We start from the raw sequence: 72,089 nt of genomic DNA, 5'->3' as shown, positions 1-72,089 counted from the left end.
TATAGAAGGATTCCAATTTCTCCACATCCTCACCAACACTTGCTATTTCTGTTATTTTGTTTTATAATAGCCATCCTAATGGGTGTGAGGTGATATCTCATTGTTGTTTTTATTTGCATTTCCCTAATGATTAGTGATGTTGGGCATCTTTTCATGTGCTTATTGGCCATTTGTATATCTTCTTTGGGGAGGATACATATTCAAGTCCTATGCCCATTTTTAAAATCGGGTTGTTTGTTTTGTTGAGTTCCAGGATTAAGAGTTTGACTGTATGTTTATATTTGAAGTTCAAATTTATATCCAGTTTGGGACTTCCCTCATGGTGCAGTGGTTAAGAATCCGCCTGTCAATGCAGGGGACACGGGTTCGAGCCCTGGTCTGGGAAGATCCCACATGCTGTAGAGCAACTAAGCCCATGTGCCACAGCTGCTGAGCCTGCGCTCTAGAACCCGCGAGCCACAACTACTGAGCCTGCGTGCCACAACTACTAAAGCCCGCGCGCCTAGAGCTTGTGCTCTGCAACAAGAGAAGCTGCCACAATGAGAAGCCCGCGCACCGCAACGAAGAGTACCCCCCGCTGGCTGCAACTAGAGAAAGCCCGTGCGCAGCAATGAAGACCCAACGAAGCAAATAAAATAAAATAAAATATTAAAAAAAAATTTATATCCAGTTTGCCTGGATGTAAAATCTTTAGCTCATATTTTCTTTCTTTGGGTATTTTATTTTTTATTTTTTTATTTTTATATTCATAAATTTATTTATTTTATTTATTTATTTTTGGCTGCTTGGGTCTTTGTTGCTGTGCGTGGGCTTTCTCTAGTTGTGGAGAGTGGGGGCTACTCTTCATTGTGGTGCGCGGGCTTCTCATTGCAGTGGCTTCTCTTGTTGCGGAGCATGGGCTCTAGGCGCGTGGGCTTCAGTAGTTGCAGCACATGGGCTCAGTAGTTGTGGCTTGCGGGCTCTAGAGCACAGGTTCAGCAGCTGTGGTGCACAGGCTTAGTTGCTCTATGGCATGTGGGATCTTCCCAGACCAGAGCTCGAACCCGTGTCCCCTGCATTGGCAGGTGGATGAGCCACCAAGGAAGCCTCTTTGGGTATTTTAAATATATTATGCCATTGTTTTTCAGCATAAACTATTGCTATTAAAAAGTTTTATGACAATCTAATGTTATTTCATATAGAAGTGACTTGGTCATTTTTGGCTAGAAGCCCAAAGAATTTTTTTCTTTCTTTTTATTGTTCAATAGGTTTAATGAAATATATTTTGATATTAGCTGTTCTGGGTCTACTTTCTCAGATACATAGTGTGCCTTCTCAATATACAATTTCAATATACAATCCTTTTTATTTTAGGAACGTTTTTTTGAATTGGACTTTTTGTAATTTGTCACACTGCATGGTTTTCCCTTCTTGAACTCCTATTATATGTATGTAGGATCTTCATTGATTTTATTTATTTATGTATAAACTTTCCCTCAAATCCTCCACATCCTCACCAATGCTTGGTATTGTCAGGATTTCAAATTTTAGCCACTCTAATAGGTGTATAGTAATATCTTGATGTGGTTTTAATTTGCATTTTCCTAATGACATGTTGTGTGTATCTTTTCATGTGCTTTTGTCATCTGTATACTTTTTTTTTGATGAAGTATCTGATCAAATCTTTTGCTCATCTTTTTAAGTTGGATTTTTTATTTATTATTAAGTTTTGAGAGTTCTTTATATATTTTAGAGATAAGTCCTATATCAGATACATAATTTGCAAACATTTTCTCCCAGTCTATGGTGTCTTTTCTTTCTCTTAATAGTGTCTTTCAAAGAGAAGTTTTTAACTTTGGTCTTCCATTTATTAACTTGGTATTTTTAAAATATTTATTTATATTTATTTATTTTGGTTGTGCCAGGTCTTAGTTGCAGCATGCGGGATCTTTAGTCATGGCATGCGGGATCTTTTAGTTTGTGGCATGCGAACTCTCAGTTGCGGCATGCATGCAGGATCTAGTTCCCCGACCAGGGATTGAACCCGGGTCCCCTGCACTGGGAGCGCGGTGTCTTACCCACTGGACCACCAGGGAACTCCCTAATTTGGTTTTTATGGATCATGCTTTTGGTAGTGCATTTGAGAAATCTTTGACTAACCCAAGGTTACAAAGATGTATTTTTTCTAGAAATGTTATAGTCCTAGGGTTTACATTTAGGTTTATGAAACATTTTAATTTTGTATAAGGTTTAAGGTATGGATTAAAGTTCATTTTTAAAATATATAGACATCAAATTGTTCTGTCACCATTTGTTGAAGTGCTGTCCTTTCTCCACTGAATTGCCTTTGTTTCTTTGTTGAAAATTAGCACCATTTATGTGTTGGTCTAATTCTGGACTCTCTATTTTGTTCCACTGGTATATTTGTCTCTCTTTACACCAATACCATACTTTCTTGATTACTGTAGCTTATAATAACTCCAGAAATCAAGTAGTTTCAGTCCTCCAACTTTGTTCTTTTTAAAAGTTGTTTTGGATATTCTAGGTTTTGTGCATTTCCAAATGAATTTTAGAATCAGTTGGTCAATTTTTATTTAAAAAAAGCTTTTGGGGATTTTTTTATTGGATTGCATTTAATCTATTGATCAATTTGGTAAGACCTGACATCTTAACAACATAGTCTTCCAATCCATGGACACAGTAAATCACTTTATTTATTTAGGTCTTCTTTAGTTTCTCTCAGCAATGTTTTGTAGTTTTCAGTATACCTGTATTTCATATATTTTGGTAGATTTATCCCTAAGGATTTCATGGTTTTTGATGCTATTGTAAATGGTAATTTAAAATTGTTCATTGATAGTATATAATAATACAATTGATTTTCGTATATTGATCTTGTATCCTTCAACCTTGTTAAACTCACTTATTAGTTCTGGTAGCTGATTTTATATATTCCAATGGATTGTCTCCACAGATAATAATGTCATCTGTGAGTAAAAAGTTTTACTTCTTTACAATCTGAATGACTTTTATTTCCTTTCTTGCCTTATTTTATTGGTTAGAATCTCCAGTAGGATGTTGAATAGAAGTGGTAAGAGTGGACATTGTTGTCTTGTTCCCTAATCTTAGGGGAAAAGTATTCAGCCTTCCACCACTAAGTAATGTTAGCTGTAGGGTTTTTGTAGACACTTTTTATCAGGTCAAGGAAGTTCATTTTTATTATGTTGAGAATTTTTATCAGGAATGGGTGTTGAATTTTGTCAAATGTGCTTTCTGTTGAGATGATTATATGGTTTTTCTTTTAGTTTGTTAATATGATAAATTACATTAATTGATTTTTTAGTGTTAATCCAACCTTGCATTCCTGGGATAAATTCCACTTGGACATAATGTATTGTTTTTTTTGTTTTTTGTTTTAAATTTATTTATTTAATTTATTTTTGGCTGCATTGTGTCTTCATTGCTGCACGCGGGCTTTCTCTAGTTGCTGCGAGCGGGGGCTACTCTTCCTTGCGGTGCGTGGGCTTCTCTTGTTGCAGAGCACGGGCTCTAGGTACACGGGCTTCAGTAGTTGTGGCACGTGGGCTCAGTAGTTGTGGCTCGTGGGCTCTAGAGCACAGGACCAGTAATTGTGGCACATGGGCTTAGTTGCTCCGCGGCATGTGGGATCTTCCCGGACCAGGGCGCAAACCCGTGTCCCCTGCATTGGCAGGCAGATTCTTAACCACTGCGCCCCCAGGGAAGTCCAATGTATTGTTTTTTAAAAAATATTTTTTTAGTACAATTTTACATTTACAGAATAACTGAGCGAACAGTATAGAAATTTCAGATACACACTCCACTTCACAACCCACCCTCTCGGTTTCCCCTATTATTAATATCTTGCATTAAAGTGACTCATTTGTTATAATTAACAAAACAATTTTTTGTTACAATTAATGAACCAGTATTGATATATTATCATTAACTAGTCCATAGTTTATATTAAGTTCACTCTGTGTTGTATAGTTCTATGGGTTTTGAGAAATAAATAATGGTATGTGTCCATCATCATAGTTTCATACAGAATAGTTTAATTACCCTAAGAATGCCCTGTGCTTCACCTGTTCAGTCCTACCTTCCCTCCCCTCACATCCTGACAACTAATGATCTTTTACTATCTCTGTAATTTTGCCTTCTCCAAAATGTCATATAGTTTAAATCACGTAACATGTAGTGTTTTTAGACTGGCTTTCTTTCACTTAGAAACATACATTTAAGGTTCCTCTGTGTCTTTCCATGGTTTGGTAATTCATTTCTTATTATTGCCAAATAATATTCCATTGTATAACTATATTAGAGTTTGTTTATTCATTTACCTATTGAAAGAAACCTTGGTTACTTCCCAGTTTGGGGAATTATGAATAAAGCTGCTATAAACATTCATGGGTAAATATCTAGGAGCATGCTTGCTGTATGATAAAACTATGTTTAGCTTTGTAAGAAAATGCCAAGCTGTTTTTCAAAGGGGTTGTACTATTTTGCATTCTCATCAGCAATGAATGAGGGTTACTGTTAATCTGCATCCTTCCCGGAATTTAGTGTTATCAGTATTTTGGATTTTAGTCATTCTAATAGCTATGTGGCATAATCACATTGTTGTTTTAATTTGCAATTCCCTAATGATACATGATGATGAGCAATTTTCATATTTTTATTGAACATCTGTACATCTTCTATGATGTCAGATTCAATTCGTTAAGACATTTTAAAGAATATTTACCTCTGTTTTCATGAAGGATATTAGTCTATAATTTTCTTTTATTGTAATGTCTGTCTGCTTTTGGTATCCTATTAATGTTGGTCTCATAGAGGTAGTTTTCCCTTTTCAGTGTTCTGGAAGAGTTTGTGTAGAATTGGCATTATTTCTTCCTTAAATGTTTGGTAGGATTCACCAATGAATCCATGTGGGTGTCCAGTTTTCTTTATGGGAATGTTTTTAACTGTAAGTTCAATTTCTTCTGTAAATATAAGGCTGTTCAAATTATTTATTTCTTTTGGAGTGATTTTTGATAGTTTGTATCTTTCATGGAATTTTGTCATAGATTTTACCCTTGGGGTTTTAAAAATTTTGCTATCTAGGTACTGTGTGTTTACACAGGCCATTTAAAAACTATGCTGCCAGGACTTCCCTGGTGGCACAGTGGTTGAGAGTCCGCCTGCCAATGCAGGGGTCATGGGTTCGATCCCTGGTCTGGGAAGATCCCACATGCCGCGGAGGAACTAAGCCCATGCGCCACAACTACTGAGCCTGTGCTTTAGAGCCCGCGAGCCACAACTACTGAGCCCACATGCCACAACTACTGAAGCCTGTGCACCTAGAGCCCGTGCTCCGCAACGAGAAGCCACTGCAATGAGAAGCCCGTGCACCGCAACGAAGAGTAGCCCCTGCTCACCGCAACTAGAGAAAGCCCGTGCACAGCAATGAAGACCCAGTGCAGGCAAAAATAAATAAATTTATGAAAAAAAAAAAAACTATACTGCCAGGTTCTTAGAATTTTCTAAGGTTTGATTTGGAAAACTAGAATGACAGTATAGCAATGTATAAACCAGTATGGTTAAGATGTCCCTAAGAAAATGTAGAAGTAGCTTTACTTGATTGCCACAGGGTCACATATTTTAATATAAGTGAAAAAACTGAAATATTGATGTTAGAATATCCTTAAGTATAAAATTTTTTTCACAACTCTATTTTGCAGATTACAATGTGAAGTTTTAATAAGATTACTGAAATTTTAAGTAATTTGCTTTTGTATGAATAACTAATAGTATTAATATTTAAGATAAGAATATTACTGATAGATTAAGCACTTTTGTTTATATGAATAAACCAATTTTCTTTCTTACATTTGAGGGAATCATTTGACTCCTCTGCGCTTCAATTCATTCACTGGTAAAAATGAGGCAATTAGACTAGACATTTTGCTAAGATTTCTTCTAGAATGCTATTATTCCAATACTTAGGACTTACTGTGAAAAAAAAAGTTTGCGATGTTAACTGTGAAACAAAGTATTTACTTTTAAGGTGCTTTAATCTAATTATATTAATTTAAACACAAGTATACCCAGATGCCTAGTAAATAATTTGTAGATACTGTAAAATGAGTTTTTTCCAAATTTATTTACTTGTAAGCTGCCAGTTGAAAGTAATACTGTTTGGGGAAGAGAAGAAATGGAGTCACAGATAAAATCTTTACACTCCATGTTCCAAAGGAAGATAAATGTTTTATTTAAAGCTATCTATCCGAAATCAAAGTCAGAGTGGCACTTGCTTTAGTATCATTCCTATTGTTTATTAATCTTACTAACAAGAAAGGTAAAATTGAATGTTTTTGAAAAGACATCTTGGCATCATTGCAGCAGCTGTTTAAAGCACAGGATTAAATTGTGGAATTTAAGTTCTTCACGAATTCTGGAAATCAAGCTTGTTTTGGGGAAGAACTTGATCAGAAACAAAGCAGTTTTACTGAATGTTATGTTGTCTGGGCACTCTTCATCAGCACACGGACACAATTTATTCTTTAACGGGAGCCACACTCTAGTTCAGATATAAAAGTTTCACAGAGGAACTCTGTGGTGTATGTTTAAAAGGAAACCTTTAAAAATATTATAATTACAACATACTATAAAGATATAGATTTAGCCATTGTTTATCCTTTGCTCATTCTTGGAAGATTTTTAAAACTAAAAATTTTGATGAAAAAGTTCTGGAAATCTTGAGTGTGGCTTACCATCCACTTTGTCTTTACATCCAAGAAGAAAACTGTACATTTTAAATAGAGGTAAGTTCAGGTAAGTTTGGTGTTTTGGAACCTGTAGCTGATGCTTCTAGTGGTGCCCTGCAACTCTTCCCCTAGGCCCATCTTGGATTTCAGCCACAGCTGTAGTCGACAGTTCACCGCAATCTCAGACTCACCTTTTAGTGACAACAACTCATCTCATATGAGTGCCCCATCTCTCCACTTACTGACAAAGTGTCCTTTTCTAGGCCATGGGAGCCCCCAAGGCCTAAATGCAAATGTATCCCCTAAGTGTAGACGAGAAATGTCCTCAACCAATGGGTCCAGGGATAGTGGACATATGATCTAGCCTCTAGTCCTTCTGGTGGACAGTTCTGAGAAGCACCTGCTCATTTCTAAAGAGGCGCTGGTCCTGGAATCAACTCCCAAGCATTCACAATGGCAATCTTGATAATATCCTTGTGTTACATTTTCTTCCCTCTCTCATTCTTCCTGCTCTCTTACTCCTGCTTCCTGGGATTAGTTCACAAATCATCTACTTGCACCCAAATGTTTGTCTCAAGGTCTGTTTTAGGAGGAATATAACATATGACTTTGGTATGAGAGTGATCCTTGAAAGCAGATCATTAGGATGGGATTCTGGAATGGGATCACTTACCTTATTGCTAGGATAAGCAGGATGGTGGTAATCCCTGGTCTGCATCACAATGCCTAGGAATCTCACCTGTGATGGAATGGGATAAGAAGAAATGGGTTATCCAGTAGCTCTGTCACTAGAATGGTTTGGGGGGCAAAGGATTGTGGAATTGTTTAGCATTTGTTATCTGCCTTGGAAGCCTTGAAAAAAGGAAGCAAGTAAACTCAGATCAGCCAACTATCATCTTAGGGCACACTGAAAGCCAAAAGGTCACCTTGGCAGTATTTAAAGAGACCATTATCTCCTTAGCCATAGGACTTCTGTAGTGAAAATCAGGCTCAGAGTGTAACTGTAAGGGTGGCAGAGCTGCAAAGGAGATAAAATGTGCAGCCTCCACAAGTCTCCTTTGCTAGTGTCACAGCCCTGGTATCAGAGGAGAGAGACTGAGACTTGCAATGAGAAAATTTGGGTGGATATGCTTGAGGAGCTTGAATTCCTGGTTTTCTCTGAACCTTCCACACCAGCCAAAGCAGCTCTTTCTCCCTCTGTAGAGGAGAGCAGCCTCCCCTTACCTGGAGACCACACACAGTGTTCACCTGAAGTAGATGTCTTGTAAGATGACTCTTACTACCTCAAGACTGAACTTGTTTCCTCCCATTGCCATGAGAAGAATAACTAATGCCAAGTTTTAGCTGAGAGAGAAAATATAGTTCTTGATCTCGGAAGAGATAGCTTTACTGAAAGAATTTTAGGAACTGGTTAATCATTACTGGCAGGAATTTAAAGAATATGTGTGGGAATAGATCTTGAATGTGCTGGACCAGAGTGGCAGAATATTGGACTGGATAGAGGAGAGTTTATTGACATGGGAGCACTCTCTTGTGACTCAAGATTTAACATCCTGGCAAGGACACTTGGTGTTAATAGGCTGTTGGGATGGCTTCTTGAATCTTGGTGGCCTACACTAAATGAGATGGAGACGCTGGAATTGCCTTGTCAAAGTAATGAAGAAGAGGTCAGTGGCTCAGAGAGGTGGGAATGTTAGAATGGATTTATGTCACATGTCAAGAGAACCAACCTATAATTTTCCCAGGAAGAGCCCAGAGAACACTCTCTTTACTAAGGCAATAAAGATTGTACTAATGAGAATGGCAATGATATATTTGAGAAAATTAGTGGTATCTAGACCAGGATTCATAGTAGGAAATGATGTCACAGAATTGGGCTCTCTTGTACTAATTGAGATGATAGAATTCTATAATGGCAGGAGGTAGGTAGTGGTATTCCAACCATCACTGGCAAAGTGGCAGCAAGGCTGAAGTGGCAACCAAGGTTCCTTGGAGTTCAGGGAGCACAGTGTAGCTCATGTTCAAGGTAGAAGGCAGTAGACTAGGGTGCAAGTTTTATCAAAAAAAGCAAGAGCCGGAGAGCAGAAAGTTGATGTCAACTGCTATAATGCAAAAGTGTTATCCTGTAACTATCATTTCATGTCCATCAATTGAAAAGGAGGCCAATGCCCTTTGAAAAATGCTACTTATGCCACTCCAAGCATACAGAATAAATATCTGCCCACTCTTTCTCTAAAGTACCATAAGCCACTTATTAAAGTAACTGTACAACGCAATCCTTTCAAAGGTAGTTGGATAAGAGCGTGCTGAATAGACTTGGTATCGAGTGATCTAAAATGTCGTCACTGTCCCTCAATTAAAGTGGGAGCTTATGGATGCCAGGTCATAAATGAAGTCCATCTTACAGTAGTTTCAACTGATCCAGATGGGTCCCTGTGGCTATTTCCCTGGTCTCTAAGTACATACTTGGAATCTTAACAGTTTCACATTGGTTCCCTGCCCTGTGGAATAAAATCCTTTATATGGGGGAGGATCAAGCAGAAATCCTTAAAATTGCACCCCTCCACCCCAGCCAAGATAGTAAACCAAAAACAATATTGCACTCTGAGTAGAACTGCAGAGATTAGTACCACCTTTAAAGACTTAAAGAATGCAGAGGTGGTGCATTCTTTTCCCGGAACATACCAATGCGAACTCTGGCATGGTATGTGGCTGCTGATCTGACAAACTTTTTTCAATCATTAAGAACATCAAAAGACTTTACATTTACACGGGAAGGATAGCACAATGCACGTTAACCTATCGTCACAGCGCTATGTTAACTCTCCTACCCTCTCTCCCATGGTGTAGTCTGCAGGGATCTTGTTCATCTTGTTATTCCACAGAATCTCATGCTGGTCCTCTATATTGGTAAATCAGGCTAATCAGATCTGATGAAGAGGAAGTGGAAAGGACTCTTTGTGCACTATAAGACACACACAAGCCAGAGGATGGAAGATTTGGACCCCTGCGGATTTTAGGGGTCCAATGGTCTGAAGGATGCTGGGATATGCCTCCAAGTGAAGGACAAGTTATTGAACTTGCACCCTCTACCATTAAGAACAAGGTACAGTGTTGGGGACTTTGACTTTTGAAGCTAAATGCTGCTCTCACCCATTTATGGGGAGAGTTAGAAGGCTGCTAGTTTCAAGTGGGGCCCAGGGCAAGAGAGAGGACTCTGCGGCAGGCTCAGGCTGTGATGTGAGCTGCCCTCCTGCTCAGACTATATGACTGATTATCCATTGATGCTACAAGTATCTGTGGTAGAACATTGTACAGCATCTCTGGCAAGCTCCAACAGAAGATTAACAGTACAGACATTAGGTTCTGGAACAAAGGCCTGCCTCATCATTGTTTGAAAAGCAACCCTTGGCATGCCTCTGCGCCTGGCAGAAATTGAGAATCTGCTTATATATGACATCAAGTTATTAATTGGAGCTGCCCATCATGAGCTAGGTGTTAGCAGGTTCATCATATCATAGGGTCAGACAGTAGCAGTAACAATCCATTATTTTGATGGAAATGATACATTTGGGATCAAGCCCGAGCAAGTCCAGAGGGCACATGTAAGTTACACGGACAAACAGTCTCGATTCCCGTATCGTTTACCTCTCATGGACTAATGCATCTCCTTCAACCTACTCCTATGATCCCTGGGGAATCCCCTACAGTCAGTTGTATCAGTATTTATTGCTACAATAATGCTATGTAATAAATAACCAAAAAAACTTTGAGACTCAACAGTGAGCATTTATTATTCAGGCATCTAGGGCCAGCTGGGAATTGGTTAGGCAGATTTTCTGATCTTGGCTGGGCTTGCTCACATCTTGGGTTTGGCTGCTATGTGACTAGAACAGCTTAGCTCTGCTCCACACACCTCTCATTCTCCATCAGACTATCCCAGTCATGTTTCTATATCAGAGGCACAAGAGAAGGCAAGACCAATTACCCAAGTATTTTTCAAGCTTCTGCTTGGATCAAATTTGCTAACATTCCATTGACCCAAAGAAAATCACATGGCTAAGTTCAGAGTCCAAAGGTGAGGCAGAATACTCCATGCAGAGTGGGAAGGCAGTGAAAACTTTATGGGAAATGGCATGGAGACAGGGAGAAGTGAAGAAGTAAGGCTATTTCTGCAATATTAACATACCAGATGACAGAGAAGGAAAATGTGGGTCTTGTTCATGGGTAGACCAGCTTGATATCTTGGTGTGAGCCAGAAATGGCTGGCTTCCACACTGTATCCTCTCAGAGGTGCCTGGAAGGATCAGTGGTGAGGGAAAAATGAAAAATCTTCCTGATAGAGCTTCAAACAGTACACTTGGTCGTTCACGGTGATGTGGCCTGAGTTAAGGATAAACACAGTCTTGATTATAGAAAAGTGTGTAGATTTTTGTATCACGGAATGTCAATAAAAGAGTACTAACCTGAGGAGGCAAAGATTAGGTGGACAGGATGATTCTTAGTGATTTCAGCCAGCCTTGCCCTTGACTACTCCAGGCCTACACAACAAACCCATAAGTGAAGTAATCATGGTGGCAGAGATAGAGGCTAGGCATAGACCCGACAGCTTGAGCTTTGTCTAAGGCTGACGGAGTTATGTCACTGTTGAACACGTGATCTGTCAGCAGCAGAAACCAATGACTCTCGTAACACTCCTTCAAGAGATAAATTAGCCACATGGGAGCAAGTTGTTTACATTAATTTCCTTCCACCTTGGAGGAGGAAGCAATTCTTTTCTATCGTAATTAATTTGTATTCTTAATTCAGGCTTGTTTTCCCTTCCATCAGTACCTCTGTCATCATTACTATCTGATAGTCTACAGAACGCCAAAAAAAAAAAAAAATGCTTATTACAAATAAGGTATCTTGAATTATATTACCTCAGATCGAGGAACTATTTTGTAGTAAATGAAGAGCAACATGAATTACTAGATCCATGATCCTATCATATGCAGCATTATCCAGAAGCAGTCAATCTAACAGAACAATGAAATGGACTATTACAGCATCTGCTTAGACACCAGCTCAGAGATACAGCCTGCAGGGCTGGGGTGCTGTTTTCCAGGAAGTGATACCTGCACTATACCAAAGGCCAGTATGTGATTCCATGTCCCCAACTGCTAGAATTTATGGGTCTAGGAGCCAAGAGGATAGAAATAGGACTGGCCCTTCCTACCACCATTCTCAGTAACCTACTTGCAGAATTGTGCTTCCCATCCCTACCACCATAGGCTCTGCTGAATTGGAGGTCCTGTTTCCTAGACAGGGGAAGAGGAAAAAGCTAGCACATTTCTATCAAGAAGCACAGTAAGATTTCTACAGAACTGAAGCTACTGCTGCCAAACTGATCCTGTTGGGTTGCTCATGTCTGTGGGACAACAGGCAAGAAAAGAGAGTTAATATGTTGGTTAACATGGAGAGCTAGGATTACAATTACAAAATGAAACAAGGAGGATGTGTTTGGAACTCAGGCGATTCATTGGGGTGATTCTGGATGCTTCTATACCTGGTGTGAACAGCAAACAGACAAATGTGATAATCATAGCCTAAAAGGGGCAAAGTAACCAAGGCCCATCTCTGAAGGGATGAAGGTCTGGGTCACTCAACCAAACTAGACCTGCTGAATTTCTGGAAGAGAGCAAGGAAAGTCTCAAGTGGGTGGTGCAGGAAAGAGATGATGGATATGAGTTTTGGTCTTGAGTTCAGTTGTAGCACGAGGAACTACAGCTTGTCTCACTAATTCTCCTGTGTAGTCTTCTACAGACTGTGGCTGGTCATCATTTTGAAGATCTGGTAATGGAGTAGACTTAACACTGGACTCAATTCTGAATAGGCAAGGGGTAGACAGCAGCAAACATCTCTTTTGCCCCACATCACATCCCTTTGTCAACTTCTGCTATCAGCTCACTCTGAACCACACTGAAACTACTTTCAATTCAATTTCTATTTGATGCTAAATATAATATCTGACTTTGATAGTATATGAACTAATGGCCAAGTTGTGAAAAGCTTTACATGCTAATAAATACTACCAATAAGTTCCAGATCCACAATAAATATGATATATAAGCCTCCAGCTGTCACAGAAAATTTCAATCCAGTATTACTTTCTGCCAGAAATTTCTTTAACAACTCTTATGATACAAATGTACATAATACTTTTCATGCTAAAATATTCACAAAAATTGAATAATTCATTTAGCCAAATTCACTTTTTTGTTTTGCATTGAATCTATTTTTGATCACTAAACTCACATTGACTTCATTTTAGATGCTCATTGCATCCCTCAAATACTCTGAGTACTTTATTTAGGCTATTCTATTTTTCAGTTCAGGGTCCTTTATTTTGGTAACAAGACATACTGCCAGCTTATTATAAATGCTTTATTTATTTATTTTTTAACATAGAGGAAGCTTGGTGGTGGATATGCAGCCATTTGATGTTTTTATGACTAAGAGTTAAAGTTCAGGCTCTCTTTCTTATAGAATGTAAATGTGCACCAACACATGTATATGTAATTGTTATCAACATTAAGCTTAGTCACTAAAAGAAGATTCGCTGTCTGAACTTTCTTCTATATTTTTTTCACCTTCACCATCAGGCATTGGAGCATCTGGTCTCCTAAAAGATAAGAAAAAAATTTTAATGTGATTTCCATTTGAAAAAAAGCACTAACTGTAAATTAGGTTCATCCTAGAATACTGCTGCTAATAAATCTGCCAAATCTGCGTCCTTAACTGAGAGTCTCCCGCTCTCCGCCACAGCGTGCTTCTCGCTGGCTTCTCCAGCGCCATGGGGATTCAGTGCTATTCCTGTACAGGCCACGGCACTGTTTTCTCCTGCCAGTCCTTACACAGTGTGCTACTTCAGCACTTTCTGCTTCTCATTACCATGGAGACCCAACTACAGACAGAGATGCGATCTGGAGAGGCTGGCATGACCAGTGCTAAATCCTTGCAGCCTCCAAGTGTCCATGAGGTACAGAGAAAGGAAAGCTAGAAGTGGAAAGAAAAAGAAAATCTTCATGTTCAGGAAAGCTGCAGGGAGCAGTTTTAAAATGGAAGAGAGTTCAAGAATGGCCATTAAGAAACACAGGCAATATGGAAATTTTGTGGGGGAAGAGAGTGCCTGTCAAAGAAAGTTCTTAATGTCTGCTGAATGTTTTCACTTATATGTTTTATCATCAGAGAAAGAATATAAGAAGAATGAGTTGGTAAAAATAATGTCTTGAAGATTCCCTAAGCACAACAAGAAAATGTGAGAATGGTTAAACTCCAGCTTTGCATAGATGTGCTATAATAAACCACATGAAATTTAATGGTGTCATTAAAACAGTCAACTAGATAGGCTCCATAGTGTTTGTCAGTAAATCATTTAATCAGTATGGCAGCACTAACACTCAGGCCCTATTCAATCTAACCAAGGAAGTAAATTAAGCAAATAAAGTATACTTGGGGAAACTAAGAGGGAAAGGAAGAATAATATACCTGCTCTGTTTTAATAAAAAAGCTACAAGACTTATTTCTCCCTCAGGCTCCTTGATTCTTATTAAAGATTTAGGACACCAACAAATAAAATTCTTCTTTGCCACAAATATAATTACTATTACTAAAATAAGAAAATATAGTCTCCTATTTACCTTTAGTTATTATAAATTATGGCTGAGTTTTGACGTATACTTTTTAATATCATATCTGTCATGCTACGAAACAGAAGAAATGCTGGCATTGCTCCCTAGCAATGGGTCAAACATAGCCCCGTTTGCTCTGCTGCGATATTTTAGATTATGCCTATGAGGAAGTCACATGTACTCAGTACAATAAAACTTTAAAGCTGGGTACAGCATTTATAGGTTTTGTTTGTATGTATGTACGTACATACTTACTTACTTACTTATTTATTTATTTTGGCTGCACCAGGTCTTAGTTGTGGCACGCGGGATCTTAGTTGCAGCACGTGGATTTCTCAGTTGTGGCATGCGGACTCCTTTTTTTTTTTTTTTTATAAATTTATTTATTTTTTATTTTATTTTTGGCTGTGTTGGGTCTTCATTGCTGTATGCAGTCTTTCTCTAGTTGCAGCGAGTGGGGGTTACTCTTCATTGCGGTGTGCAGGCTTCTTATCTCAGTGCTTCTCTTGTTGCGGAGCACCAGCTCTAGGCACGCAGGCTTCAGTAGTTGTGGTTTGTGGGCACTAGAGCACAGGCTCAGTAGTTGTGGCGCACGGGCTTAGCTGCTCCGCGGCATGTGGGATCTTCCTGGACCAGGGTTCGAACCCATGTTCCCTGCATTGGCAGGCGGATTCTTAATCACTGCACCACCATGGAAGCCCCGGCATGCAGACTCTTTGTTGCAGCATGCATGCGGGATCTAGTTCCCCCACCAGGGATTGAACCTGGGCCCCCTGCATTGGGAGCACAGAGTCGTACCCACTGGACCACCAGGGAAGTCCCAGCATTTATAGGTTTTGACTGATGTTCCATCTGCCTAAAATACTAACACAGGACCACAGTCTTCATCATTCTCCATAGAAGCAAGAACTCTAAAAGTACTGGGCATAAATACTGGGCACACTGTCCCCAGTAAACTTCTCTTTGCTATATACATGATTCCTTACTGTGTTCATTTTATTAAAAAGGAAAACATTACCAGAGGAAATTATTTGAATACTACTTCAGAATTATATTAGTATCTATGGCAACTCAAACAAATAAAACAATGTACATAACTCCCCTAACATAAATGCTACTTCAGAAGATGATAGCTGGAGCTGCCGAAGAGGCAAGAGACGTTTTCTTCCCTCCTTGTTTCCTGGTGCGCGAGGAGAGGGGATTAAGAGCGCTGCTTAAAGGAGCTCCAGAGACGGGCGCGAGCCGCGGCTATCAGCGCGGACCCCCGAGACGGGCCTGGGATGCTAAGGCTGCTGCTGCCGCCACCAAAAAGCCTGTATGCAAGCACAGGTCACTATCCACACCTCCCCTCTCGGGAGCCTGTGCAGCCTGCCACTGCCAGGGTCCCGTGATCCAGGGACAACTTTCCCGGGAGAACGCATGGCGCGCCTCAGGCTGCTGCAACGTCCCGCTGGCCTCTGCCGCCGCAGGCTCGCCCCACATCCGTACCCCTCCCTCTCCCCGCCCTGAGTGAGCCAGAGCCCCTGAAGCAGCTGCTACTTTAACCCCGTCCTGTCTGAGCGAAGAACAGACGCCCTCAGGCGACCTACACGCAGAGGCGGGTCCAAATCCAAAGCTGAACCCCGGAGCTGTGTGAACAAAGAAGAGAAAGGGGAATTTCTCCCAGCAGCCTCAGAAGCAGCGGATTAAAGCTCCATAAACAACTTGATGTACCCTGCATCTGTAGAATACCTGAATAGACAACGAACCATCCCAAATTGAGGAGGTGGACTTTGGGAGCAAGATATATTATTTTTTCCCCTTTTCCTCTTTTTGTGAGTGTGTATGTGTATGCTTCTGTATGAGATTCTTTCTGTATAGCTTTGCTTTCACCATTTGTCCTAGGGTTCTGTCCGTCCGTTTTTTTTTTTACTTTAAAAAATTTTATTTCTTAATAATTATTTTTTATTTTATTAACTTTATTTTATTTTATCTTACTTTATTTTATTTTATTTTATCCTCTTTCTTTCTTTTTTTCTTTCTATTTTTTCTCCCTTTTATTCTGAGCCGTGTGGACGAAAGACTCTTGGTGCTCCAGCCAGGCATCAGGGCTGTGCCTCTGAGGTGGGAGAGCCAACTTCAGGACACTGGTCCACAAGAGACCTCCCAGCTCCACGTAATACCAAAGGGTGAAAATCTCCCAGAGATCTCCATCTCAACACCAAGACCCAGCTTCACTCAACGACCAGCAAGCTACAGTGCTGGACACCCTATGCCAAACAACTAGCAAGACAGGAACACAAACCCATCCATTAGCAGAGAGGCTGCCTAAAATCATAATAAGGCCACAGACACACCAAAACACACCACCAGACGTGGACCAGCCCACCAGAAAGACAAGATCCAGCCTCATCCACCAGAACACAGGCACTAGTCCCCTCCACCAGGAAGCCTACACAACCCACTGAACCAACATTAGCCACTGGGGACAGATACCAAAAACAACGGGAACTACGAACCTGCAGCCTGTGAAAAGGAGACCCCAAACACAGTAAGATAAGCAAAATGAGAAGACAGAAAAACACACAGCAGATGAAGGAGCAAGGTAAAAACACACCAGACCTAACAAATGAAGAAAATAGGCAGTCTACCTGAAAAAGAATTCAGGATAATGATAGTAAAGATGATCCAAAATCTTGGAAATAGAATAGACAAAATGCAAGAAACATTTAAGGACGTAGAAGAACTAAAGAGGAACCAAGCAACGATGAAAAACACAGTAAATGAAATTAAAAATACTCTAGACGGGATCAATAGCAGAATAACTGAGGCAGAAGAACGGATAAGTGACCTGGAAGATAAAATAGTGGAAATAACTACTGCAGACCAGAATAAAGAAAAAAGAATGAAAAGAACTGAGGACAGACTCAGAGACCTCTGGGACAACATTAAACGCACCAACATTCGAATCATAGGGGTCCCAGAAGAAGAAGAGAAAAAGAAAGGGACTGAGAAAATATTTGAAGAGATTATAGTGGAAAACTTCCCTAATATGGGAAAGGAAATAGTTAATCAAGTCCTAGAAGCACAGAGAGTCCCATACAGGATAAATCCAAGGAGAAACACACCAAGACACATATTAATCAAACTATCAAAAATTAAATATAAAGAAAACATATTAAAAGCAGCAAGGGGAAAACAACAAATAACACACAAGGGAATCCCCATAAGGTTAACAGCTGATCTTTCAGCAGAAACTCTGCAAGCCAGAAGGGAGTGGCAGGACATATTTAAAGTGATGAAGGAGAAAAACCTACAACCAAGATTACTCTACCCTGCAAGGATCTCACTCAGATTTGATGGAGAAATTAAAACCTTTACAGACAAGCAAAAGCTGAGAGAGTTCAGCACCACCAAACCAGCTTTACAACAAATGCTAAAGGAACTTCTCTAGGCAAGAAACACAAGAGAAGGAAAACACCTACAATAACAAACCCAAAACATTTAAGAAAATGGGAATAGGAACATACATATCGATAATTACCTTAAATGTAAATGGATTAAATGCTCCCACCAAAAGACACAGACTGGCTGAATGGATACAAAAACAAGACTCGTATATATGCTGTCTACAAGAGACCCACTTCAGACCTAGGGACACATACAGACTGAAAGTGAGGGGATGGAAAAAGATATTCCATGCAAATGGAAATCAAAAGAAAGCTGGAGTAGCAGTTCTCATATCAGACAAAATAGACTTTAAAATAAAGACTATTACAAGAGACAAAGAAGGACACTACATAATGATCAAGGGATCGATCCAAGAAGAAGATATAACAATTGTAAATATTTATGCACCCAACATAGGAACACCTCAATACATAAGGCAAATACTAACAGCCATAAAAGGGGAAATCGACAGTAACACAATCATAGTAGGGGACTTTAACACCCCACTTTCACCAATGGACAGATCATCCAAAATGAAAATAAAGAAGGAGACACAAGCTTTAAATGATACATTAAACAAGATGGACTTAATTGATATTTATAGGACATTCCACCCAAAAACAACAGAATACACATTTTTCTCAAGTGCTCATGGAACATTCTCCAGGATAGATCATATCTTGGGTCACAAATCAAGCCTTGGTAAATATAAGAAAATTGAAATCGTATCAAGTATCTTTTCCGACCACAATGCTATGAGACTAGATATCAATTACAGGAAAAGATCTGTAAAAAATACAAACACATGGAGGCTACACAATACACTACTTAATAACGAAGTGATCACTGAAGAAATCAAAGGGGAAATCAAAAAATACCTAGAAACAAATGACAATGGAGACACGACGACCCAAAACCTATGGGATGCAGCAAAAGCAGTTCTAAGAAGGAAGTTTATAGCAATACAATCCTACGTTAAGAAACAGGAAACATCGCTAATAAACAACCTAACCTTGCACCTAAAGCAATTAGAGAAAGAACAAAAAAAACCCCAAAGTTAGCAGAAGGAAAGAAATCATAAAGATCAGATCAGAAATAAATGAAAAAGAAATGAAGGAAACGATAGCAAAGATCAATAAAACTAAAAGCTGGTTCTTTGAGAAGATAAACAAAATTGATAAACCATTAGCCAGACTCATCAAGAAAAAAAGGGAGAAGACTCAAATCAATAGAATTAGAAATGAAAAAGGAGAAGTAACCACTGACACTGCAGAAATACAAACGATCATGAGAGATTACTACAAGCAACTCTATGCCAATTAAATGGACAACCTGGAAGAAATGGACAAATTCTTAGAAATGCACAATCTGCTGAGACTGAACCAGGAAGAAATAGAAAATATGAACAGACCAATCACAAGCACTGAAATTGAAACTGTGATTAAAAATCTTCCAACAAACAGAAGTCCAGGACCAGATGGCTTTACAGGTGAATTCTATCAAACATTTAGAGAAGAGCTAACACCTATCCTTCTCAAACTCTTCCAAAATATTGCAGAGGGAGGAACACTCCCCAACTCATTCGACGAGGCCACCATCACCCTGATACCAAAACCAGACAAAGATGTCACAAAAAAAGAAAACTACAGGCCAATATCACTGATGAACATAGATGCAAAAATCCTCAACAAAATACTAGCAAACGGAATTCAACAGCACATTAAAAGGATCATACACCATGATCAAGTGGGGTTTATTCCAGGAATGCAAGGATTCTTCAATATACGCAAATCAATCAACGTGATACATATTAACAAACTGAAGGAGAAAAACCATATGATCATCTCAATAGATGCAGAGAAAGCTTTCGACAAAATTCAACACCAATTTATGATAAAAGCCCTGCAGAAAGTAGGCATAGAGGGAACTTTCCTCAACATAATAAAGGCCGTATATGACAAACCCACAGCCAACATCACCCTCAATGATGAAAAACTGAAACCATTTCCACTAAGATCAGGAACAAGACAAGGTTGCCCACTCTCACCACTATTATTCAACATTTTCTGGAAGTTTTAGCCACAGCAATCAGAGAAGAAAAAGAAATAAAAGGAATCCAAATTGGAAAAGAAGAAGTAAAACTGTCACTGTTTGCAGATGACATGATACTATACATAGAGAATCCTAAAGATGCTACCAGAAAACTACTAGAGCTAATCAATGAATTTGGTAAAGTAGAAGGATACAAAATTAATGCACAGAAATCTCTTGCATTCCTATACACTAATGATGAAAAATCTGAAAGTGAAATGAAGAAAACACTCCCATTTACCATTGCAACAAAAAGAATAAAATATCTAGGAATAAACCTACCTAAGGAGACAAAAGACCTGTATGCAGAAAATTATAAGACACTGATGAAAGAAATTAAAGATGATACAAATAGATGGAGAGATAGACCATGTTCTTGGATTGCAAGAATCAACATTGTGAAAATGACTCTACTACCCAAAGCAATCTACAGATTCAATGCAATCCCTATCAAACTACCACTGGCATTTTTCACAGAACTAGAACAAAAAATTTCACAATTTGTATGGAAACACAAAAGACCCCGAATAGCCAAAGCAATCTTGAGGACGAAAAATGGAGCTGGAGGAATCAGGCTCCCTGACTTCAGACTATACTACAAAGCTACAGTAATCAAGACAGTATGGTACTGGCACAAAAACAGAAATATAGATCAATGGAACAGGATAGAAAGCCCAGAGATAAACCCATGCACATATGGTCACCTTATCTTTGATAAAGGAGGCAAGCATATACAGTGGAGAAAAGACAGCCTCTTCAATAAGTGGTGCTGGGAAAACTGGACAGCTACATGTAAAAGTATGAAATTAGAACACTCCCTGACACCATACACAAAAATAAACTCAAAATGGATTAAAGACCTAAATGTAAGGCCAGACACTATAAAACTCTTAGAGGAAAACATAGGCAGAACACTCTATGACATAAATCATAGCAAGATCCTTTTTGACCCAGCTCCTAGAGAAATGGAAATAAAAACAAAAATAAACAAATGGGACCTAATGAAACTTAAAAACTTTTGCACAGCAAAGGAAACCATAAACAAGACCAAAAGACAACCCTCAGAATGGGAGAAAATATTTGCAAATGAAGCAACTGACAAAGGATTAATCTCCAAAATATACAAGCAGCTCATGCAGCTCAATAACAAAAAAACAAACAACCCAATCCAAAAATGGGCAGGAGATCTAAATAGACATTTCTCCAAAGAAGATATACAGATTGCCAACAAACACATGAAAGAATGCTCAACATCATTAATCATTAGAGAAATGCAAATCAAAACTACAATGAGATATCATCTCACACCGGTCAGAATGGCCATCATCAAAAAATCTAGAAACAATAAATGCTGGAGAGGGTGTGGAGAAAAGGGAACACTCTTGCACTGTTGGTGCGAATGTAAATTGATACAGCCACTATGGAGAACAGTATGGAGGTTCCTTAAAAAACTAAATATAGAACTACCATATGACCCAGCAATCCCACTACTGGGCATATACCCTGAGAAAACCGTAATTCAAAAAGAGTCATGTACCAAAATGTTCATTGCAGCTCTATTTACAATAGCCAGGACATGGAAGCAATCTAAGTGTCCATCATCGGATGAATGGATAAAGAAGATGTGGCACATATATACAATGGAATATTACTCAGCCATAAAAAGAAACGAAATGGAGTTATTTGTAGTGAGGTGGATGGAGTTAAGAGTCTGTCATACAGAGTGAAGTAAGTCAGAAAGAGAAAAACAAATACAGTATGCTAACACATATATATGGAATCTAAGGGGAAAAAAAAAACGGTCATGAAGAACCTAGTGGTAAGACAGGAATAAAGACACAGACCTACTAGAGAATGGACTTGAGGATATGGTGAGGGGGAAGGGTAAGCTGTGACAAAGTGAGAGAGTGGCATAGACATATATACACTACCAAATGTAAAATAGATAGCTACTGGGAAGCAGCCGCATAGCACAGGGAGATCAGCTCGGTGCTTTGTGATCACCTAGAGGGGTGGGATAAGGAGGGTGGGAGGGAAGGAGATGCAAGAGGGAAGAGATATGGGAACATATGTATATGTATAACTGATTCACTTTGTTATAAAGCAGAAACTAACACACCATTGTAAAGCAATTATACTCCAATAAAGATGTTAAAAAAAAAAAGAATGATAAAAGCAGCTTAGGCCTAGAATGGAGTGAAATTATAAAATTAATTTTTGTGTGTAACCATTTTTTAATATATGCGATGCTATATAGCATAGTGGTTAAGAACCCAGACTCTGGAGCTAGATTGCTTGGGTTTAAATCCTAGCCTTACTATGTACTTGTTGAGCAACTTTGGGGAAGCTATTTAACCACACTGTGTACCCAACTGACTGATGGGATTGTTGTGATGATTAAGATGAATTACTAAATGTAAAGTATACTGAGTAATATGTGGCACATAGTAAGTATATTAAATAAAGGTTATCTATTATTATTCTCATCTATCATGCACCTACTACTTGCCAAGAACTGTGTTAGGTGCTGGAGGTACAGAGATGAATAACAAGCAGTTCCTGCTCTGAAGAAGCTGATAATTTAGTGGGGGAGACAGAAATGCAAACAAATTATTGTAATACAGTGTGACACACAAAAATATAGTTGTACTAACTACACTTGTTTGAAAAGAAAAGGTAATTCACTCTACTAGGGTTGGTCACAGAAGACTCCAGAGAGGTGGAGACACTTGTGAAGGGGTGTGGGATGGGTATGAATTTGGCAGAAACAGAAAATGTGGGAGTAAGTGGGGATGAGAGTATTCTGAGTAAAGAAAAAAATGGGACTGGTGCAGCGCAGTACATTTGGGACCTATAAGTCTTTCGGTAGCTAGGGTGTAAAGTAACTGGGGTACAACAGTAAGATGAGATTAGGTCATTTGGCAGGGGCAACAGGTGGAGGGTGGGGAGAAGTTATATGAAATGTAAGCTTTCACTGAAATTCACAACTAAGTTTAGGAATCTTAAGTAATCATTTCGTTTTTTTTAAATTGAAGTATAGTTAATGTACAGTATTATATAAGTTACAGACGTACAATGGAGTGATTCACAATTTTTAAAGGTTATACTCCATTTATAGCTATTATAAAATATTGGCTATATACCCTGTGCTGTACAATATATCCTTGTAGCTTATTTATGTTATATGTAATAGTTTGTACCTTTTAATCCCCTACCTCTATATTGTCCCTCCCCCTTCTCTCTCCCCACTGGTAACCACTAGTTTGTTCTCTATGAGTTTGCTTCTTTATTGTTATACTCACTAGTTTGTTGTGTTTTTTAAATTCCAGGTATAAGTGATATCATACAGTATTTGTCTTTCTCTGCCTGACTTATTTCACTTAGCATAATACCCTTCAAGTCCATCCAAATGGCAAAATTTCATTCTTTTGTACAGCTTAGTAGTATTCCATTGGACATATATACCACATCTTCTTTAACCATTCATCAGTTGATGGACACTTAAGTAGTCATTTATTTTTTAATTGAGGTATAATTCACATACCATAAAATTCACCATTTAAAATTGTACAAATTAGTGTTTCTAAGTATATTCACAAGGTTGTGAAAACATTACCACTATCTAATTCCAGAACATTTTCATTACTCCAAAAAGAAACCCAAAACCAATTAGCAGACACTCTCCATTTCCTTTTACCCTCATCCTCTGACAACCATGAATCGACTTTTCTGTGTCTATGGATTTGCCTATTCAGGACTTTTCATATAAATAGGATCAAGGATATTCAGCCTTTGTGTCTGGCTTCTTTCACTTAGCATAATGTTTTCAAGGTTCATCCATGTTGTAGCATTTATCAGTACTTCATTCCTTTTTATGGCTGAATATTATTCCATTGCATGGATATACCACATTTTGCTTATCCATTCATCAGTTGATGAACATTAGGTTATTTCTACTTTTTGGATGTTATAAATAATGCTGCTAGGAACATCTGTGTACAAGTTTTTGTGTGAATGTATGTTTTCAATACTCAAGTATAAACCTAGGAGTGGAACTGCTGGGTCATATGGTAGCTCCATGTTTAACTTTTTGAGGAACTGTCAAACTTTTTTCCACAGTGGATGCACCATTTTACATTTCCACCAGCAAAATATGAGGGTTAAAATTTCTCCATATCCTTGTCAACACTTGTTATTCTCTGTCCTCATTCATTTTTTTCTTTTTTTCATTTCTTTTATTGTGGTATGATAGACGTAACATAAAATTTACCATCTTAACCATTTTAAAGTGTACAGTTCAGTAGTGTTGAGTATACTCACAGTGTTGTGCAATCATCACCACTATCCACCTCCAGAATTCTTTTCATCTTGCAAAACTGAAACGCTGTACCAATTAAATGATAACTCCTCATTTCTCTCTCCTTCCAGCCCCTGACAACCACTCCATTACTTTCTGTCTCTATGAATTTGTCTACTCTAAGTACCTCATATAAGTGGAATCATGTAATATTTGTCTTTTTGTGACTGGCTTATTTCATTTATCATGTCTTCAAGATTCACTCATGTTGCAGCATGTATCAGAATTTCCTTCCAGTTTAAGGATGACTAATACTCCATTGTATGCACATACTACGTTTTGTTTACCCATTCACTTGTGGATGGACATTTGGGTTGTTTCCACCTTTGGGCTATTGTGAAAAATGCTGCTATGAACACGAGTATACAAGTATCTGTTTGAGTCCCTGCTTTCACTTCTTTTGGGTATATAACCAGAAGTGGAATTGCTGGATCATATGGTAATTATATGCCTAATTTTTGGAGAAATTGCCATACTGTTTTCCACAGTAGTTACATCATTTTACACTCCCACCCACAGTGCACAAGGTTCATATTCTCACCAATACTTTTTTTGTTTGCCCTCATTCATTTTAAAATAAATTTAGGGCTTCCCTGGTGGCGCAGTGGTTAAGAATCCGTCTGCCACTGCAGGGGACACAGGTTCGAGCCCTGGTCCGGGAAGATCCCACATGCCGCGGAGCCACTAAGCCCGTGTGCCACAACTACTGGGCCCGTGCACCGCAACTACTGAAGCCCACACACCTAGAGTCCGTGCTCTGCAACAAGAGAAGCCACCACAATGAGAAGCCCACGCACCGCAACGAAGAGCAGCCCCCACTCACCGCAACTAGAGAAAGCCCGTGCACAGCAACGAAGACCCAACGCAGCCAAAAATAAATAAAGAAAAGCAAAGCAAAGAAATTTAAAGCTATTTTGAATTGGAATTGCTATGAAAACAAAAGAAAAGCTACACACTAGAGTTCCTTTTGTACATAAAAGAGAAAAACTTCAAAAATCGTGAGACTCAAATGAGGTAATATATGAAAGCATTTTATAACTTATAAAAGCTTTACAAATGTTAATGTAATAATAAAACTCACAACATCATTTCCAGACTGGATATTCATATTCTTAGGGGGAACAGAAATTTGGCTTTTTATGTTATGATCAGAATTGCTCTTGCTTGACCCTATATATATATATGAAACGTTTGTTGTAAGTTTCTTCATAGAAAGAAGTTTTAAAGATATGTTTAAAAAGGTTGCTACTTTAAACTACTGGCTACACTTCATTACTAAAATCTGAAAATGAAGACTGCATAATCCTCTCAATATTGTAAACATATAAGTGAATCACTAAAAAAGAGTACATCAGCAAAATGCAGAAAAATATATAAAGTCATAAGTATATTCATGATTTATCATGCATATTTTTCTAAAATCTCAACCTTTAGTAGTTACAATAAAAAACACTAGCTTGGTAGCTACATTTTAATAAGCATATTTATATAATTTGTGGCATCAAGACTATCAATAAAAGTCTTAGTAAAAGCAAAATTTTTTAAAGTTTAACTTTAAACTCTTTACTAAGTTTAATGTGTTTAAAAAGAAGTATTTTCAAAGAAGTTACTAGGTTGACCTCAGCTAAAAGTGAGCCAAAATTTAGAAAGGAAAGGAGAAGGAAGTACTAACCATATACAAATCAGTACTTTTTAGCATACCAGATGCTGTGTGCATTTTATTTGTCACCTTCCTCCCACTTATGGGAATAAATAAGACTATCAACCACAATCCCTATTGCCCTCATCCTTTCCTTATACTATTTCTTTGTTACAGTCACATAATCCAGGCCTGGCAGGTCAGAAGAATCTCTTTACCTGGAAAGAGATCAATTCAAGGGAGTGCTCAAAACCCAAGCACGGACAATCAGAATGCTTCCCCAGAAATGAGCCTTGGATTATGGAAAAGGGGCTCTCCTTCCTTTCAGTTGGCAAAAACTAGCAATATTATAGCCATTTACCATATAAAGCAAATATTATTTGCTAATTCCTTGTTTTCCAGGAGGAAGCTCATCAGCAGTAGGAGAGAAGTGGATGATTATGCCAAGGAGTGAAGGTGGACAGAGGTGCCAGGCGAGAGGGAGCACCAGCCAGCCAGTACTGCTGGCGCTGCGCCCCTGGTTCTGTCCTACTTAGACTTCTTAGGTATGCGACTCAGTAACTTCCCTTTTTGCTTAAGCTAGTTTGAGTTAGTTTTTCTGATCCTGTACATAAAATGGGTCTTAAAATACAAATATCATTGGTCTGATTTGTTTTCATTAAAGAGATATTTATATTTGTGTTTAAAACCACAGCCACTTTAAGGACACCAAACATCATAAACATTCTTTGGAAAAACATTTATTTATGTAGGTAAATAGCTTAAAGATATCTTTCATTTTCTTTAAATTTAAAACAGTTGAATTTAAAGCAGATTAAGTGCCAAAAACATTGTTAGTAAAACTATTGCTGAGTAGGAGGACTGTGGGGAGAGGGTGCAATAGTTATCATTCAAATCACTTTTCAATATCAACTAGAGCACATACAAAGTTTTAACATCACATGATACTTGTCAATTAGTGTTGTTCTCAGAGCTCTATGCAATGGCAATAAGTGGTCTTAAGGAAACAGCAAAACACTGAATCCTGAACTGAGATTGCAGTGACTATATAAAGACATTTGGGGTAGTTAAAAAAAAAAAAAGACAATTTTGACTTTGATATTACATAGTAACCAGTAAGACTTACTTCGGCATTACATTTACTCAAACTACACATACTTTGGTCTTTCCATTTCTTTCTTTTTTTTCTTTTTTTAATTAATTAATTTATTAAAAATTTTTTTTTATTTAAAAAAAAACTTTCATGCAGAGATTTATTCATGGAAGGAAAGAAAGAAAGGGGGAAGAAGGGAAGAACTAAATCAGGAACCCATCTTGGAATACTTACATTCATCCTAATCTTATCCACCCAGATTTATATGTGTCTACACGCTATTCAGAATGGTGATCCTTAGATAATCAAAGATCATGAATCTTGAAAAACAGCCTATTAATTTCACCCTACTTCACAATTTTTTTAAAGTTTCTTAACAACAAGAGCTAAAAACAGAAAAGTTTCTGATTGCCCCTTAGTTAAAGAGAACATTAAACTAGCCAGGAGTTTTCATTCCCCACGTGTGCCAGTCCATCAGGGATGTGCTCTAACTAGCTTAGCTCATTTGAGTCTAGCTGTTGGGTGTTACACTAGGTACCCTGGGTACAGCAGGCAACAACCTGTTTATTTCCAAGTATCTTCCCGTGGACAGTTGGGACTACTGGTATAGGAGGAATTTTTCCAGTGGCTCCGGCAGATACAGTTTGTGGATGGTCTGATGACAGATGCGACCCAAGCACTTCCGGACACACAGGCAGCACAGCTGGCAAAGAGCAGGCAGGCCTTCCCGGAGCAGGAGCACCTGCTCCACGCCGCTTTTCGGAGCTGCCAGATCAAGCGCACTTTTGCCCTGAGCGTTTCTGCACTTGAGGTTAGCCCCGTAGTCTATCAGCAGGTGGATGATTTCCACACTGTTCTGCTTCACGGCGGCATGGAGGGGGGTGTCCAGCCACTGGCCGTGGTCAACATTGGCTCCTAATTCTAGAAGCTTCTTCACACAGTCTAGCCTCTGATAGGTGCAAGCCACATACAGGGGAGTTCCAAGGTGAGGCACTTCCTGGTCAATGTTAACGTTATTTGCCAGCAGAATCTCCATGCATTCTCTATTACCTCTCTTCACTGCCTCGTGGATGGGTGAAGCCAGGTGCACCTCGAGCAGGGCCTTGGCTCCAAACTCCAGCAGCACGTTGAAGCACGCAGCGCTGCCACTGCAGCAAGCATTGAAGAGGGGTGTGGCTCCGTGAACTGTCACCCCATTGACCTTATCTAAACGTTGGCACAGGGACATAGAGGCTGAAGAGAGGGGTAACCAGCAGTGTCTTCCCGACCATCCAAGAATATGGGCGCCAATGGGGCCAGGCCTGCGCACCCCACCGCGGGTCGGTCTTTCCATTTCTGAATGTCCATCAAGACAGGTATGTCTCGCCCTTTGTGGGAATCTGTGGCAGATTCCCACAGCCAGAGAAACAATGTAATGTCTAATAGCATAAAGAAAAAGAAAGCCAGCCATCCTAGGTAAGATGGGTTTCTGCTGTTTATCTTGGGGTTCTTTACTTCCCAACAACTCTCTATCTCTTGCTTGGTAGACACTGGAAGACCACAACTGATTTTTTTTTTTTAAATAAATTTATTTATTTTAGTTTTGTCTGCGTTGGGTCTTTTGTTGCTGCATGCAGGCTTTTTCTCTAGTTACAGCAAGCAGGGGCTACTCTTCGTTGCGGTGCGTGGGCTTCTCATTGCGATGGCTTCTCGTTGCAGAGCACAGGCTCTAGGCGTGTGGGCTTCAGTAGTTGTGGCTCGCGGGCTCTAGAGCACAGGCTCAGTAGTTGCGGGGCATGGGCTTAGTTGCTCCGCGGCATGTGGGATCTTCCCAGACCAGGGCTCGAACCAGTGTCCCCTGCATTGGCAGGCAGATTCTTAACCACTGAGCCACCAGGGAAGACCCACAACTGCTTTTTAACACCACCTCTTTGATATTTTTATTATTTTTTACTCTTGTGATCAAGGTCTCCAACAGTGGGCTAATCACAATTTTCTGACATTGTTTTTTTCTGTCCTATACTTTCTAGTCAGTCTGCCGCCAGTGGTCAAGGACTGGTAATTACCCTGAATGGAATCCCAGCTCAGCAAAAACTAAAAAAATGGAACGAGTAAAAAAACCTATTTTGGGGGACTTCCCTGGTGGTCCAGTGGTTAAGACTCCATGCTCCCAATGCAGGGGGCCCAGATTCAATCCCTGGTCAGGGAACTAGATCCCGCATGTCGCAACTAAAGATCCCGCACACTGCAAAGAAGATCCCCCATGCCACAACTAAGACCCGGTGCAGCCAAATAAATAAATAAAATAAATATTAAAGACAAAAAAACAAAAATAACTATTTTTAGAATTGTTCAGTCGGGGAATTGAGATCAATTCTATCCTTAACCAGCCAAAACCCAACCTTTAATCCATTATATTGTTCTGTAGCAGGAGACAGACGAAGATCATTGGCAGATAAGGTATTCCATTAGAGGGCAGGAAAATCTGCTGGATATACCTTAAATATAATTAAGTTTTCTTGCTTTCCAGTGTCTGTTTGGTTAACACTAATAAATCTCTTGTCTCAGTGATAAGTAGGCTGAGGTGGTTACTTCTATTTCTGGCAACCATAATCATGGTCATTCCACAGGCTGGGAGGAGGGTATAAATGTATTTTGAATAGATAAGTCCAGGACAAATGCCAACTGAGCTGGTTCTGTTTAAAGCCTGCAAAGTAACTTGCTTTCTTTAGCCAAATCAGTATGCTACAAACTGCACCCTCCTACTAATATTAAGAGTGTGACCAGTTAAATTTCAATTTCAGAAGTCTGTTCTTTATTTTTTTATTTTTTATATTTATTTTATTTATTTTTGGCTGTGTTGGGTCTTCGTTGCTGCATGCAGGCTTTCTCTAGTTGCGGTGAGCGGGGACTACTCTTTGTTGCAGTGCGCGGGATTCTCATTGTGGTGGCTTCTCTTTCTGCGGAGCACGGGCTCTAGGTGCGCAGGCTTCAGTAGTTGTGGCACACGGGGTCAGCAGTTGTGGCTCGCGGGCCCTAGGGTGCAGCCTCAGTAGTTGTGGTGCATGGGCTTAGTGGCTCCGCGGCATGTGGGATCTTCCCGGACCAGGGCTCGAACCCGTGTCCCCTGCATTGGCAGGAGGATTCTTAACCACTGCGCCACCAGGGAAGCCCCAGAAGTCTGTTCTTTACTACAAAGTTTAAAATATAGATTTTTCAGTTTGGGAAAACAGAGAGTATAACTCAAAAGGATAATTACTCTGTGTATGTTAAATATGTCTTTGTTGAGAACACCGTGGTATACAGGCAACGACAGGACTCTAAACAAGATGGGATCCAAAAGCCTGGTAAATCCAATTGTTTAGAACTTGCTACAGATTCCTCCGTTAAAACATTCATAAATCACAACTAACATTTACTGAACATTTACTGCTTGTCCAGAGCTGTGCTCAGTGCTTACATCATTCTCTTACTTAGTCTGAACAACTCTATAAAGGGTCAACTCTTCTATTCCCCATTTACTGACGAGGAAACTGATGAACAGATTAGGTAATTAGTCCAGGGTCATATAGCTAGAAAGTGGCAGGGCAGAATCTGGACCCCAGCAAGTAGACCATTTCTAAAGTCTTCCTTAGCCTGAGTCTTAACCATCATGAATTTCGTCTCTTCATGGACACGTCCACAGGCTAGTCTATTTATGTTGGAGTAGTAAAAGTAGTAATTACTAGGTAATAATAGTAACCTTAGTTATGGGACATAAATGTAAGCATAGAACAGGATAGGGAGAAACATTTTTTTTTTCTGGTAAGAAAAATCTAGGCATTGATTGAAAAAATTTATATGGCATGATTTACCTGTTCTATATTTCTAAAACAGATAAAACTTAAAATTTTCCATTTTATTTCCCCTTAAACTCTTTTGAGTATGATGGTGAAAAAGATACTCTTTCACATATCTTTTGATTTCACAGCATTTTTTTTTTTTTTTTTTACTAATTTTTACAAGCTAAACAGAACTAATTCTTGGTTATATAAGCACTATTGTTATTTTCAAAAACTTGGATTTTTAAGAATATTAAATAATCACTCAGAAGTAGCAAACTAATACTATTTATTTGGTAATTATCAGGCATTTTCTTCAGTTTTATAGACTTTCTAAAATTCAGTGATAGTCACTTTTGAAGGAAAATAGCCAGGCTCTCTTCTCCCTTATCATGTAAACTGTTTTGGTTCAAAATTACATACTCTCCTTAGGTTCATCAGAACCATTTTTTTTAGATTCCATATATATGTGTTAGCATACGGTATTTGTTTTTCTCTTTCTGACTTACTTCACTCTGTATGACAGACTCTAGGTCCATCCACCTCAGGAATCAAGACGCAGATGTAGAGAATGGACTTGAAGACATGGGGACGGGGAAGGGTAAGCTGGGACAAAGTGAGAGAGTGGCATGGACATATATACACTATCAAATGTAAAATAGATAGCTAGTGGGAAGCAGCTGCATAGCACAGGGAGATCAGCTCTGTGCCTTGTGACCACCTAGAGGGGTGGGATAGGGAGGGTGGGAGGGAGAAGCAAGAGGGAAGGTATATGGGGAAATATGTATATATATAGCTGATTCACTTTGTTATACAGCAGAAACTAACACAACATTGTAAAGCAATTATACTCCAATAAAGATGTTAAAAAATAAACAAAAAAAAACATAGCAAAATTACGTACTGTCAGCTTCCAAACTGTTATATACACAAGCCAACTGAATAACAATGTATTTTCTGATCAGTATTTATTTCTATATTAACCTCAGTTTTGCTCTTTGCTCAGTGCAAACAGATCTAGACTATTTCTTCTTACAGTAATATGAATCTGTCTTACTACCTAAAGCTAATAGAAAAAGTGTATGTTTATACCTTAAAAGACAAAAGAACAGTCTTTATTGAAAGCTCTTGGCTGAGGCTAAATATGTACATAAGATTCTAAATAAAAGTACATTCTTTCCTTGGATGGCACATTTTCTTCTCCTTTATCATCTCAGACTTTCCCCTCAAGGTGAGGTTCCTTAACTTTTATGTAAACATGATTCCCAAAGTGCCAGAATTCCTCCTTAACAAGGTGATTGATTCCACTTATATCTAGCTAAATGTAGTGGGAGCTGGTTTTCTAGTGGTAGTGGTGATAGGTTATAGTGAGTCACCCTATTCCAACCAGCGCCCCTTGTGACCAATGGCATGTACTTATGAGGTAATGGGTCAGAATTCAGGCTCCAGGCTGTGGTTGAGGAACAGCTTTTCTGTTAAGACAATGTTAACTGTTACTGGAATTCTACCCTAAAACTTGGCACCACTTTGCAACTGAATGTTTCTCAACGTTTACAGACAATGACATGCCCTCAAACTTGCTAAGTGAGATACATCAAGGAAGTATTGGGGGTCCTGGGGGTTCTCCCCTTGGTTGTCATCCATGGACTTCTTTTTTTCTTTTTTAATATTTATTTATTTATTTTTGGCTGCGTTGGGTCTTAGTTGTGGCACGCAGGATCTTTCGTCGCAGCGCGCAGGCTTCTCTCTAGTTGTGGCATGCAGGCTCCAGAGCACGCAGGCTCAGTAGTTGAGATGCATGGGCTCAGTAGTTGTGGCAGGCTCCAGAGCATGTGGGCTCTGTAGTTGTGGCACGCAGGCTCTCTAGTTGTGGTGCTTGGGCTCAGTAGTTGTGGCATGTGGGCTTAGTTGCCCCACGGCATGTGGGATCTTAGTTCCCTGACCAGGGATCGAACCCCCGTCCCCTGCATTGGAAGTCGGATTCTTAACCACTGGCTCACCAGGGAAGTCCCATCCATGGACTTCTTAAGATGGCGATATCTAAATGGACTCTTTAAGAATATGAAGTCAGCCTGGCCATTTAAGATGGGGGAAGGAAGTTCCATGGGGAGGAATACAAACATTCAAAGACACCAGGATAATGATACATTCAGAGAACTGCCAGTAGTTTGCTACAGCTGCAGGAGATAGGGAAGTAGGGATGAATGGCAAGAAATGAAGCTAGAGTCTTGATGATAAAAGCATTTATTTGCAATTCTAAGATGTTAGGCTATATGTTAAAGGCAGTGGAGAATCACAGAAAGATTTGTATGTATGAACAGATGAACTATATGAAGAGATCCACTAAGTTTTTAGTGACAGATTGAAAGAGAATAGGAAAACCAATCAGGAGTTATTATAATAATTCAGGTGAAAAACAATGAGGGCTTGAACTAAACAGCAATGGCATGGAGGCATGTGGTCAGATGTGAGAGATTAAAAAAGAGAAAATCACAGTGACTGACATGTTAAGGGGTAGAGAGGAGGGTAGAATCAAGGGTGACTTTCAAGTTGCTAGTGTGGGTAGATGGTTGAAGTAAAGGATAATGAAGTAGGTTTAGGCTGGGCAGGGGATGAAGTGAAGCCAGTAGTGGGTAAAGGGATTGGATTATAGGGCTTATAGGGCTGTTAGTTTTCCATTTATTACATTTTCTCTAGAGAGAAAAATCATGATTTTAAAGGTCATTTTAGCTCTCTGTTAGTATAGAAGGTCTACTGTGTATTTCCAGAAGCAAAAAAGAGGTCACAGTCAATGTTAAATATATTTATAACATATATTCCAATGAGTACCAAAATGGATTGGACCCATATGTTCAATTCACATTAAAGTATATGTCACAATCCATCTGCTTTTAAAGTGTGTCAGAAACAATTTCCAGAGCAAATGCCAAATATCCTGGAGATGCTTTAGTTCAAATTACCAATTATACCATTGTACTTGAACTGTTTGCTACTGAAATACATACTAAATGGAGATACATGTGGGAAATCTGTTCTTGCAGACTTCTAAAAAATTCTTAAATTTCATATTTTGAAAGATAAAATATGAGGAAAAGATTGCATATATGAGGGAAAAAATGCATACATTTTCTTGAAGGGCTGAGAGCCAAGAAAAATTCCAAAGTATACTGCTAGTACAGTATGAATGCCTGCATAGCTACCATAGCTAAATACATTGGGGTGAACTAAAATCCCAAACTGGAAAGACTCTTTACAAGTGTCTAGATACTTGCAAAGGAGACTAGTTCTGAATAATCCATTACAATATATTTTACCCAGGATGAGCTATGTAGCCAGGTTTGCCTGGATGGAATAAATTACTATCAAATTTCTGAGCCACAAATTTTCAGCATTTCTCAAAAATTTTTTAATAAAACTCACACAAAACAATATCTAGTTTCTAATAACCATTACTGTGGACTTAGAGTTACTCTGTTTATTTCCCCATCTGGCTCAACCTAGATCATGTAGAGTAAATTTCCTATACACTAAGGTCTTAAATAAAAAACTATAGATAATTCAAGAGAGAGAGAGAGAGAGATGGAGGGAAGGAGGGAGGGAAGGAGGAAAAAAGTAGCATGGGAAGAAAAAGAGCACTGCTTCTTGTGGACACTACTGCTGTGCAACAAAACTGCCATCAAATTCCATCCCTTTTGCATATACAGATTCATCATCAATCTATTAAAACTACTCCTAAAATGTCTTAAGGCTAGTTTTAGTAGCATAGCATAGATTTTTCACTTTTTAAACATAGCAGAGACACTGTTTATGAAGGTGGTCTCCTCAACCATAAAACACTGTATAGGAAAAACATATAGAGCTTGAAATATTTTTATTATCACTGATAAACTCAGCATCTTGGCAATAATATCATTATATTAGAAGAATTACTTACTCAAGAAGATCTGGGTCTAGTCCTTCTGATATCATTTTGTTTCTTATTGCCATGACTGGAACACCCTAAGCAAAGAATGCAAGATAATAATTCAATTATTAAATATACCTCCTTCATAAAAACAGACAAATAAACCAATGGAACAGAATCGAAAGCCCAGAAATAAACCCAAGCAACAAATATTTGACAAGGGAGCCAAGAATACTCAATGGAGAAAACAGTCTCTTCAATAAATGGTGCTGGGAAAATTGGATATTCACACATAAAAGAATAAAACTTGACCCCTATATCTTGTACCACTCATAAAAATTAATTTGAAATGGATTAAAGACTTAAATGAAAGACCTGAAACTATGAAACTCCTAGAAGAAAACATAGAAAGAAAGCTCCTTGACATGGGTCTAGTAATGATATTATGGAAATCATACCTAAAGCATAAGAGACAAAGTAAAAAATAAACAAGTGAGACTACATCAAGCTACACGTAGCTACAAAGCTACACAGCAAAAGAAACCATCAACAAAGTGGGAAAACTGGGCTTCCCTGGTGGTGCAGTGGTTAAGAATCCATCTGCCAGTGCAGGGGACACGGGTTCGAGCCCTGGTATGGAATATCCCACATGCTGCGGAGCAACTAAGCCCATGTGCCACAACTCCTGAGCCTGTGCACCTAGAGCCTGTGCTCTGCAACAAGAGAAGCCACCGCGATCAGAAGCCCACACACAGCAACGAAGAGTAGCCCCCACTCGCCACAACTAGAGAAAGCCCGTGCGCAGCAACAAAGACCCAATGCAGCCAAAAATAAAATAAATAAAATAAAGTAAATAAATTTATTAAAAAAAAAAAAGTGGGAAGACAACCTATGAAATGGGAAAAAATATTTGCAAACCATATATCTGGTAAGAGGTTAATATCCAAAATATATAAAGAACTCATACAACTTGAGCAAAAAACCAAATAATTCAATTAAAAAATGGGCAAAGAACCTGAATAGACATTTTCCCAAAAAAGATATATGAATGGCCAACAGATACATGAAAAGATGCTCAACATCACTAGTCACTAGGGAAATGTGAATTAAAATCACAATGAGATATCACCTCATGCCTGTTAGAATGGCCATGATCAAAAGACAAGAGATAACAAATGCTGGCATGGATGTGGAGAAGAGAAAACCCTGAGCACTGCTTGTGAGATTGTAAATTGGTATAGCCACTGTGGAAAACAGTATGAAGTTTTCTCAAAAAATTAAAAATAGAACTACCATATGATTCAGCAATTCCAGTTCTGGGAGTTTATCCAAAAAACCCAGAAACACCAACTTGAAAAGATGTCTGCATCCCCATATTCATAGCAGCACTATTTACAATAACCAAGACATGGAAACAACCTAGGTGTCCACTGAAGGATGAATGGATAAAGAGTGTATATATACACAATGGAATATTATTCAGCCATAAAAAACAGGAAAATCCTACCCTTTGTGACAACATGGGTGGATCTTGAAGGCATAATGCTAGGTGAAATAAGTCAGACAGAGAAAGACAAATACTGTTCGATCTCACTTATATATGGAATCTAAAAACAAAACAAAACAAAAAAACCAAACTCATAGAAAAAGAGATCAGACTTGTGGTTACCAGAGGCAGAGGGTGGGGGTAGGAGGAATTGGAGGAAGATGGTCAAAAGGTACAGACTTAGTTATAAAATAAATAAGTACTAGGGATGTAATGTACAACATGATGACTATAGATAACTTTTCCTGATATCATACAGCAGTGTTAACAGAGTAGATCCTGCGAGTTCTCATCACAGGTGAATTTTTTTTCTTTTCTTTTTATTGTATCTATATGAGGTGATGGATATTAACTAAACCTACTGTGGTGATCATTTCACAATATATGTGAATCAAGCCATCATGCTGTACACCTTAAACTTTTCAGTGATGTATGTCAATTATTTCTCAATAAAACTGGAAAAAAATAAAAAATAGAAGCCAGGAAAAAAAGCCTCCTTTTAGATGGTTCATTATTTAAAATAGCTCCTATTTTGCTTTTATATTAGTATGTGCATAGCACTTGAATAATCTAATAAGGTATACATTTTAACTGACTTAATGGAATCAGTGCTATCTAGTACCACATAAGCCCAGATTAAATCATTTGAGCTTATCTATTACTAATTCTGCTGGATAGAAGCCAGATATCATATTCTCACTCTTATATCACCAAAAGAAAGAAAACATTGATAAGTCAAATGATTAAAGCCTTGGCTGGGATGGTGCCATGAATACTTAACAATATGAATAAATGTCTTTTCAAATAAAGATTTCAGAGCTTTCTACTCTTAAGTATAGCTATGTCAATGTTCTTTTCATAAGCAAATGGTCCAATTTCACTTGGACATATTATGCAAAAAGGTCAAACAGAATTCAAGAACTCTCTTGGGATTATATTACACATCTTCTCTATACCAATACAAACACCATGTAATGATAATCCTAGAAGTGTATAAGTCACAAAAACATTGAGAACATGTGAATTTCAAAGTTCAGGATAAGAACATCAAAACAGTAAGAAGAGGATATGTCAGAAATAAATACAAATTTACTTGAAAAGGGGACTAATTTGATGTATAAATAAACATTTATTGAAAGCTCACTTATAAAGCTTTAAAGGGAGAAGATGCAATCAAGTCTCTTTGTCAACTCCTCCTCTTCCCCAAAAGATGAGGAAACACTAATCAGATGTGTTAAATTTGAGGACCTTGATTATACCACCTTCAAAAGTAAGTGGGGTCACCATGCTTTAAAAGGCTGTACACATGGTTGGGACCCTCTCCCTCATACCTTTTCATCCCACATGCAGAAAGGGTAAGCTGAGCCAGAGTCCACATGGGAAAAAGCTCAATCACCTCTCTACGCTGTTGCATACTCTTCTCTTTGGCCCTCCCTTGTCACTAGCCAGTTGTGACATTCAGTTTTGAACCTAAGGTACAGAAGAGACCCCTTAGGAGCTCTGATGCTCCCGTCCAATTTCGCAGAGCCCTACCCTGAAGTTTCTGCACTAACCCAACTAAGGTTCCCTTGCTTTCTTCTGCAGTTGTCCATTGTGTGTTTTCTGGTCTCAGGGATCTTACAGGGTTAGAAATAAATTTACTGGGGTTAGCGGTAGAATTCTGATATCACAATCCCACACCTCAATGTTTAACACCACAATGGCAGCACAGTGTTTTATGCTGAGAAAATAACAACATAATCAGCCCCTGCCCTCAGAGAGTACAGTCTAATAGATGCGTTAAAAAGATGATCACAGTACAGTCATAAAATTGATAACAGAGACCTGCATAATGGGCAAGGTTAGACCCAAGGAAAGGCAGACTGAGTTGAGGACCAGCAAAGAATTTGCTGAGGTGAGCCTTGAAGAGGGGACAGGAGCTTATTTAAAATAAAAAACACAAAGACTCAGAAATATATATATAAATTTTCAAATAATCTATCCATACATAAGCTTGTTCCAAAAATATTTTAAAGAACAAATATATACTTGTCCAGCTATTTCTCTCCAAAATGCTGATTTTATCTTACATTTCATCCAATAAATCTGTGTTGAGATACAGGCAAGTATATGTAAAAAATATTAGAGTCAAATGGATTATAAATTCAATATGCAGAGCTTTCAAAATTAATGACCATGTATCTCTCATAGAAATGTTACAGATCTTGCCAAATTAAGTTCAGACTATTAACTACAATCCTCATTTTTAAAATCAGAAAATGTATTAAAAATTTAATCCTCACTTAAAAAAAAAAAAGCCCAAAAAAGACTGTTGTAGAAAGAGTCATAAGATGCCTTCTACAACCATAATCTCTTATTTTGGCTATGGAGGAGAAAAAGTCCAAGTTCTCTACAGCTTGCTAGGTTACAGGAGTTTGGGAAAGCAAAGGCTTTTTTTTTTTTCAAATTCACAGGTTACCAAGAAGACTCTCTCCTGAAAGAGGCAAGGCTGTCATTTACAGGGCCATCTATACATTCATTTTCATAACTGTTATGTTTTATATTATAAATTGGTAAAATATAATCTATTAAGACTCCGATAACAAGACACTATTTTTTTAACATCATAATTGCTTTACAATGGTGTGTTAGTTTCTGCTGTATAACAAAGTAAATCAGCTATATGTATACATATATCCCCATATCCCCTCCCTCTTGCGTCTGCCTCCCACCCTCCCTATGCTATGCGGCTACTTCCCACTAGCTATATATTTTACATTTGGTAGTATATATATGTCAGTGCTACTCTCTCACTTCGTTCCAGCTTACCCTTCCTCCTTCCCGTGTCCTCAAGTTCATTCTCTACGTCTGCGAACAACAGACAGTTTAAATGCAACCTAAATACTAGATGGATGAAAATAAATGCATCATCATAGAATTCTCTTGAAAACCATACTTCTGAAAGCAATACTGTTCCATGGGGCAATCTTTAAGGTATTCTGAAAAGTGAAATATGGTAGGTTAAGAAGACAAAGAAGCTAGAAGATAAAACTTCGGATCTTTCGTTAGCTTATAAGGTTTAAGGATAAATGAAAGAGAAAAAAAGCAATTACTTGCTTTGGGGCAACCAGCATGAACAGACTCTTACATTTGGAATAAAGTAAGCACAAGATCACAATTTGCACCACTTTAAAATATATTATCTGGAGCTAAGACTTGAAAGATTTTGAAATAAAATGTACTTAATAATAACTTTGTAATAAAAATTATTTAATTTTAATAGTAGAGGAGAAAGCTGACTACTTGAACTACAAGGTTTGAAATTTTTACTTGATAATTAAATGTCACTCAACTCTTTAGTATAACAGGGAAAGTTAGGAGTTTGAAACATTTCATTAAAAAAACTCTGAAGTGCTAGGGAGAAATGGGAAAAAGAGCAGAGTTAAGGTCATACTTTAAAAAGGCCTCTCAGTTTTTATTAACTATGGTTTGATGGTATAAGGTCTTTTGACAAACTCAACTATGTGATTTATTTATTATACTTTAGCATAATCCACAGGATATCATTGGAAAGGTTATATAAATAAGTTATAAAGCCGAGAAAATAGAAGGGAGGAGAAGTGAGGATTGAAAAAAGTTTCCTGAAATATAGCAGAGAAAGTGGTATGGGGTTGGAGAGGGGGAGAAGTGGGTGGGAAGGGAGAACTGGGGAACAGGGAAGTTGGTGAAATTTGATAAGCTTCCTATTTTATCATTAGTTTCATGGAATTGCTTACAGTATAAGAATAAGAGAAGCCTGAATCTATAAGCTCCATATTTTATCCTTAGTTTCTTGAAGCTGGTTACATCACAAGAATACAGATATTACCAAAGTTTGGTGAGTCTTTAGTCATTTCTGTATATGAATATAGATAAAGGAAAATACATATAACTATAATATCTTACCCTATTAAAGACTTTACTATTATCATCACCTTAATACAAATCTGATTAAAAGCTTGATACAAAAATAATTTGGCCTATGTTCCAAAGGACGCATTCCAAAGAGATTTGTTGCTATGTTTCCAGAGATATTGCTTAGAAAATTTGTTGTTTTGCTATATTCTTCCTTAGAGGTTAAGAAATGGAGTCTGGTTTGTTAAACATCAAAAAGAAGTGTCCAATTTCTGATTTCCAAGAGACATAGCTACTGGTGGTCTAAGGAGGACATGAGAGACCTTAAAACTGAAGTCTACTGAACTGTGGGATTATTTTTGGCAAGTGATAATGGCAGTTTGTCCAACATAAGTAATGAAGAAGAGAGAAGGCAGCCATAAGTCTGATGTTCCAAAAAATCAAGTCTGTATTTGCGTCACTGGAGAAAGTGTGTAAAGAAGCCACACTAATGAAATTACGATGGCAACACTAATAGTTAAACACTACTTTCTTATATCACAAAAACTGTTGGAGGCTTATAGGACTGCCAATACTTACATTTATTTGTTATTATGTTAATGAAAGCCAAGATACTAAATTCCTTTATAAATCATGTTGAAATTCTCCTAAAGTTTTAGATTAGAAGGGGAAAAAAACCCTCTTATTCAATCTAATAGAAATGACTTCCCTTTTTAAAAATAATAATACTCCGGAGGTTCCTTAAAAAACTAAAAATAGAACTACCATACAACCCAGCAATCCTACTACTGGGCATATACCCTGAGAAAACCGTAATTCAAAAAGAGTCATGTACCACAATGTTCACTGCAGCTCTATTTACAATAGCCAAGACATGGAAGCAACCTAAGTGTCCACTGACAGATGAATGGATGTGGCACATATATACAATGGAATATTACTCAGCCTTAAAAAGAAACAAAATTGAGTTACTTGCAGTGAGGTGGATGGAGTTAGAGTCTGTCATACAGAGTGAAGTAAGTCAGAAAGAGAAAAACAAATACCGTATGCTAACACATATGTATGGAATCTAAAAAAAAAAAAAAAAAAAAAAATGGCTCTGGAGAACCTAGGGGCCGGATGGGAATAAAGACGCAGACCTACTAGAGAATGGACTTGAGGACACGGGGAGGGGGAAGGGTAAGCTGGGACAAAGTGAGAGAGTGGCATGGACACATATACATTACCAAATGTAAAACCAATAGCTAGTGGGAAGCAGCCGCATAGCACAGGGAGATCAGCTCGGTGCTTTGTGACCACCTAGAGGGGTGGGATAGGGAGGGTGGGAGGGAGGGAGACGCAAGAGGGAAGAGATATGGGGATATATGTACATGTATAGCTGATTCACTTTGTTATACAGCAGAAACTAACACACCATGGTAAAGCAATTATACTCCAATAAAAATGTTAAAAAAAAAAAGATGTGGCACATATATACAATGGAATATTACTCAGCCATAAAAAGAAATGAGGGATTCCCTGGTGACGCAGTGGTTAAGAATCCGCCTGCCAATGCAGGGAACATGGGTTCGAGCCCTGGTCCGGGGGGAAGATCCCACATGCCGCGGAGCAACTAAGCCCGTGCGCCACAACTACTGAGCCTGAGCTCTAGAGCCCGCGAGCCACAACTACTGAGCCTGCATGCCACAACTACTGAAGCCCATACACCTAGAGCCCGTGCTCCGCAACAAGAGAAGCCACTGCGATGAGAAGCGCGCGCACCACAACGAAGAGTAGCCCCTGTTCGCGGCAACTAGAGAAAGCCCGTGCACAGCAACGAAGACCCAACACAGCCAAAAATAAAAATAAAATAAAATAAATAAATTTATAAGAAAAAAAAAAAAGAAACAAAATTGAACTATTTGTAGTGAGGTGGATGGACCTAGAGTCTGTCCTACAGAGTGAAGTAAGTCAGAAAGAGAAAAACAAATACAGTATGCTAACACATATATATGGAATCTAAAAAAAAAAAAAAAGGTTCTGAAGAACCTAGGGGCAGGACAGGAATAAAGACGCAGACGTAGAGAATGGACTTGAGGACACGGGGAGGGGGAAGGGTAAGCTGGGACGAAGTGAGAGAGTGGCATGGACATATATATGCTACCAAAGTAAAATAGATAGCTAGTGAGAAGCAGCCACATAGCACAGGGAGATCAGCTCTGTGCTTTGTGACCACCTAGAGGGGTGGGGTAGGGAGGGTGGGAGGGAGGCACAAGAGGGAGGGGATATGAGGATATATGTATACATACAGCTAATTCACTTTGTTATAAAGCAGAAACTAACACACTATTGTAAAGCAATTATACTCCAATAAAGATGTTGAAAAAATAATAATACTCCTTATATTTTCAAGTTTTTTCCTCTAAGTTTATGAGCTTGAATCACAATACAGTTATGAAAGATGGAAAATATGAAGTTTTTTCCCTACTTAGGTAAACAATAAAGAAAAGATCTATTGAGTTGGTAGGTGGATAGTACTTTTTTTATTTGAAGGAAGAAAGAATGAGTAGGAAATGAAAAGATGTTATGGGTTGGAAAAAAGCAGCCAGTCCTCCAATCAGGCTTCGTTTAGTTAAATTTTAACTTAGTGAAATGGACTCAACCATTTCTTTGCCTTCTGATTTTCAACAGTGCTATATTTAAAATACCTATATTGCATTTTATGAATCATATTAGTAAGGTGTTATATTTAGAATAAAATTTTCAGGTGAAATAATCTATATAATAGATAATAAATGTTTACTGAACAATCATAACAAAAACAATCACATGTTCAATTATCTCCTTCTGGAAGCTTTCCATGAAGGGATACAAAATTAATTTAAATAAACCTCTTAATCACTGTAAAGTGGACGATGGCTACCTAAAAAAAAGGGAAGCTTTATTTCTAATGACTTGTACAGATTTAGAAAATGCTATACTCTGATATTACAGTATCAGATACTGTTGCCACCAAGGGTCATTAATTTGAACCTAAATATGTGGGCAAAAAAGAAGCTCACAAATCTTGACTAGCACTATATACAGTGGTTTCTATGGAGCTAACAGTAAATTATTCCTTTTTCAATGATTATCTCAAGAGACTAGTAGCCCAGGGAGAAAGTATTTCTCACCGACTGCCCATCAGATATCTTTAAAGATGTAAGAACAAATCACATGATAAAATGGACAAAAATGACACTGGCCATGAGGACCAGGGCCCAGGCAGTTACTATTACTTTATTCATAAAATAAATACATGTTAGCAGTTCCATCTGTGCCTTTTAGAAATGGGAACTAAAGTTAACCTAAATGCTTATCAAGAAAAACCCTTAAAGAAATTACTTCAAAAAGTGAGGGATCTATTGTCACGAGACAACTCAAAATACAGCTGTATCAATTTCCCCATGTGTTCATTTTTCCCCTGGATATTATTTTAACGTGATAAATATTAGGTGTAATGACCAAAAAAGTGCATGGTGTTTTCTTTGTAGCTACTCAAATATTTGTTAATTTCAGAGTAATTTGGTGCTGTGGAAGACCCATTTTCCTCCCTTCATTATAAAGCAAAGATAATATCTAAACTTTAAAGTCTTGCTATGATAGGTTAATTAATGCTAGAACTCCATTATAAACATGTCAGTTACACTACAGCTTTGCTATCCCTCATTGCACTCAAATGATATTTGTTCTCTGAAATATGTACTAACAGAATTTTCTAAATTTAATTATACTTTTACTTTCCAGGAATAAAAACTTTAAAAGAATTTCTATAGCAAATCATTTTGGAATTTGCTACTTAAATTAAAAGTATCAATATAATAAATTCAGATGGAATCTTGTTCAGTTTTTGAAAACATTATTACTATATGTGTCTATTAAAGAGGACTTAATGAAATATCTGTAAATATGGTAATAAAAGCTATACATAATAGAATTCTTAGTATTTAACTATAAGGATGATTCTACTGATCAAAACCACAGAATATTCACTTTTGAAGTAGTTTTCCGACAGTGGTAATGTGTTTGAACTGGTGTGTTGTGAGTCTTTCATTAAATGCTCTTAGGGATCCATAGGGACCTACTCAAAGAGAGATGACCAAGACTGGGCATTACATGTGGGTTCAGAACCACAATGAAGGGCAATGAATCAATGGGTCATCAGCACATGGTCTAACCAACCAACTGAATAAAAATCATTTGTGAACTTGGGCTAGGAAAAGAACAAGAAAAGAAAAGTTAGGATGCTGCCTTACATTATGAAAAACTTTGGTAAGATATATTTACGTCTGGAGATTTTTTTTAAAATTGCAGTATTAAGATAAATACAAAAGATGTAGATATCCTCCGGTAGAGGAATAGATAATTTTCATTCATTTTCTCCCAATAAAATTCAATATTTTGAAATGTACTTTATTTTTTTTAAAAACATACAGTTAACATATTAGCATTTTCTCCAAACTGTAAAATAATACTTACCAAAAGATTAACTTACAAATGATGTTGTGATCCATTCAAAACAAATTATCTTCTGCACCAGGCCTCCACCCCATTACGAATGCTTTCACTGAGATCCTTGTCAGAATATGGTGCTAAAATGTCTTCCTCAAGTTGATGGCCTTTAAAACCTCTAAGACACTTCTCTCCCACCTGAGGTGAGCCCACTTCGTTATTATAGCTCATCTGCTTCTCTGGTCTTTACTTTTTCTCCCATTAATTTACACAGTCTTAGACAGACTAATTTACAGTTAAGGTAAGAATCACAATATTTCTAAAAAGAGTAAATCTAATGAAGTAACTACTTAATTTACATTACTATTATTTCCTCCTCGCCAATCTGTAAAACTTTTATGTGAGGGCCCTTATTTCTGGCAAAGGTGGTCAGTAGGAAAAAAAAATAGAAGGGCACTGAAAAATCAAAGTTGGGTAACTAAAATTTTATAGTCGGTTTCAGAGTAAAAGAACTATACTGCACATTTCAGCAAGTATAAAAACTGTCATTGTTAGCAATCTTCAAAACCTTCCTTATGAACTTCAATAGCGATGTACTGTTCCTTTTGTCACAACTTCTATCATAAGAGTTAAGGAGTTGTTTAAATTAGTTGGAATGAAAGCTATGAAGTCAAAAGATAAAAATATTTTTCTGCTAAATCCCCTGGTCTTTATTGGTTTCCATTTTATATATCATTTAAATGAAATTCCTATTAAATTCAAAACTACCTTAAGCTTACCCTCTAAAAGTTCTCTCCCCTGTATTTGATTGCTTACTTCTACTCCTTTTTCTTTCTTTTGTGGGGAGAAGTGCATAGTTATGGTGTTACAATGAATTTAAGGCAGATGAAGTAAATTTTTTTGGCACTTAGCAAAATAAATAAACTGAAATAAATAATTAAATGTTTCGGCTTGAAAGGACTGTTTCAGATAAGCTGTCCCACACATTATCTAAATTACTTTATTTATGATACTGATGATACAAAAATATGATATGGAGAATAAATTCCTAAAGAAATATAATCTCTTCATACACAGTTTTAAGAAGAACTGATTTGACAAATTTAGCATCCTAAATTTATTACCTTATGAATTATTTTTAAAAGAAGATTATTTTGTGCCTGAATTCTCCTATGTTGCACTTACTCCTCCTTTAAATTTTGTTTTATTTAAATTAATTTAAATTATCTGATACATTACTAAAAATCAAAGAATTCATGCAGCAACCAAATATCCCCCTACAACTCTAAGAGAGACTGGCATCTGTGTACACTGGCTTGTTGATGTATGACCATTCATCAAATATGACTGAGAATTCTAAACCCTCCTGAAGTTCACAGTTCAAAATATGTATATATTTTCCAGAGGTTATAAGCACCATAAATAAAAACAGTTATGGTTAAACAACTAGTTCCTATAAACAAATTATTCAAATCAATACTTGCATGGCGGGACTTCCCTTACGGTCCAGTGGTTAAGAATCCGCTTTCCAATGCAGGGGACGCAGGTTCGATCCCTGGTCAGGTAACCAAGATCTCACATGACACATGCGGCCCGCATGCCACAACTACTGAGCCCGCGTGCTCTAGAGCCCGTGCACCACAACTAGAGGGAAGCCTGCACGCCACAACAAAGAGCCCATGCGCCGCAACAAAGACCTGACACAGCCAAAAACAAAAAAAGAGGTGCAAAGAAACTTAAAAACAATTACTTTCATGGCAATTGAATGCCACACAAGGATAGCTATAATGGAAAATATGCAAGCATTAAAATATTCTGAGCTGTATGATTATGGCAAAAGTGGTATTAGTGAAGAAAATGTGAGGAACAGATAAGCATCAAGGCAGGTGCATATAATATTACCAAATGGATACTGACAACCATCTAACTTTGTAGGGTCTGCCCACTATGTGTTTTCCCTTCAGTGTTCTAAGGAAAACAAGAAATCAGGAAAACAAATACATCAGGAAAGCAAGAAATTTAAAACCTGAATTTAGCAATATTATTGTTTACTGCTCTCTAACAAAAATATATGAGAAAAATAAAATAAGGAATAAACAAAAGGGTAAATATGTCATAAAGCAATACTTCTTAACCTTAAATGTGTACATGGTATGACTGGTTCTGGCCTCCCTAACTTTCAATTTCAAGGAAACTTGGGAAGGATTCAAAAGGAAGCCATAATATTGAAAAATCATAATCTGGAAAACTGGCATAATAATTCTTTACACATGGTTTCCTTAGAGGTTAGTTCACTGACTTTAGCAGAGAATAAGTAATTTGGGTAGTTTTTGTTTTGTTTTGTTTCTTTGTTTGTTTGTTTGTTTTTTGCCAAAGATACAACAAAAAGTACCCGTTTCTAGGTTTTCCAGATACTCAGGCCATGGCAAAGCATAGGCTGTTACCTCAGGGGCTCTCAATTGGCAGCTAACTGTCACTGTTTTCTGCCTTAGGGAAAATCTCTATCCAATCCTTCTTGCATTTGATGCAAGATAGAATGTAGAGGAAGCAGGATAACTGTGGTCACTTGAGCTCCACTTATGCCAACTCAAAGTTACTACTCATGCAGTTTACCATTCTGCTAAGCTTTGCTTATCTCTTTTATAGTCAAATGGAAATGGAACTGAGAAGGATAAAGCATTTTCCCTTTTCAATTTTCAAAGCTGGCTAAATTACACAACTAATTAAACAGACATGTATGTTCACCTGTATCTTTGCTTTATCTACATTCGTATGTGTGGGAGATCAATCATTGTACATGCTAGCTTTTACCTTCAATGAACAGTGTGATGCTAAAACACCAGAGGAAATTGTCTGCCTCCAAACCTTTATGTAATCAATAAATACTGACCTTGATACTGGTTAGTAAACCTTAGCTATTATAAACAAAACACATATTAAAATACCTACAGAATTAAAAATAAAAAATAGCATATAATTGTTAAACTAAATCTGCACCAGTGTTTTCCATAGCTCTGACTATATATGAACCAGTAGCTCCTCCTTTTGACTATACTGCCAATCACTGATGAGGAACCTACCCTGGAACTCTCTAGACCATGGGAAGTCACATGTGGGTCATGTCCCAAACAAGGTTTTAAAGCCCTTAATTACTCTTAAAAAACTATACCTTATCTAAAGAGTACTCTACTTCATGCTTGATTAGTTTCCCCAGGTCCAAGGTATATAATTTCTTGATGAACATCTTTAATAATCAGTTGAAGACTCTTTCCTTAGGTAATGGAACTCACATTTCCCCAGGCCAACATCCACTGCTGGCAACAGATGCATCAGAACCACCAGAACCAAGATTATTCAATTCACATTTTAAGCCAGCCAAAGAAAATAGAGCTTTTTTAAAAAACTAAGTGTCCAAAGAGACTGTTTTGGCAAATATGGTTTCAAAAAATACAAGTCATTAGCTTCTTGATGTGGAAGTCGAATTTTCCCAATGTACAATTTATTACTGGCAAAGGATTCACCAAGCTCTGCCAGTAAAAAGGGGGGAACTGTTGGAAAAGTGATCTATGCACACAATTCCAGTTATGTTATAAATGCAATATATAATTTAGTAAAGACTTGTGCTGCACTATTATGACAACAAACATTAAATCAGAATCAATTACCTGCCATATTTGGAACACAACATTATTACTGACTGAAAAATCTTCTGTAAAACTTGCTTTAAAAGGAAAAAAAAAAAAAAAAAAAAAAAAAAAACCAGTAAACGCCAGCAGGTGTTCCAGGAACATTCATTAATAATGAGATCCAAATTTGGAGATCAATTAATGGATTATAAATGTAGAGAGAACTTTAGATATCATTTTATGTTTGAGGGGACTGAGACCTGAGGAGCCAATATGGTCTGAATATGGTCACACAGGATTGCATGACAAAGCTAAGAAACTATATAGGATGTTGCATCCCAGAAGTACGAAGTAAAGATCTTGGTGTGTACCCTGAGGCATTCAAATTGTCTCATAGGTAACTACTTCCTGGAACTGTAATCATTTTGTACCTCACAGAAGGTAGTAATCCAGGGGTGACAGAAAAAGGTACAGAGACCAAAAAGAAGGGCACAGCTTACTTCTCTGTGCATTGGTACTTGTGACATTTGAAAGATTTTGTTGGCTTCTGTTTAAAGGAGTTTATATTAAGCAGTTTTAATTACCTAGTCTCTAAAGTAGATTTACAGGTATGTGACAAGTGAGGAAAGGCAAATATAAAAGCAATACATTCCAGGAGATATCTAGGACCCAGGAAGAGGAAGTTTTCAGGGCAGCTTACAAAGAAAGCCAAAAAAGACTGTAGTTCATCCTGATACCCAGAAAGCCCGAATTTTTTTTTAAAACATCAGGGTTTGTAAGTTACAGGACTTTCTATGTCTTCCTATCTGAAATGAGTGATCACTACATGGGTAGTCGGCAAATTCAAACTTTTATACAAGTGGAGAAGCTGAAAGTGCTTGAGAAACACACTCACTGTCTTATGAGAGAGAATGACATAGTTCTAAATAACAATTCAGGAAGGAAGGAAGAGAAAAGATTACAAGAGGGTTGAGGACTTAGTAAGTATTAAGATGCTGAGTGGAAGAATATTATATTTTGGAAAAAGATGAGAAACTAAGCATATGTGGAATTACAGGTATAAGAAAGACTCTGCTTATGGAGCAGCAACTCATATTTTTAAATGACAAAAATATAAAGGCAATTAAAAATGAAAGAAATCCTATTACTGTCCTTAGTAGCGGAGAGAACTTGTGGCACTGTTAATTCCCTTTTGGGTACAGAATGGTTATTTGGGGGATCTTAGGAGTAGATTTTTATATTGTTGGTATATAGTGATTTTTTCAGAAAGACAGGTTTTCTGGAGACCATGCTATCTTTCCTTTTGTTGATACAAACAATTCCCTAAATTCCAGAATGTAGGCTTCTAAAATTCAGCTTTGATAACATGCATCCATAGTAATGGTTTGGTGGGTCATAAACTACTTGAGATCATACCAATAGACAAAACAGAACTCATTTGATGAATTATGCTGATATGGCCTTTCTCCACGTTAATAACTAAAACTAATTTTTTAGTGATGGTAAGCAAGAGAAACCTTAGTCACCCTCTGAGGTTGAGAAAAATTGGGCATTTTAATGAAAATCTACAATCATTTTGGGAAAGTGAAACACTTTCTAGTATTGATAAGGCAATTTCTAATAAAGTTACCCTCTAGAATTAGCTGGGGTTAGGCTCTTACATCAAATTTGTTTTTCTTTCTACCTATATCCCTCTGAACCCTGTTTGTTCTCAGTCACTCTCAAGGAACTGAATCACCTTGGAAGAATAAACAGCATAGAAGACTAACACAAAAAAACAGGAAGGCAATTTACTATCCTGGAGTATAGAGATACAAAGCTATCTAGATTCTTCCCATGTCAATGACAGAAATTGGAATATTCAATAATACAGACTGCAATGGGTCTCTAATGACTCTTCTCTACTTCTGTGAGGCATTTTCTAAAGCAGGGTAGTATCGTAATTTGTTCTTTAAAGTTATAGTTCTGTAAAAATACAGATACAGGAAACACAACTAGCTATGCAGATGCTACTGAATCAATATTTTAGGTGATGACTTATGACACTAGAATGATTATACTCCTGGAAAAGTGTTAAGTAGTTCAGAAGAACCAAAATTTTATGCTTAGCAAGACCCATAGGTATGATCAAGGGGCTTTAAACTGAAATCAAAAAATTCCTCAATTAAAACTGTAAGACTATGAACAATAATAACACCACAGGGGAGAAAAGCAGAGTAAAAGAACTATCAGGTACTGATTAAGAGAAGAGATATAAACAAATAGAAAACAAATCCAATAGCTTAAAAAAAAGTATGTGTGTCTATTTGTATATAGCAAACCTGAAATTTCAACATAAGTAAATCTCAGGGATTAACACTTAGGAATCCATGAATGGGAACTGGCATTTGAAAGGAGTACCTTACAATGTTTCATAATGGAAGTCGGAAGATACCTTTAAACCAATACATACACATGTATATGGAAATTCTTGAACATGGGATAAAGGAATCCCTAAATGAGGTTAAAGGAAGGCAATAGTTGTACTATCAGAAGGAACATACTTTTTGGCCACCTGAACAGATGGAGGATTTAGGTCAAGTTTTCCTAAAACATGTTGCAAACAAGCACAAGGATAAGATACCGCCATGATGGGTGGAGACATTAGCTCTTTACCTGTACTGGCAGCTTAATTTTGTTCAAATCAGAGCATCTGATAAATTCCTAAGTTACCTTGTTGAAAATTTCATCCTCCAACAAATAGAGAAAGCAATGAGGGGAATTGATTTAACGATTTCATACTTAAATTTAAACAAAAAGCCAGAACTGAATGATGATGCAGAAGTGATAGGAACTCTAGTAGTGACCATGCCAATGAAAGACAATCCTGGGCATTGTCAAACATGTTGCTACATCTCTGGTTGGATATTTTGACAGTCACTCATGATATTCTTAGGAAACAAGACAAATAGTGGATTTATAGATGGCTTAATAACTATCATCGAAAGAATAATGATTGGCAGGTTCACATCAACCTTGAGGGAGACCTCTACTTGGTCTATTCTTGGTTTGGTTCTACAAAACATTTTAAATCAGTAACTTGACGAAATAGGAGAACATTTATACATTTCTGGGGGACACAAAGTTGAGAAAGAGAGTTATAATATGCAGGATAAAATAGTACATTCAACAAGTATTGGGACTTCCCTGGCAGTCCAGTGCAGTGGGCACCGGTTTGATCCCTGGTCAGGGAAGTAAGATCCCTGCATGCCGCACAGCTCGGCCAAAAAAAAACCAAACAACCAAAAAACAAACAAAACAAACAAAAAACCATCAACAAAAAAACAAATATTGATTGAGCACCTTTTTAGGTAAGGTGTTAAAGTGAATACAAAGATCGATCAAGATATAGTTCTTCCACTCATTTCCTTTTCAACACAAGTAGATAAAAATATTTTAAAATTATCAAAGAACAAGATATGAAGTGAGAAAAAATACAGATAAAGTGGTTGGACAGATAGATGAAGGGAGATATCACTTCTGGCTTTATGTGTTGGTGGGTTCAGAATCTGGGATAATTTAGTTAAAGTGTTCATAGGAACATGTCAGATGAGTAGAATTTGGACATGTAGTGGTCAAGAGAAGGGGGATCTAGATTCAGAGGTGGGAAAGCATGGAGCTTATATTGAGAAAGTTTTGTGGTTTTGTCTGAAGAATGAAATGTAGGACAGGGAGCAGTAGGAAACAAAAGTTGGGTAATAAGATTCTGGGATACAGGTTGGCACAATGAACTAAAAACAATAAAATTAAATTTAACTTGGATGAACTTATAATTTCAAAGCAAAGATGTTGGTCCCTGCTTTCTTCTTGAAAATTATTACCCCCAAACAATAAGGCAAAAAGAAAAAACACGCACTCCAATTTTAATGACTAAGAGGCATACACGAACCACAATACATGGAAATTAAAAGCAGATAAAAGAATGATGACTTAGCATAGCAAAGGAAGGCCAAGTCCATGTGCCTGAAGAGGAGGATACCACAAAGAAGCAGCACTTCCAGAACACTGGAAATGTTCAGGAATTAGAAACACCCGTACCAAAGGCAGAAGGGAAGCAAAGGACTAAAATCAAGGAAATTGGGCTAAAAACATCAAAAAGTCTGAGGCAGAAAAAATTAAACCCCTGCTCATGGTGACACCAAGCAAAAAGGATGGGCTAAAGCTAAGTGCCAGATACTGCTATAGAATTAGATAGTTTAAAAAATAAGAAATAAAACTAACAATTTATTACTTCTTAAATGTTTTGAGATAAAAATTATTTGGTGTTATAAAACAGTGTAAAGGGGCTTTCCTGGTGGTGCAGTGGTTAAGAATCTGCCTGCCAATGCAGGGGACACGGGTTCGAGCCCTGGTCTGGGAAGATCTCACATGCCACGGAGCAACTAAGTCCGTGCACCACAGCTACAGAGCCTGCACTCTAGAGCCCGCGAGCCACAACTACTGAGCCCACGTGCCACAACTACTGAAGCCCGCGTGCCTAGAGCCTGTGCTCCGCAACAAGAGAAGCCATTGCAATGAGAAGCCTGCGCACCGCAATGAAGAGTAGCCCCCGCTCGCCACAACTAGAGAAAGTCTGTGCACAGCAATGGAGACCCAACGCAGCCAAAAGTAAATTAAATAAATAAATTTATTAAAAAAAAAAAAAACAGTGTAAAATATTTTTAAACAGTTCTTAATCAGAAGAGCATTTCTCAAAGCACGTATGCTCTGGCTCTGAGTCCCAACTGCAGAGATTCTCATCTAGTAGGGTGGGAACTAGAAACCTATATCTTGAACAAGTTTTTTACTCGAAAAACCACTGAGCTAGTGTAAAACAGAAATCTATCACCAAAACCTATCAAAAATTAAAACAGTATAGAGAAAAATACCATCATTTTCATTCATAGGTAAATACTATGTGCCAGGTATGGTTCTAGGAACTGGGAATAGGGCAGTAAACAAAAAGGTGTATATTCTAGGAGCAGCAGAGACACAAACAATGTACGTAAAATACGTAGTATTTTGCATATAATTAGATGGTTATATGAAGAAAAATATAGTAGGGAAGGAGTAAAAGGAATGGGACTAGAAAGAAGGTAACATTTCTGCAAATATTTGAAGGAAGAGAGGGAGCAAACCATAAAGATATTTGGGAAAAGTGTTTCAGGTAGAGAGAACTGATGCAAAGGCCCCGAGACACGCGACTGTCCATATATTTATTCAAGGAACATCAAGGAGGACAGTAGAGCTGGAGCAGAGTGAGTGAAGATATGAGATTAGAAAGGTAATTAGGGAACTAAATTGTATAGCATCTCACGGGCCTCTGAAGGACTTTGGCTTTTATTCCTAGTGAGATGGTAAACTACATGATTAGAAGAATAAATATGTAAAGAATCATTTACATATATACATGCAAACATATGATATATATTATATATGAAATTCTGAAAAGCAATGAAATTTGTCTAAGTAATTAATAACAAAAATAAAATTGACAAGTGATGTCTGGGAACCTTAGTTGGCTAAATAAATCTAGACAACATCTAATATGGTACCTTAGGGTAAGTGTTTAATAAATATTTGTGGAATAAAAGGACAGTGGATTAATACTGAAAAGGAAAATAAGGATTTTTCAAATTCTTGTAAAGTCAGAGGCAATGTATTAAGAATATAACAGTTATCCTAAGATGTGGTCTTTTATCAAATATTTCAAGGCAGTCATAGATATCAAGTAGATTTTCCCATTTCCTATTTTATATAGGTTAGGCAAGAAGAGACTAAATAAAAAGCCTTTCAGAGTTACTCTGAAACTTTTCATCTTTTGTTTGAAAGTGTCAAAGACATAGTTTTTAACAGTCCATATTTTAAGCTTAGCTTAAGCTTTCCTGGGTTTTAGTTTTAAAAATTCATTTATCATGATTCACACTCAAACTAGCTCTATTTTACTTTTATTAGTTTAAAAAATTTATATATTTTCAACCCAAAGTCTGTTTTTTTCCCCAAAGCCTAAAGCCCAGAGCTTTGACTGTCAATGAAGAATTTTGAAAGTGACACAGCTACTTCTGACAGCTAGAAAAAGTGAATGTACTTTCTTCTCCCCATTGTCACCAATGAAGCTTCTAAATAAGCCAACCTACTCTTTCTGGTTGTCAGACAGTCTTAGTTTTTAAATTATTTTGGTGATAAATAATGCCAAGAACAGCAAAACTGTTCTTCTTTAATATCAGTCCTTCTTTTGCCTGATAACAGAATTTTACAGAAGCATTAATTTTTTGATCAACTGAAAAATGGACAGCTAGCTCCTTTAACTACTGTAATAGGACTTTCTACAGGAATGAAATTAACTTCTGCTGTTATAGAAGAGCAAATATTGTGTTGTACTTTTTTGCATCATACCATGTAATGATTTCTTAGAAAAAATACACATTCTCAAGTCATAATATTAAAAGCATTACCTTACATGGCCAAGTGACTTATGCTCTTTTCTATGAACCAAACTATTGACAGGTGAAATTCAGAGTAAAAATACACAAAAAACCATTTGTGTTAGCATACAGGAAATTAAGCTAAAGCCATACGATTTACTAAGTGAATAGTCCACTTTCATTCCTCTATCTGATACATCCAAGATTTACAAAGATTATGTAAAGCGAAAAATTTACATAAATCTATACTAAACTATGTTAATTTGAAGTGTGAGGTCAGTTTTAATTAGAAAGATTTGACTTCTGCTTACTCTTTATCAGGGCATTCATTAAACATAGAAAACAAGTAAGAGAGTAGAAAACTTGGTGACTCGGTTTAGCAGTTTTCTCAGATTGAAAAAATAACAATGAAACCTCCAGGGTTAAGAATTTCAGAGGAGGCTGCTAGACAGAGAAGACAGACCAAATTAGCTTACCACTTGAACCATTTTGAGATATCTGGCATATCTTGGATCCTTGGCTACAGTTAAGATATTTTCTGGTGTTACTTCAGTTTCCTGTGGTCCAGAGTCTTGCAAACTGTTCGGCTGTAGAGAGTATTGCGTATAAATCTTTAGACAATTCACAAAAGGGGTCCGTCACGTTACTTAAAAGGGATGTTTCTTTTTATAATTCTAAAGCAATCAATATCTGAAAAAAATCATATTTCTAAATTTACCAATAATTTAATTATGGGATATATGTTTCCAAATATTTACAAATACTTAAATATGATTTCAGAGGAAGTTACACTTAATATCAACACTATATGGTTCCGTAAAGATGAAAATATATTCATGGCATTAAAAAATCAGAATTCTGCTTTACTTGTCCCAAGTGCTGATATAAAACATGAATTATTGATGGACCTATTATTTTAATAAAACTTTTAATAAAGCTAATAAAGCTATATGATTTGTCAACTGTTCAACTGTAGCGGACAGAAAATTGATTTTCTGGGTATCTATACCGTCTACACAATTATATTCCTCATTCATTGAATAATCTTGTTCTAAGTGGATACAGCTATTCTAACATCTTTAAAGGCAATGCCTGGAGAATTTGTGGAAGAGAAACCCATTTCTCAGGCAAAATTACGTTTTTATATATTTCAGCTACTGATGAAATTATTAACATTACAAAAATTACTACTTATAATGAAGAATACTGGGGAATGGTCTTTATGGACAAAAATGTTTTTATCATATAGGCAGTTCTCAACTTTGCATGGTACGATGTTAACTGAAACTTGTCCATATTGGAACCCTACCTTCACTTAAGTGCAAAGCTAGGACTGTCTATATACAGTTCTTGATTTTTCTATCAACCTAAACATTTAGAGTAAGTCTAGTTAGTGAATTCTCACTCACTATCTGTATGTTAGCATTAAGAGTAAGTTCCTTAACTGAATAAAATCAATTTTATGTCTACATATCTATGCTGAAATGTAAATAAATCAAAAAAATCTTTAAGTATTCATAGTTTTTAGAATATGAATTATATGTTAAGGTTTTTCCTCAGATAATTCAAATATAAAGTAAATCTCTTTTAAATGCTGAAGCAAATAAAACATCCAAAAATCCTTTAGGTTACTCCTGTTATATGACAATGCCAAGTGTACAAAAGTGTGCACGCACGTGTGTGTGTATATATATGTTTATATACACATTCATCTGTAAAATACATAATTACAAACTGTCCAAAACATTTAATTAAATAAAAAATTCAAACAAGACCCAAGTATGCTTTTAAAAACATAGGGACAATAAACTCATACAGTAGCACAATGGAGCAAATGATAATTACATATAAGACCAATGGATTTTAAAACTCAGCCTTTAACTTTGGCCTAATAAGTAAGACCTCAACAAGGTTTAATTATATCAGGTCTTCCACCTTTGCTATTTGAATGACTCAAATCCTCTATCATATTTCTCAACTGTCCTTCATTTTATTCTCAAATTAATCTCAATCTGCACAGTTGGATGTTCTATTGTGAGTAATGATAAGATCTGAACCATGAAATTAAAGTTGCAGAAAAATCAGCATGCAAACCTTGGGTCTTTGACTCATATATATCAATAGACTGGAGAATGCAATGAATGGATGATTAAAAAAAAAGTTCACGATTATCCTTTATCTGATAAGTGAGTTGACTGTAATGTCAATGGAAATTGTGTTAAGCAATACTTCAGTCCATTTCAAAACATTTTACATAAAATATACCAACTAAAAACAATGAGAAGAAATTAAAAAGTTGATTTCAATATTAAGAACATGCTGAACATGCTGATTTTATTAATCCAATCAAGACACAATTTTAGGACATTTTTAAAACTCAGGAAGCCAATAACACTTCATAAATTCTCCAAATGAATTAATATACTACTTTTAAATAAAACTGCCAGAATATCAGGTCATTCTGAATTTTAGATAATTCAGTTGTGATGACTCATAATCAATTTTTTGAGACCTTAAATAGGCAAGACCAACACAACTGCGTAAGTTTTAAAATACATATTATAGATGGCATGCACAATAACACCTGGAAAAATTAATATTAAAAGTTAGATACCATTTTAGAAATTTATAGAAACATATGACAGTTAGTATCCTCCAAAGAATAATTACTAGGTAGGGTGGAAACATTTAATATTTTTTACACATGCCTTGTTCTAGAGAAAGGATGGTCCATCTTTAACTGAAAAAACCTTGTGAAGTTAAACTCCTCTAAACATCTGGATTTACTCTTGTATATTATATATATTCCAGTGGCCATATCATAATGGAATTTGTTATATTAAGTGGATGTTTAATTTTCTAATATCTAATTATTAAGTAAATGGTCATCTAATTCATTCCCCAAATACATAATATCTCTAAATATATGGCTCCTCCCACAGGGCCTTGCACCACATGTACTCAATATGTTTAACAAGTTCAACACAGGTGCTGGAGACAGTGCAGTGTAGCATATAAGAGCTAGGATTCTTGACACCAGATTGCCTGGGTTAAAATTCCAGCTCTTACTGTTTGACCTTCAGCAAGTTACTTAACCTCTGTGTACCTCATTTGACATATCTGTAAACATAGGGCTGTTGTGAGAATTGACTTAATTTATAAAAAGCACTTAGCATGCCTCACACAGTAAAAAACCTTTACATGTTTAGTTATTATCATCATGGTCAACACCATCATGATCTAAAAAATATCCTGTGAAAAGTACCTCCAGGTACAAATGCAGAATTCCATATAGATAGGAAGTCTGCTTGTTTGGTATCACTTGTTAGACCACCATTTTAGTGATTATTTTATTTTGGATTTTAATACCTCACTGAGATACACTAGAGATTATCTGTTCTTAAACAACAAAGAATTTTTATTTCTTGAAATAAAAAGTCATATAAAATTTAAATTTATACAGAGCATAAATGAACATTAAGACATAAGAAACAAACACAAAGCATGGGTCTTACTAGGATGTTGATTTAAACAAATCAACTCCCAAAACACTCTTTTTAAGACAAGTGGTATTTCTTAGATCAGGATCTCTCAAATTTCAAAAGTCTACAAATCACATAGGAATCTTGTTAAAATGCAGATTCTGATTCCGTAAGTCTGGGGTAGAACCTGAGATCCCGCATTTCTAACAAGCCCTCAGGTGATTCTGAGGCTGCTGGCCCACGGAGCAGACTTCAGGCAACAAGGAGTTAGATATTACCAGGGAATTATTGTTAATTATATTGTATATGATAAAGGCATTGTGGTTACACAAGAAAATTTCAGAACTTTTCACAAGGAATTATATAGGGGTGAAATAACATGATGCTTGGAATTCACTTCAGTAAGTGACAAAAAAAGATGAAGCATTTGCAACAAAATCTTAACTGGTGAATCCAGGTAATGGGCATTTGGGTATTCATTGTACTATTCTATTTTTGTTTACGTTTGAAAGTTTTTACAATAAAACATTTAAAAGATACATTTCTTATAAGAACTAAGAAAAAAATTTCCATAGTGAACTTGAAGAAAACAATTATATTCAAGATTTTTCCTAGTTCTGTATAGGTTTTCTTTTTTTTATAGGCAAGAAAAATATTAACTTCAGGAAGCCCTTCAAAATAACAAATGAAAAGCTAATAACTTTTTTTCAAACTTCATTTTCTATCTTAAAGTTTAAAATATTACTATTCAAAGTGTTACATTTTTATTTAACTTCTTTCTTCAAACCTGCTGATTAGGTCTATTTGGTTCAACCAAGATATCTGCTCATGTTTCCTGACACTTAAATACTTACCTGTGATTGCTCTGAAGTGGTTTCAGAATGTGTTTCATTTGTGATCCTAGTGACACTTACAGGAGATACTTCAAATGTGACATCATCTAGCCCTGGGATAGATGACAACTGAGAAAAGAAAATTAATGTTGGTATATGAGGATAATATTAGGTTCTTAAACACTAAGTTTCTAAGTGTGTGTGTGTGTGTGTGTGTGTGTGTGTGTGTGTTTTAAATAGTTGTCTTAAGTTTTTAAGCCTATAGAAATAGGTTTATAAAATCTCATCTTTGGTTGAAATTCTCCATGCCATAAACTACTTAAAAGTGAAAGGCATTCACAAATAAAATATTTTTGAAGAATTTCTCACCAATCTAATTTAGCATATCACCATTCTTTCTCAGGAATTATTTTTAAAATCTAAGGAATCCTAGTGTAAGGAATGAGAGCATGGGATTTGGAGTCAGATTGCCTAGGTCTAAGTCACAAAATATGTGACCTTGTGTAAATCATCCTAGGCCTCAATTTTCTCACTTGTAAAGTGGGGATAAGAAAACTTACCTCACAAAGTCGTAAAAAGATTTTTACTAAACATATTTTGTTACCCCTCAAAAAGTGCTTTGTAGCACATTTTAAGTTTGAATAATCTGGGAAATGAGAAAACTCTTGCCACATTTTAATGTATGATACAGCTTATTCCTTTTTTTCTTTAGTAACATCACTGAATGCATTACTAAATAATGCATTACTAAAATGCATTATTTTTCATACACAAAAAATGAGCATGTTGTCAGTGGTTAAGCATTTCAGGTTGGATTTGCAAGATCCATGCAAACCCTCTTTTCTGATTTCATCCTGATATCAATGATATACATTTGTCAAATGTTTGGCTAACTTTGAGGATTAACTCTATGGCCATGGAAAAAATTAAGTTTAATCTGTCCATATGGCAACTTAACTTGTGACCTTGAACTCTAACTTAAGGATTCCACAAACATTAAAATAATACACATATTCATTATAAAGAATAATGAAAAACCAATGGTAGTAAGATCTGAAGCAGCAATATTCATTGAGAACTGTTGACTGATGACAGTATTTAGCGCAGTGGCTATGGCCCAAATAGTTTCAAGTGGGTATGGCTACTAAGAGACTATCTTGAACATGTTCAAGGCCAAGTATCCTAAATTACAAGCTAAAGAAATGTTCTGAGGGAAATACAGTGGCTGAAGTCCACAGGAAGATGTAGAAAGTACAAGCTAGACATTCTGATCCTTATGTTAAAAGATATTAGTCATTTCACTTCCTTATAAATATTCAATACATATTTTTTCAGATCAAACTTTTGGATAAAAGGACAAAGTCACATATGTATAGCTGATTCACTTTGTTATAAAGCAGAAACTAACACACCATTGTAAAGCAATTATACTCCAATAAAGATGTTAAAAAAAAGGACAAAGTCACAAAAATATACTAGCATCTCCATTATTTTATATACAAGAAAAGCACACAAAACCTGCAAGCTTTCAAATCAAAACAACCTTCTATTTTTGATTTTATAAGATAAAAAGTTATCTTTTGTAATTTCTGGTATCAAAATTGGTATTCTTTATTTTAGTATTTAATATATTTACAAATGGAAAACAGGTGATATTTTCTCCAAATTTTGCTCTGGAGACATGTAAAGTTTCACATAATTTTTCCTGTGTTATCAATAATTACTATTAAGATAATTGTGAGTTTTCCATCAAATGAAGTAAACTATGTAACAGTTCAATTTGTTAACATGTTACTCATTATGCTTTTCATTCAAATAATGAAAGAAAACCTTGACCCACATGTACATTTAAACAGACTCAGTGGTTCATAATGAAGATCATTTCCTTTGCAATTATAATAAATTAAACAAAAGAACACACTGCACCACTTCATGGATGCAGGAGCTAAATTGAATTCATTTCTAAACGCAATTAAAGTTAAGTGTGACTGAGACAGTTGGTATATGTAGAGCAAAGTTTATCCTATAAATTATTCAGAAATACAAACCTTTGCATCTAAAATATTGAGAGTTGTTTCAATTTGCTGGATACGAAGAGAAAGGTCTGCCAGTTTCTGGAAAAGAAAGATTAGAAACAAAAGAATGAAGTCCAAAGGGGGAAAAAAAAAAAAAAAAAAGAAAAAAAAAGAATAAAGTCTGATTAAAATAAACCGTTAACAAGGGTAACAAATGGCAGATTTGAAAATAATAAAAACTATGGTTTAAATATTTGTGATTTTCTAATATACTACTCTCTTATTTATATGAGTAAGAATGAGAACTCAAGTATTCTATTAACTTCATTAGCATGCTTCATGGTTATTTTATAAAGCTGTATTCACAGAAAAGAAAAAGTTACATTTTCAGCCTTATCAAACTCATTATCAGAGCCATAATCAATCATTGGGACCAGAATGTAAACTCCTCTGAGGACAAAGGTTTTTATTCACTGTTATACCCCTAGTGCCCAGAACAGTACTGCACACTTAACAGAAGCCTAATAATTATTTGTTGTTGAATGAAGGAATTCTTCACAGAACACAAGAATAAAAATTAGCCCAAAACAGAATGGAACAGGATCTGCCTTAATAAATTAAACACATAAATATATACAATTAGTCCCAAATACAAACTTTTCAAGTTTGAAAAGTAAAAAAGGATGAAACTGTAAGATGAGTAGGTAATGTTGGAAAGAATTAAAACAAAGAGAAAAAATAAGAAAGAATACTAAAAAGCAAAAGGAATCAACCTACCATCAAAATCCAAGATAAACCAGAACCAAGAGCTTACCATGCTCTAGTTATTCTGTAAAATTAAATTAGCCATATATATACTCCCACACAAATAAAAGTAACATCATAAAATATGATCCATAAGAACATTTATTTAAAACTCCCTCATCCTAAACATTATTAGTGACACAGCCTACAAGCAGTTGGCCAGTTTACTAGTTGGCAGATGTGCAGCATTCTGATTGCTTTCTGGGATATTATCAAGATCTTGACTAACTCATAAGCAGAATTTTAACACCCCAAGAAATGATCATTTTGCCCGTATTTAGAGGGGGAGAAAACTGAAAGCAACCATAGAGTAGTTAGTACTTCTTCACAAGACACTTATTTTTTAGATGAGCATTCTTGATATCTACAAAGATATAATTTAGAAATAAAACATTAGAATCTAGTTTTAATGGCATTTGAAGTTAAGTTTAACCTTGATTTCTAGGATTTGTTTACATAAGGCTTTGATACAAATATAAACACAGGCTTATAAAACATCATATGGATAAATTCCTCTGCAAATTATACATGTTTTCCTGAAAATCACGGAAATTAAATTTTGACAAATCAGTCATTTAATTCACTGCAGAAGCTTAGTAACTGCAGAAATCCCACAGCAAGTTAATTTGTAAAATGAATGATAATTTCTAACTTATTTTAAAATGCATACATTGTTTTGATTAAAATAAGTGAACACATAAAAAGAAAAAATGAATTAAAAATTCATAATTAATATATATATATTATATTATATAAATATGTAATATATTAATATATTTATATAAATATGTACTTTTAAGCAATAATCATCATCACTGTAAACATTTGAGCATTTACCTTAGTATGCTACACCGTATATGCAAGTATCATTTGAAATCTCACACCAAGTCTATGAAGTAGAAACTATTATGATGCCAATCATTTTTTTGATGTGGACCATTTTTTTAAAAAATAAATTTATTTATTTATTTATTTATTTCATTTTTGGCTGCGTTGGGTCTTTGTTGCTGCGCGCGGGCTTTTTGTAGTTGCGGTGAGCAGGGGCTGTTCCTCGTTGCGGTGCGCAGGCTTCTCTTGCTGCGGAGCACGGACTCTAGGCTCGCAGGCTTCAGTAGCTGCAGCATGCAGGCTCAGTGGTTGTGGCTTGTGGGCTCTAGAGCACAGCCTCGGTAGTTGTGGTGCACGGGTTTAGTTGCTCAGCGGCATGTGGGATCTTCCCGGACCAGGGCTTGAACCCATGTCCCCTAAATTGGCAGGCAGATTCTTAACCACTGCGCCACCAGGGAAGTCCCTGTTGACCATTTTTTAAAGTCTTTATTGAATTTGTTACAATATTGCTTCTGTTTTATGTTTTTTGGCCGTGAGGCATTAGGGATCTTAGCCCCCCCACCAGGGATCAAACCTGCACCCCCTGCATTGGAAGGCAAAGTCTTAACCACTGGACCTCCAGGGAAGTCCCTATGATGCCAATTTTATTTTTTATTTAATTAATTAATTTATTTATTTATTTTTATTGGAGTATAATTGCTTTACAATGTTGTGTTAGTTTTTGCTGTACAATAAAGTGACTCAGCTATATGTATATATATCCCGTCCTTCCCCCTCATCCCACCGTCTAGGTCATCACAGAGCACCAAGCTGAGCTCCCTGTGATACACAGCAGGTTCTCACTAGCTATCTATTTTACACATGGTAGTGTATTTTTGTCAAAACTAATCTTCCAATTCATCCCACCCTCCCCTTCCCCCCTACCCGTGTCCACATATCTGTTCTCTACATCTGCATCTCTATTCCTGCCCTGCAAATAGGTTCATCTGTACCATTTTTCTAGATTCAACATATATGTGTTAATATGCGATATGTTTTTCTGACTTACTTCACTCTGTATGACAGACTCTAGGTCCATCCACATCTCTAAAAACAACCTAATTTCGTTCGTTTTTATGGCTGAGTAATATTCCATTATATATATGTACCACATCTCCTTTATCCATTCATCAGTCGATGGACATTTAGGTTGTTTCCATGTCCTGGCTATTGTAAATAGTGCTGCAATGAACATTGGGGTACAAGTGACTTTTTGAATTATGGTTTTCTCAGGGTATATGCCCAGTAGTGGGATTGCTGGCTCATATGGTAGTTCTATTTTCAGTTTTTTAAGGAACCTCCATACTGTTCTCCACAGTGGCTGTATCAATTTACATTCCCCCCAACGGTGCAGGAGGGTTCCCTTTTCTCCACACCCTCTCCAGCATTTATTGTTTGTAGATTTTTTGACGATGGCCATTCTGACCAGTGTGAGGTGATACCTCATTGTAGTTTTGATTTGCATTTCTCTTTTAAAGACGAGAAAACTGAGTCTTTATGCAAGTAAATTAATCTGAACTCAAACACTCCAACTCCAGATACTAAATATTTTTGAAAGAATTTCAGCTTCTTAAAGCACGATGCCATAGACTCTGGGTGTTGATGTGTCAATGCAGACTGTAACAAACTGATTGTAATAAATGTACCATGCTGGTGGGGCATGTTGATAATGGGGAAGGTTGTGCACAAGGGTTGGGAGCGGGAGTCGAGGAATAAATGGGAACTCTATACTTTCTGCTCAATTTTGCTGTGAACCTAAAACTGCTCTAAAAAATAAAGTTTAATTTTTTTAAAAAGATGGAAAATTCCTGAGTATTGCGGAGATATAATTTTTGTTATTCAAAGCTAATAAATGATCAACCTGCTTCTCACTAAAACTAAGATGCTATTGTGCTGAATACTGGGAATCAAATTTTTCTGATCAAATTTCCTAAAATAGATGCTATTTATCTGGAATTATTTAAAAAGATAGGTATTAAAATTTTTTTCAGGATTAGATCATAAATTGTCTTTAAATGGATACTCAAATGTTCACACAAGATAGGCTAAGGATTGAAATACTAGTCTTAGAAAATAAGGGAATAAGGATGAAAATGTTTATTCAGAAAACTACTTGTTGATAAGGAAGATTAAAGAGGCTTGGGAAAAAAACGTTATACTTTCCAGAGCAGTAATTCCCAATTTTTTGTGGATGCAGATTCATCTGGTATGTCAATCTTTTGCTTTGGCACTCATTTTACCTACTTTCATCTACTATTATCAAAACCTCACCAAAACGAAATGACCTGGTTTTTTAATAAAACAAGATTATATGAATGATTTATTCATGCAAGACATGAAAGACACTGATCTAAGCATCAATATATTTTAATTAGTTATAATTTATCTGAATATTCTTGATATCTAATCTAGAAACAACGGTAATTGTGAAGTCTAAAGAAATCTGAAACAACTGTAATTTAATAAAAAAAAGATCTGTGCTTTCTATTGGTGAGAGTCATAGGTCCTAATACTACTGTGATTTCTGTTGACCAAATTTAAAGAAAATGTGAAATTTAAGTTAAAGGTAAAAAAATATATATACATGATTTTTTTCCCCCATCCAAGTTCATGTACCCCAAATTTAGAACCACTATGTAAATGATTTTCTGAAAATCAGATCAACAAAAGGCTTTTCCTCTTGGCTAGGGAAGATCTTTGCTGTGGATAAATCATGTTTTTTAAATTAACCATAAAGGTATTATCTATTTTCTCCAGAGCCGGTTTTTGAGAGTCTAAAATATTAAATATGTTACCTGTTATACAACTTAATGCTTTAATAAAGGATATATTACTATATCACGATTTTGAGTTTTTAAGTATGTAATTGGTATCTTTTGTAATCCTACACATTTTATTTTATGCATTTAAAAACATTAATTTCATTTCACTAGACTGCCAAAGGATCCATGGCACAATTAAGAACCTCTGCTTTTCAAAGATTATTCAGCATAATAAATGTTTTTGAGTCTGTTCCCATGTAATTATTGCTATAACACACATAAATATGTACTTTTTAGAAAGCCACTGTCACTTGACAAAATACACCTGGCTTCATTTATGGGCTGCTGAAGCTCATTTCTAAGATGTTTATGTTTTCTGCATTTTCCTTCTAAACCCCTAGACCACCATAAAGTAGGTTTCTCAACCTTGGCTCTATTGACATTTTGGGCTGGATAATTCTTTGTTGTAAAGGGCTATCCTGTACACTACAGGATGTTTAGCAGAATCTCTGACCTCTACCCACTAAATGCCACAAAAACTCCCCAATTGTGACAACTAAAAACATCTCTAGACATTGCCAAATGTCCCCTGGTTGAGAACTACTACTCTGAAGTGCAGATGACCACGGATATATTGTAAGTAACATGATCAATAACAGTAACTGTCCCCGCCAAATGTCCCTGGTTGAGAGCTACTACTCTGAAGTGTAGATGACCACGGATATATAAGTAACATGATCAATAACACTAACTGTCCCCACCTCTGAAAGTTTCAGCAGAGAGGAAATAGAAATAGTGTCTGATGAAGCTTAGTAAAACCGTGGATTGCGTCCCTCTCTGGTTTCCAGGACATATTCAACCGAAAGTGGTATACCAAGAGATCCATTAATTTAAAATACTGTTTCTTGGGGCTTCCCTGGTGGCTCAGTGGTTGAGAATCTGCCTGCCAATGCAGGGGACACGGGTTCGGGCCCTGGTCTGGGAAGATCCCACATGCCACGGAGCAACTAGACCCGTGAACCACAATTACTGAGCCTGCACGTCTGGAGCCTGTGCTCCGCAACGAGAGAGGCCGTGATAGTGAGAGGCCCGAGCACCGCGATGAAGAGTGGCCCCCGCTTGCCGCAACTAGAGAAAGCCCTCGCACAGAAATGAAGACCCAACACAGCCATAAATTAATTAATTAATTAATTAAAAAGAAAATAGGGTTTTAAGCAAAACATTATTTGGTTGAAGGTTAAGTCTGATGGTGGGCTTAAAAACTGGATGTAGTTTTTTTTAGGTCGTATGAAAATTCTCAGCACTTTTTGCCTGTACTTAAAGATTTTTTAAAAAAGTAACATTTTAGAATATTTAAAAAATGACTAAAACCCCAGTATTCTAGACATGTTACAAGTCGGAGTCAAAGTAACACACCTGACTGCCCTGTTTATTGATATTGAGTACTTTTAACTTTAAGCTTCACAATAAGGTTAAATTTCTGCTCAGTCTTATCTGTGCTATGCATAGAACTTGTGTCGTCCTCCACTTAAAATCTGCAGTCCCAGTGGACTTCCACAAGATTTTGCTGATAAGGGCCAGAATAGAAATGCTTACTGGAGACTTGTGAGGGAAGAAGAGATGACCTAAGTAACTCTGCCACTTGGGTCTGATTCAACTACTTTCCTTTCTCTGTCTTCTAACTTTTCTCCTACCTTGGTTCTAGTCATTAGAAGAGTTACAAAGTGGCTCAGTATCCAGAAAGTTTTTAAAAAGCTACATTCTTCACTTTTCTCTTTCTCAGAGAACTTTAAAACCAGTATTAGTGATGAAGAAAGAGCCCTAGCAATGGTTTCAAATTTAATTGCCGTTTGAGTTTAGCTGTGACTGAAGTTACTGTTTGGGTTTGGTTCAAACCAGATTATGTGAAAAAACCAAAACCGAAACCAAAACAAACAAACAAAAAACCCCCAAATCAACCCCCCCCTCAAAAAAAAAAAAACCCAAACCCACCCAAAACAAACCAAAACCTATCAGGTTTTCTTTTTCTTCCAGTTCACTTCCAGTTCAAAAAGTAATTACTGAGGTTCATTTTTTATTGAGGGAAACAGAGTTGTTTTGGTTCTTGTTTAAGGCTTTAACTAAACAAGGACCACAGGTCTAACAGGTGCTATAAACAAATAACAACCCATTTTGGAAAACTACATTGATCTTAACTCAGGAGAAAACGACACTTCGTGTTTGAATACCTATATTATATCCTTGGAATTTATCATATCAAAAAGACATTATATCAAATAGACATGGCATAGTAAAGAAGAGAATACACATCTAAAAACTAAATTTTGAAATAGCTTTAAAGAAGACACTGCAGTCTCTCCCTTGAAAATGATGTAAATATGCATTATATTCAGATCAGATGGTGCAACAGAAGACTGAGACAGTTTTGTTTTTACCAGTTAATAGATCAGAGTTGGAATCCCAGCTCTTTTACTTTCTAGCTGTGTGACTGTGGGCAAGTTAGAGTAGCTACTGCAGCCATAAATACTATGCACTCAAATACATGGTGAGTGAATGAATAAACGACTAAGCAAATGATTTAAGCCTCTCTACATCTCAGTTTCTGTATTTCTAAAAAAGAGATAATTGGACCTCTCTCAAAGAGCTGGTCTGTGATGATTAAATACATGTAAAGCACTTAGTACAATGCCTACCACAGAATAAGCACACAATAAATATTAGTTATTGTCATCACACCAAGTATTGATAAAAAGTCTACAACTGACATAAACATCCAAACTGCTACAATATGAATTCTAAATAATGAGTTACAGTTAACCCTAGATTATCATCCATTAAGGAGAAAAAGGCATAAGCTACCTTTAAATTTCATGAATTTTTGATCAACAAAATTTTTTCTAGAGTTCAAGAAAGAAATAGGAAATAGTGATATAGTCAAAACAGCCAACTGTTTTGTGGGGTAGTGGAGAGAGGAATAGAAGGGGGGAAAGAGTGAATCACGAGGCTTTGATAATGCATAAGCAATCAATAAACAAAAGACAATTATTATATTTGATCTAGTCTTCAGCAAATAACACTCACTCCCCAGGCACTGAAAACTGTTAGGCCCTACAAAGGTGCGGGGCTATCCCTACCTCAGGGCAGCTCTATGAAGCTGCTTTCACAGATGTGTTTGTTGGTTGTTTTGTTGTTGTTTACTTTTTAAACTGGAGATGAGAAGTATGGGGATGGAGTATTCGCCCTTCTCTGCTAACAATCCTGGAATAGTCTCTCTCCAGATACTTCTCCACCCTACCGTGATATATACAAAGTGAAGGGCTAAATCCTTGGCTTACTGCTTTTCAGTCAGTCAATTCTTTATGCCATTTATAGAGGCAGCAGTCCAAGATAAAACTCAGGGAAGCAAGCACCTAGACTCTGAGCCTGTTAGATAAAAAATATTGACTTGAGCCCCTTACTCTATCAATCATCATATCACATTTCAATTTCTTTTGTCTTAATGAGAAGGCAGATGTGGTTTTGACAACTAAACAAAAACAACAGCTGCAACCTTATACAAGTTAAAATAGTTTTCCTGTCTCCATGCAGTTTTTATTAATATATCTAACAAAAACTATACGCTAAGGCTCTACCTCATATTATTTATAAGACAGAATGAACTGAATATTGTTTGACTCAACTGTGAATTATCTCATTTTCCCCCATTCTCCCTATTTTTTGGGGGGGTGTGTTGTTTTATTTTATTTTATTATACATTTATTTTATTTATTCACTTTTGGCTGCATTGGGTCTTCGTTGCTGCGCGCCGGCTTTCTCTAGTTGCGGCGAGCGGGGTCTACTCTGTTGCAGTGCGCGGGCTTCTCGTTGTGGTGGCTTCTCTTGTTGTGGCGCATGGGCTCTAGGCGCGTGGGCTTCAGTAGTTGTGGCTCGCGGGCTCTAGAGCGCAGGCTCAGTAGTTGTGGCGCACGGGCTTAGCTGCTCCGTGGCATGTGGGATCTTCCCGGACCAGGGCTCGAAACCGCGTCCCCTGCATTGGCAGGCGGATTCTTAACCACTGCTCCACGAGGGAAGTCCTATTTGCTTCGTTTTAAAAAATTAATCACAGGATTTTTATAATAGCTTAACAAGCATAAGTTAACAATAATTAAACTGACAAAAATTGGTATTCACTAGTTTAACTTCTTGAGAACATTCCTATTGTGCCAATCAAAATGCATCTGGAATGGAGATACATCATATATTGTACAAAAAAGTAGGAGACTGGCTAGGACTGGGAAGTCTCTGGGTATTCTCAGGGTATTTCCTGCAGCAGGCCTTGACTTCTGAGTGAAATCATTTTAATTTCTGTATAAAGCATCCTTGAAAGGGTATTTAGCTTTAAGTGGTCACTGAACTTTTGTAAAGTAGAATTTGCAAGCCTACAGAGAAATACTATCATACCAGTGTGGGGCTTTTCTCTAGTCTATGGACAGAGCACAGTAAATGATCTTCTTTAGTATTCAAGTATGTGTATGTATCCTGTTCCTAGTACACCATAATGTCCCCAATGACAACAATCTTGACTCCCACACTTTTTAGGCAGCAACCACCCCTCTATGAACAGTCTCTATTCAAGGACTTGATTGTGGAGGATACTCAGTCAAATGGCAAACAGTAACTTCAGCACTCAGGAAGTTCACGACATCAAAATGGAGCCCTAAGGTTTAACATGATCCTCAAGTGGTAAAGAAGACTGATAAAGAACAACACCTTTTGGTTTCAGACGACTGTTGTTCTATTTCCTTGTCCCCTTTCTCCTTTCTTAAACCCAATTTCAACCCATGCTTCCCATTTTCCTCCCCACTCTCTTTTTTGGCTTTTTATAAGACAGGAGTCCCTGGATCTGGTACCTCACCTGTAACTGGGTTACTTAATCCTTACTTCACAAGTCATTTGCAGAAAATATTTTTTTTTAATTTCCATAATGATGTTTGATGCCCAAGTTATGTTTCTAGGCTACCTCCCCATCATCTTCTGGATCAAGCAATGTAAAATAATTTTAATATAAACTGAAACAATGTATACTTAAAATGTAATCTTTGGGGTAAGAGAAACATAACCAATTTCAAAATAAACAATGTCTTTAACTGTGAAATCTTGGAATTCCTTTTGCTTTCTTTAACCACAATAAACCTTCCTGAACTATTTCACAAAGCTTCTAGAAAATTAATTCAGCAGAGATGGGCTGTAGAAATGATGGTAAGAGAATCAAAGAGGATTTAAGGTATGTTAACATAATAACTGGTTGACAAGAGGTTATGGTACATGAATACATAGACTGTAATTCTTGTTTCACTCATTTGTTACCTTCAGAAGTGCAAGGTGACATCTGGGCTACTCATTAAACGAGTATCACAGGACCTACCTCCTCACAAACTGTAGAAAATCGGTTGAGGAACTGTACAGTGTGCACCACAAACTGGTTTAGAAATGCCACCGTTCTTTTCTGTTGAATAGCTGGCACCTGTGTCACGTAAAAATAAACATGATCCATACAGGAGGAACGTACACCGTGCTATCCCCTGAATATTAATAATAACGAGGCGTTTTGCTGTGTGAGATGAGTTACTGAAAGTACTGCCAAGAGTCATTAACTTGTTTTCCTAAACTGTAGGGGTGGGGTGTCCGAAGGTGACAGAGGCTGCAAAGTTTGAGAATGGGCTCTGGATTCACAGGTGTGAACTTTCGCAGGTAAAGGAAACACACAGAAACACACGAAAAACTCAAAGGCCGAATAAAAGAGGTAGGGTTAGAGGTCGGAACCGGCCCGTGTCACCAGCGCTTCACCCTTGACGATAGGGACTCGTGACCCGGGAAGCGAAGGCTGGGAGAGGCAAATTATCCCCGCCCCCCTTAGACAGCTCGGGAGGGACCCCTTTTTAATGTGGACTGTGGGACTCTCCCTCCCGAGAGAGGTGGAAGACAGGCCCAGGCCAGGGTTGAGCAAAAAGAGACATGGGGCGGAGGGGCGGAGGGGCGGCGGTGGGGGGGTCTCTCTGGGAACCCGGCGTCCCTTCCCCATCCTCCTCCCAGGTCGCCGAAGTCCAACTCCTTCTTTTACAAACCTTAGTCAGGTCTATGCCTGACCCCATGAGAGGAAGCCCATCCTCATCCATCTCCTCAGCGGGCGGGGGACCCAGGGCTCACCCACAAACCCCTCCCCGACCCGGCCCGCCCCGCCCAACCCAACCCGGTAATAGCGTCCGAAAGCCTCCCCCTAGTCCCCGCCTCCCGGGCCCTTCCCGCCGGAAGGAAACGCCTCCCCCCGCCAATCACTCGGCGGCTCCCGGGGAGCCCGCCCCTTCGCACGGCAGTCTGGGATTGATAGTTCTAGCTCCGGATTGTGACGTCGAACGAGGGACGTCGGGTGCAGCAAGGCTGCAATCATAGCAAAATCTTAAAAAGCCTCTCCCCCTGCCACCCCCACCCCCCCAAAAAAGTAAAGCATCGCGTCTGTTTGAGGTTATCCCTGCTTAGTCTCTTCTGCTATATACGCAGCTAATTCATTCGTTAATCAGAAGAAATATATATACATATATATATATTTTAACCGATTAAGTGCCAGATACTCTGCTAGTCCCTGTGGTGAATACAGACTGA

General features: G+C 37.2%; 2 protein-coding genes across 3 annotated transcripts; both read right to left on the bottom strand.

Annotated features, from left to right (window-relative positions):
• Positions 1-13,155: 13,155 nt before the first annotated feature.
• On the bottom strand, positions 13,156-71,658 carry WASHC3 (WASH complex subunit 3). Of its 2 annotated transcripts, none has more exons than XM_061205430.1 (7): positions 71,555-71,658; positions 70,855-70,953; positions 61,051-61,116; positions 59,024-59,131; positions 55,164-55,274; positions 34,760-34,824; positions 13,156-13,407 (listed from the first exon to the last, which is right to left on the bottom strand). In XM_061205430.1, exons 1-7 carry the CDS (start codon positions 71,603-71,605, stop codon positions 13,323-13,325), a joined length of 585 nt encoding a protein of 194 aa, XP_061061413.1. In that variant the 5' UTR covers positions 71,606-71,658; the 3' UTR covers positions 13,156-13,322. The 2 variants fall into 2 exon arrangements, with proteins under 2 accessions (XP_061061413.1, XP_061061411.1); XM_061205428.1 differs by lacking the exon at positions 13,156-13,407 and adding an exon at positions 28,572-28,862.
• Positions 27,363-28,414, bottom strand: LOC133101018 (ankyrin repeat and SOCS box protein 11-like). Its single transcript, XM_061205571.1, has one exon. The coding sequence runs from the start codon at positions 28,356-28,358 to the stop codon at positions 27,624-27,626; it is 735 nt and encodes a 244-aa protein (XP_061061554.1). The 5' UTR covers positions 28,359-28,414; the 3' UTR covers positions 27,363-27,623.
• Positions 71,659-72,089: the final 431 nt, after the last annotated feature.

The sequence above is a fragment of the Eubalaena glacialis genome, chromosome 11 (genome assembly GCF_028564815.1).
Source record: "Eubalaena glacialis isolate mEubGla1 chromosome 11, mEubGla1.1.hap2.+ XY, whole genome shotgun sequence".
Lineage (NCBI taxonomy): Eukaryota > Metazoa > Chordata > Mammalia > Artiodactyla > Balaenidae > Eubalaena > Eubalaena glacialis.
Note: the sequence above shows the minus strand (reverse complement) of the source record. Positions and strands in the feature narration are given on the sequence as shown.

Bases quoted from the DNA above. Each gene is read 5' to 3' on its own strand.
- LOC133101018 (XM_061205571.1), bottom strand. From the start codon at position 28,358: ATGGAAAGACCGACCCGCGGTGGGGTGCGCAGGCCTGGCCCCATTGGC.
- WASHC3 (XM_061205428.1), bottom strand. From the start codon at position 71,605: ATGGATGAGGATGGGCTTCCTCTCATGGGGTCAGGCATAGACCTGACT. The intron at 61,117-70,854 runs GTAGGTCCTGTG...TTTCTTTTCCAG, and splicing joins TTTCTACAGTTTGTGAGGAG to AAACTGGCAGACCTTTCTCT. The intron at 55,275-59,023 runs GTAAGTATTTAA...TACTCTCTACAG, and splicing joins CCACTTCAGAGCAATCACAG to CCGAACAGTTTGCAAGACTC.